General features: G+C 40.8%; 2 protein-coding genes across 2 annotated transcripts in view; both read right to left on the bottom strand.

Moving 5' to 3' along the window:
* Nucleotides 1-4141, bottom strand: part of ENOSF1 (enolase superfamily member 1) — an 8436-nt gene extending 4295 nt beyond the window's left edge. The window contains 3 exon segments of the mRNA XM_080582370.1: nt 203-241; nt 3578-3660; nt 4120-4141. Coding sequence (XP_080438496.1) covers nt 203-241; nt 3578-3652 — 114 coding nt within the window. The 5' untranslated portion in view covers nt 3653-3660; nt 4120-4141.
* Nucleotides 4142-13058: 8917 nt separating this feature from the next.
* On the bottom strand, nt 13059-65303 carry YES1 (YES proto-oncogene 1, Src family tyrosine kinase). Its single transcript, XM_080581114.1, has 12 exons — nt 65042-65303; nt 32346-32618; nt 24757-24856; nt 23612-23710; nt 20659-20762; nt 20325-20474; nt 19965-20120; nt 19490-19669; nt 17552-17628; nt 17071-17224; nt 16372-16503; nt 13059-15548 (listed from the first exon to the last, which is right to left on the bottom strand). Exons 2-12 carry the CDS (start codon nt 32608-32610, stop codon nt 15340-15342), a joined length of 1626 nt encoding a protein of 541 aa, XP_080437240.1. The 5' UTR covers nt 32611-32618; nt 65042-65303; the 3' UTR covers nt 13059-15339.
* Nucleotides 65304-72089: the final 6786 nt, after the last annotated feature.

The following is a 72089-nucleotide window of genomic DNA, read 5'->3' as shown; positions in this document are numbered from 1 at the left end:
AAAGGAACCAGGGAGAGCAGGTGAAGGGAGGCAGCCTTGGTAGGCAATAGCTGAAATAGATATCAGGTAATTTTCAGCTGTAATATTTAATTCTAGTGAGAAATGCAAAGGAGTTTTGGCACTAGCTCCAAAGGCTAGGTGTTTGTTGCATTAAATAAATAGTAATTAGGAAAAAGCCCACAGCGCTTACACATACACTTACCCTGTTGGTTGCCACACCAATTCCTAGCAGTGCTAAGGCCTGCAAGGAAATCACGAACATTCAAGACTTGCTTCTGGTTTTTAATTCCCAACAGAGTTACCCAGTAGCATAAAGGATGGAATAACAGTTGATTCAGCATACTCATTTTATAGAAAATGTTACACACTTTATAAAACATTTTATTGATTTTTTTTTTCTGCCTTCTCTGCTCCACAAACAACGTGAAAAATTATATAGCAGTGTGTGCGGAGCAGTAAAGAAATGTATGTTCTGTATGTCTGGGGTTTTAATGGTGCTGCCAAGTGCAGCATGTGGGGAGCACAAATGCTGAACCAAACTTCCAGTTTCATTGGAAGCCACACATTTTAAAAAAAGTCCATTCACATTTCCTACTAAAAGTTGGCTGCCTTCCTCATACAGACATTACAGTCGTTTTACATATATATATTTTTTTTTTAGGAACAAGCTATTCCTTTAAACTTAAGGGAATACAGGTGCAGAATGTGTGTCAGGGTCCTGTAGCAAATATATGTAATGATACCCTGAATAACAAGTTCAGCCTGAACTCTGAGTATGTCAAGGAGCGGTATCAACATTACACCACAATTTTCTAGACTGAACTCACTGTGTCATTTTTTAAACAAATAATAATAATAAAAAAACCCTCCAAAGAATATCGTCTGGAGGAGTTGACTCCATGAGGGTTTAAATTCAGCCAGTTTAGTGACCCACTCTATTGCTTTTATTTCCCCTTGTTGGTTTGCAACCAGCATCTGGGGATAAGGAAAATAAGAATCAAATACACTGCAGGATCCTATTTACTTTTTCTGTCAAACTCTAATAAAAAGAGCTGAAACATTGATATGAAGTGATGGGAATTCAGGAAATAGAAAGGAAATTAAAAGCTGGAATTCACATTCTGCCTGTATTGTGTGCTTTTGGCCACACTTACTCCAGGAGCTCGCAATGACTATAGTAATATCCAAACTAGGTTTGAGCCAGGCAAATCAGGAGCTGCAGGAAGGAGAGCAGAGTCTTCTGTGGGAATGAGTACATCTTGGCAGCATGTGTTGGATCAAAGCACCCTAAAGCACAGACGTGGCTGCCTAAAGTTTTCAATGGAAAATACTTTTTTGACAAAAAACATAGTTTAAATAAGATGGCTACCCAACCAGCACATCTTTCTCACACAAGGGAGAATTTTCCTGCCTTCAAAGAGTGAAACACCTGAAAAAGACACTACACTTCCTCTACAAGCTCTTCAGGTCCTTGTCATGCTGCATTCAGAGTTCCTGATTAGGCATTTCATGATATACGGCACCGTGAAAGCCCTGTGCTGCACTGCAGCACCCGTGGTAAGTAGGGAACAAATGGGGCAGAGATTCCAGCCTATAGCAGTCCAACAGAGCAACATTTCTGAATCAAAATGCGTGACTTCCATCTAATTATTCCTTAACAAGCTTTCCTCTGGAAGCCTCCCTGAATATAAGAGACATGCTAAATCTTCTAGAAAGCAATCCTCTTCATGAGGTTCCTCCACAGACCTGAGTGAAAGTTCTGGCACGTAAAATACTTAGTCATACATCCACCTCAATCATGTCAAATAATGCTCTTTTTTTGGTATTATATCACCATTCATTGCCATTATTATTCAGGATCTGAAAAATGAAAAATAATCTTTATCAAGAAATGTATATAATGGGAGATATTTCATCCAAGGATTTTGAGGTAGCATAGTAACAAAAGGTGATATTCCCCATTATCTTTCCAGGGCCAGTCATTTGTCATATAAATCTGCATCTGTGAATATCGTACTGCGGATCTGCACCCACCTTTATTTTGAAGCCAGATGCACATTTGGAACAAGATATAGATCACTTCTGAATGATTAATGCAGCTGTAAACTGGGATCCATAAACTAGAATTCACAATTGCAGCATCACCGTCTTAATGAAAGAATTTTCTTATTACTTCTCTTGTGAGTAGGCTTCATCCTACTCTGAAAACAACAGCAATGTGTTTTTGTTTTTTTTTTTTTCATCAATCAGTGGAAACGTGGTTATTGTCATTTGCAATCATCCCTCAGCTTTGCCATACCATTACTGTTTTTCTGCAATGCAGTATTATGCAGCAGTGGAAGTGGGGAGGTGTCAGAGATACACAGAAGCAAAGACATCACTGCCCTTATCACAGACTTGAAAGAGTTAGACAAGATCTAGTCTATCTATCTGTTCAAAGCATAAAACACAGAATACCATTCAATATATTCAATAGAAGTGTTTTCTGCACCTTGTCCAGCCCTCTCTAAAGACCTCTGTGCATAGCTGCAAATAAAGTTATATTAATTACACATGTTCAAATAACTCTAGAATAATATTAATTTACGCATCTTTAGAAAAAATAAAAATATATAAATTTTATTTCTTCCTATGAGCCAGCAGAAAGCCAGCAGAAAATGAGATCGGACGTATGAATAACCTCCAGTTGCAATATAGGAACCAAACTCAACTCAGCTAAGTATAACATATGACAAATTTTTCTAAGTCAGATATGAACATCTCATGACTGAGCACTGCTATTTCTAGATATATCAAGAGGTGTATTTCCCAGAAGACAAATCCTAGTTGTATCAGCTAAATCTGACACCAATAAACTGTCAAAAGCTTTCACAGCATTTCACTGAAAGCCAAGTCCATCGCACATACCACCTGCTCAGGCAGGAAGGATGCTGCTCCCCAAAGGAACATAAGGACCCTTCTCCTGTTCACAGTTTCAAAGTATCCCTCAAAGCCAAGGCAACCAGGGGTGGTAGAAGAAACCAGAAATTATTGGTCTTTAGAGGGTCATGTAATCAGCCAAGAAGACATCCCCACTTCTCAAACATGAATTTTCTGCAGGCTAACAGCACTGTGCTTCTGCTCATAGCCATCCTAGCACAGACTCAATGTGTTTGCATTAACTCATAACAATCACACCTTTGGTTAATACACATCGCTTTCCTAGTATCCCTATGTGCTTCAGCTCCTGGTTTAACCAAACACAGCTGCACCAAAGTAAACTCTGTTGTACACAGCATACCAACACGAAGAGACTTCCGTTTCAACCTTAACACCTAGTTCTCAATACTCAAATGCTTTGGGTACAATGCAAGGAATAGAGAGGACTGTAACTCTGTCTTACTGGGAGAATTAGTTAAATGGCATTGGGCCTGTTTTTTACCTCTCAAAATGTTTCTGCAAGGTTACTTTTTAACTCAGTCCAGCAAAACTTCAAAGTGTTTAGGAGCAAGTAGTGAGAACTGACCGTCGTCTGTTAGCATTTCCCCATTCCGTATACCATTTTAGGTCCTCCTGTTGCAAGAGAGAACATTCAAACCTGTTTTACCTGCTGGTCAGAGTAGTGCAGCCAGGCACAGGATGTTGCATAAGCAGGATATCCATGCTTCAACATTTGCTCTTCTGGAGCAGACGATGACTGTCTCAAGCCAGGTGGTGTTTTAGTCAACAGAGGATTATTTTGTTAAATGGCCGACCAAAGACTGCTCTTTGGGGAAACTGTAGGAGTGGAGGTGTTTTGACCTCTTTTTTTTTTTTTTTTTTTTTCTCCTTAAAAGTCATAATTTTGATTCAATAGATCAAATTTTGAATTACCCCCTCTATCTTCTCTCTAGCTATTTCATTGCAAGAGAACTGCAAATCAGAAAAATCCTTGGAAGGAGCAGAGAACAGCACGATCTCCTTGCTAACCCAACACAAACAGCTGTATGCAGCACAAACCAAATGCCTGTGACTTTGTGCTCCTGGGACACAAGAGAAGATGCTGGCAAACAACATCCTTCATCTCACACAGTCACCTTCCCATTCTCCATGAGATGCAGAGCAATGGTTTTCATCAGGTGCAGATCTGCTTTGGCTCATCCCTTTCCTTTTCCCCAAGCAGGCTATTTTGGAGTGTTTCTGCTGGGGAGCAAGCATATATTTCAAATTACACCAAAGGATTTCTCCTCGCCCTCTGGATTTCATCATTATGGTTGCCCCTCCAGCCTAAGTTGCACAAACTGGTGGGGTATTCCTGTGCTATTCCCCCCAAAACTGATGAAACAACTCAAGGATTAGGAAGAAGGAGGGTGCCAAGGTCTACCTTTGAAGGAAAGATGACTTGCTATGACCTTTGTTAGCACATCAACAACATATCTGAAATCTATGCAGCACAGCAATTGTTTGGCATCCTGATTTAAGGCTGGCATACAAAATAAAAAGCATAGCATAGTAAGACAGTATGATGAAAACAGGTGAAGTAACGTTAGCCACTTGAGGCATGGCTATCAATCTTTTCCCTGTTCCCCTTAAGCCAGCAGGGAGCTCAGATGCTGCAGCTATTTGAACACAGCCTGTGTTGCACTGCCAGACAAGTAACTCTGTGGCTGTGAGTAGTGGATATAAGCTTCCTTTAAAACTCTGTACAAACAGGAGTGAAAAACTAAATGGGAAAGTCAAGTCAAACATCTCAGCTGTCATATTTACTCAGAGAAGCACCCCCTGTTGTCACACCTCCTGCTCTAAGGGAAAAGCAGGCTCTTTTAGAATAGGAAAGTTAATCTTGGAAGTGAAGAGAATTCCCCCCAAATGACTGATCCTTTCAGCAAACAGATCAACACACGAGGCCCAAGTATTTGATAGCAGATAGTGGTAGCGTATGAAGTTCAGTTACTTGGTTTTCAGTTTTCAGTAGGGAGCAAATGTTGAAAAAAAGACCCCAGCCATTAAAAAATGAAATCAAACACCCAATTATCCAAGCTTAAAGAAAAGTAGCTCCTCTGCAAAGTCATAAACAAAGACCTACAGATTAAAGCATAATCTCCAGGTACACAGCTTCCTGCCAGCACTCGGCGTCAGTTCCCATTAGCTGTGACTCTAGAGCTGCACAAGGCAAACTGCAGCCACCTCCCTGGAGGATCTCCCATCAGGAGGGACACGGGCAGGGCTTGCTGGAAGGGAAGGGGATCTCTGAGCAGAAAGTAACACCGCCTGCTGGGGAAGTGGCTTCTCTCCAAAATGAGCTGTGAGAGCATTTCAGTAGGCACACAGTGCCCAGTTGCCTTTAGACTGGAAATACAGGAGGATTTCCTTACCGTGACACCTAGTAATTTCCACAGAAGCCAGAAGACAAAACAGACTGAGTAACTGGAACCACATGGATGCCGTAAAGGAGGTAACATACAGATGCTTTTTTCTTCATTGAGGAAATGTCACAAAGTGCAAACATGTTTACAATTGGCACACAAAATTAATTACTGACAGCAAAGCGATGTGGTTCTCAACCCCAGGCAAGAGCATTTGATGCTTTCCCCTTAAAATCATTAAGGCTTGAGCATCCATCTTGGTTTCATTATGGAAGCAACACTGGTGGTTATTAAAAACGAAACGAAAGAAGTGAGCCTCATCAGCGACCTGAAGTGATGACCTTCCCCATGCTCCCCACCCTTGCTGGAAGGCATCACCGTACAAATGACCCTTTTTACATTTAAGATGCCTCTTTGTGAATTTTTGGTGAACCTTTTTTTAAGGACTGTGTTACACTCCTGGACTTTGGTGAGCTGAAGGCTGCTGACCAATTTCCCGAGGAACGATACCCAAAGGCTCCATCTGACAGAGCTGAAGCAAGGACAAGAGTGGATGCTGGCAGCCCTGCGCCCATGGGATTGCCCGCCTGCAAGCTGCGTGCTCAGGGTAGAGCCGCATGGTACAGGAGCCAATTTCTGCCCAAGTAAGCTATTTTTAATATTCAATAACATTCTAAGTATATGAGATTTTGCTCCTGGATCAGGAACATAGTCAATAAGGAAGTGACTAAAAGATTGAAATCTCAGATAAAAATCTCCAGGTGAGAATGACAAAATCAAGAGAGGGGCATACAAATATCTGAGAAGCAGAGCTAGGCAAAAATCTTTTCTTTCAGCCAAAGCTCCAACAAAATCGCTCTGAAATGTTCTGGTCAATTCCACTTCTAAGCAATGCACAGTTGTTGCAGCCTTCCATACTGCAAAAACTTAGTCCTGTGCTGAGACTCCAAGAATTGTGATGCCTGTACTTTATCTGATATTTTAAAGCCAAACATATGTAGAAATTACTACAAAATCAAGACCAGATGTGCAAAAGAGGACAACAAGGAGTGGGGAATCTCTCTGGATTAATGAGAAGCCTTACGTTCAGGCCCCATGAACATTATCTTTCCCTCTTGCTAGGCCTACAGATCCCACAGAGCATTCAGGACAGCAGTGGTGGCCAAGTGCACAGCACCTTTCTCTGGTCCGATTTGTTGAACACACAGGTGTGCATGCACCAGTGGCATCCACAGTGCTTTGATACTCACCAGGTGCCTCTGCTTCTGTTAAATGACATTTGCTTCCCCAAAGATTAAAACACATCAGTGCTGATAACACAAAAATTACAAAAGAAAGAGATGCTGAAACATGCAGTCTGTATCAACCGCCCATCCGGAGTGCTCTCAGTGGTCATTTTCACACTTCCTGCCCTTAGCACCTTATATGATCAGAGTTTCCAAGAATAAAAACTGTTTTGTGAGAATGCACAGCCTGCACATTTGTTACCTTCCCTTTCACAACACCACCCCCAGCACATCTCACCAGCAGAGCTGCCCGTTGCTGGTGAGCTCTCTGTGGAAGCCAACAGAGCTTTTGGCAATTTCTTCCATGTCTCTTTTGAGCACTGGTAGCACAAGCAACTGCAATGCACTGTAGGATTTCCTGACTCACTACAGCAAAATACCTGTAGCAGAATGACTGTGGGCCCTTTCTGCAGGTGATGCTGAGAGAAGTAACCCTTTCCCAACAGCCTGTGAGCGTGATGTGTCAGTGTCAAACCACTCACTTGGCACCCAGGTCTGGGTGGCCACTCTCTGTCTAGTTGCATGGCCATGTTTCATCTCACACTTGTCTGTTTCTGGATGCTGATCCCTTCCTCAAAGCATATAATAATTACAAAAGGCTTTCAAGAGGAAGAGTTGCTCTTGTATCCCTTCTGCTCCACAGGGGAACAAAACCGCCACCGGTGTAAGCTCCAAACCGACAGCCCAGGACGCTGTGGAGGAGACAGAGGCTGTCAGATCCCATCTCCTTTGGAGAAAGCAGAACTTCTATAACTGGGAGTGGAGCGCATCTCCCAGAGCTGTTTTGGTACTTGCAGTCGCGTCCAAGCACCCGTCTCCTAACAAGGCACCCAGCTGCTGGGAATGATGCCGCGGAGGTTGCAGTCCAACCATTTTGAGTCCCCAGGATTCAGGGCTGAGGCAAAATTATGTTTGTTTCCAGTCCTACATACCACTACTCACTCAACATATATTCCCAGCAAGGGGCTTTTGTTAGAGTAAAATGCATGCAAATCATGCCTAGAAAGCTGCAGAGGGTCAGAGGGAGGACAGGCACAGTATGAGACTGCATACAAACCATTGTTTTCTGCAGCAGCAAGGAATAAAGAGGGTCTTAAGGAATACAAGACCATGAGTCCAGTTCTGTAAGATCTCTCTTGTTCAGAGTATTTGTTTGAGATCCAAGAAACTAGTTTTGTAGGAGCCTCTTTGTGTGACTCTGGGCAAGACACTTGCCTGTGCCTCAGTTCCTCCACTGTTCCCACCTGAACTGTGCGGAGTACATCCCATCCTACTTGCCTTGGATGCAATGAATCATGTCCTAGGGCGACTAAGGTCATGTAGGTGTGCAGGCAGGTCGTACCAAGCTCATTTCACTCGTGAAGATGGAAGGGTGTTCAGCATCCTGCATTCCTGGGGCTGGAGCAGCAGGTAACAGGCAAGGAGGCATGCAGGCTCAAATCTTAGGCTGATTAAAAATAATAATGAATCCTTAAAGAAGCTTAAAATAGCTGAGTGGGTAGTTGCCAGATTGCTGGTTGAATTAATATACATATATGTGTGTGACTGTGTGTGTTGAAGTTTATATATAAGAAACAATTGCAAAGGTAGGCTGAGAGAGGAAAAACCATGATATCATGAGGCCACAGATCTGTGGGTGTTCAGCTGACTGCTTGGAGGTTTTTGATGCATGCGGCAGTGCCAGTGAAACACAGGACTTGAGTGGCAAAGGAATTGCTTGTACTGCAGCCTAGGGCACCCACTGGCTGAAAAGGACAACAGAAAGGCCTTATAAAATACTGCTGCAAACCAGTATTGTATGAAACACACAAACAAACAAAATCCCATGCAACTCAGCTCTGCCTCTTCGTGATAGCATAGCCTTTTGCATGCACAGGGGAGAGGAGATCCTTAGCTACCCTTCCCAGGAGGCGAGAAGCACAGACTTCTGCTTTGAAAGTGCAGCTGGTGGGCAGGACAGGCAATGAGTGACCACACAGAGGAAGAGTTCTGTATAAACAAGGGCAATGCTTACACAAATAAAAACACTATGTAGAAACCCCATTCAACTCACTCTGATAACAATTTTAAAAAAAAGTTCCCCCATGTATTTTTTGCTTGGATTTCTATCCTCGCTGTCAGGGCTGCAGCATGCCCCGAGGTCCCTTACAGACCCCTGCCCTGAGGCAAAGGGTGCCAGGCCCAGGGTGGCCACAGCGCGGATGTGGCAGCAGCAGCATGAGCAGCACCCACCCCATGTGGGCTGCGCCTGAGCTGGGCCCAGGCCGAGCGTGACAGGGGCTGGCAGGGTTTAATCCAGGTTTTTCCATTTTTCGGGGTAGGTCAGGTGTCTGCTGTGGGGCATAATGGGAAATTACTGCAGGCTTTTCTTAGGAAATCACATCTTTGAGACCAGGAGTCGTGTTTGATAGGAGGTACTAAAACCCACTCATCTGCAAGGTAGCTCCCAAACCCTGTATTTTGTCTGCTGCTTGGTCATAGTCTTCAACTTGACCCTGGATTAGACAAAATACCCTGCCTTGATTTCCCATTTGGAGATAATGAAACCGATTTCAGTTTTGAAGTGTTGGAGAGTGAGAAATGCTATTTTGGGTATATAAATGCTAAAAAGACTGTGGGGTAAGATGGCAGATGCCTTGGAAACCCCAAAGAGAGATGCTGCCTATCAGTAGGTTTCCACTACTGCCTGGCAGAACAGTGTCAATTTTGGGATGAAGAACAGATGACGGCTGTGCCAGCTTGTTGCTGATCCAAGAGCACCTGCACAAAGCAGGCTGGTCTGTCCAAGTGGATTTTTATCTCATTAACCTCCTAAACGCCATCAGCCATCCTTGAGCTGCAGAGACTGTCATTCCTTCTTACTTACCTCAATGGGCAAAAGTTGAACTCATTGGGCAAATATATTGCTAGGTATACGTAGACTTGGTCACAAAATATTGCTTAGCATTTTGGAAAGGCTGGAGCCGTTCTAATGACAGTGGCACCAGGGATTGTATTTAGCCTAACAGTAGTCTAATTATTATGATCTTAAACCCCGTGAAGCTGAACTTTGGTTTTGTATGAAAAAAAAATCTTTGCAAATGGCCGTCCTGTGATAAAGGTGGCAAGAAGATGAAATGCACAGATTTTGATGGGATGACCTTACCAAATAGCACTGAATTAAAATGTAAATACTGAAGGCATTTCTACTGTACTTGCAGTCCTTTAGCACAAAGAATATACATTTATGCTAGTCATAAGCCAGTTTGAAAGAGACAGTCATTCCTCAGCGCTTCCAAACACTGAAACAGAGAGGTACCATCAGCCACAAACCCCCTGGAAGACTGCCCTAAATGTGAATGAGCGTGGGGGTACTGAACAAGCAGTGAAAGCAGCACGTGGCACCTGTTGAGGCCCAGGAAAAAAAGGGAGTTGTTAGCACATACGGGATGGATTTTCAGGGATCCATCTGCCAGTACGCACTTATCAGTAGCCTCAGGGAGAGACTCGGTGACCTAGCAGCAGGGCACAAAGGAGAGGGGTGAAGTCTCCCACTGAGAGTAGCTTTCTGATAAAAAAAGGAATGCTTTCACAGCAGTTAGCTCCAGCGCTGGTGCATGACTGATTCATCATGAATGCTTGTACTCAGGTTTCCCTTTTAAACTTGCAGTCTGTTCTTCAGGCCCTGCTGAGTTTAACTAGGTAACCGTCTCCTCTCCTTTAGGGAGAACAAATCAAAAGCAGCACAAGGGCCAACGCGTGTTTCTACTCAAAATAAATGAAATGCTTGGGGGAGATGGACCGTGTTCTATAAAAGCACACAGTGCTTTGAATAACTTGATGCCCCCAATAATAGTGGGTTTTACACTTTAACAATAAATATAACTTCAAATTTAAAGAAAATGTTTAACTAGTGTGTTATGCCCAATAAGCAAATGTTTGCATGCAGAACTGGCAGGAGAAATGAGCTCATTGGGTCCCATAAAGACTATGGGTCCTGTGGTGAATGCCTGAACTCTAGTAGGTTCTGAAGCACTCTACGCCTACACAGAGAGGAAGGAAACCTAATCTGAAATCCTACGTCAATATACCGCCACAAGGAAAGAAATGCTAAACTAAGCCAGAGTATCTGAAATGCCATCACTCTGAGGGCGAGTTCCAGAGGCAGGCAACCCCGTCAAGCCGGGATCCAGACCGGTATCTCTCTGTATCATTTTTGCCTAAGAACTGATCAAGGTTCTTTCTTCCAAATGACAGGAGGATGCTGCTCTCTTTTTATATTGGGACTACGTAACATTAAGGCACTCTGCTAGGAACCAGGCAGTGTGAGCTGGCCAGACACACAAGCACCACAGAAACAGCACTCGGCATCAGCCCTTTTCCATTTCAACTGTGCACAGGACAGCAGAAGCTCCTCAGTTCCCCTGCATGCCCGTTTCTACCTCCTCCTCAAAATACAACGCAGAGGAGAGCAGATGATATGAGCAGTGTCATGCCCCTCAACCTGCTTCCCTCTGCCCCGTGGAGAAGTGCTGAACTTCTTACCTCAGCTGCTCACCTCCGTCCTTCACTCCCGCTCTCTCCTTTTCCCACCCCTTTGCTGCAGAAGCAGGGAAGCTGTTGATGCTTCTCCAGCTCATCCTCTGCCCCTAAGTGTCAGTAGGGAATGCTGCAGAAACTAGGAACCTTGTCCTAGAGAAAACGCTTAAGCCTATGTCTGTGGATGAAGTCCTGCGCTGGGCTCCACTCCCTACCTTTAACACAACCCCTCACACTGACCATCCACCTACGTAAGATCCAGCAGCAATCCAGGACTCGAGATCAGAGCCCAAGTTTTCCACTCTAGGCCATTATATAAAAAATAAATGCAACCACGCCATTCCCATCCACTGTCTCTTCCCATCTGGCTTAAAAAGGCGTTTGCTGGAGATGTGCATCAAGAGGATTCCCTGTCCTGCACTGGCTGCAAGCCTCCAGCAATGCCTGGAAGGTCGACGGCAGCAGTGTTCCTGCTCTAGGATCAGGCTGACACAGGAGCAAGATGCGAAGGCACCTGCACTTCTAGGCATTCACATAAATAAGAGTCCAGGTACCCACCACACAAGACATGAACTAGGTAGGGAACGTATGAATATCAATTCTGGACTCCAGCAGCTGTCCACCCAGACCTGCCTTTGGTGCCCAGATCAGTTACACAAATTTAACCCTGAAGTCTTGACTAGGACGTGACGATTTGAACCTGCTGTTTGCAACATGCTGCTTAGCTTAAGAGCGTGCTGTGGTTTAAAACCAAGGTGACTGTGTAGCTCCACAGCAGTCCTGTGTACTGAGGGAAAGTTGGTACAAGTACAAACAACTACAGCCTTTTCACAGAAAACATAAAAGCTGAGGATTTTATTGGATTAAACAGATCAAAATAAATAACAAGAGTGAGGGCTCTAAGTTTAGTTAGGTTTATATTCATTTTCCATGTTTGAGGTTTCTCAATGTGGTGTTGATGTTTCAGAACAAACATTATTCTAGATGACTAAGGGTAAGATAGCATTCTGGCTTGTCTCTATTTATTTATTTATTATTATTATTCATTTATTTTTTAAAGACCTTTCTAAGGCTAGTTTTCAGCCCAGTGAAATGACATTTCAGTGGTTGCAAGGGTAAGAACACATAAGGTTCTTTTCATCGTGTTTTATACTAAATCGGGATGTATTTTATCTAAACAGTAGGATCATAGACTTTTTTATGTTTGGAAGTTTACTTGAAAGTAGAAAAATATTCTTAAAACACTACAGCGTGAAAGAATGAGTGACAGAAACAATCCGCAGGCCTACCACAAAGACTGGACACGATGACACTCTGATGGGACAATGGGGAGCACACAGATTACCAGACATTACATGATTGTTGTCATTAAAAATAGCAAAACATTAATTACAGTACAGAACATATTTAAAATACAGTAAACCTTGCAGCTCATAGGATCGGTAAGAACACTTTTAGCTCCGTGTTATGAGTTGTTATTGAAACTCAAACCGTATGTTGGCAGCAATAGCTGCTTCATCTAGTGGCACTGCACATGAATTTCAGGATTTGTGATTTGAGCGCACTGGTCTTTGTGACAGCTAACAGTCTATGAAGTTGAGATAAAACACCAGCTATCACAAGAACAAATTTACAAAGTTCCCTGAAAAAAACTGCACAAAAGTCAGCAGTGACTGCCAACAGCAGATAAAGGGAGAGAGGGGATGTGCGCGTGGCTGGCAGCGTGGCAGCGGTTGCCAGCCCAGAGTCTACTTTGGGATTTCTCATCAAAACCCCAAGCCTGTCTGTCCGTCTGTCTGTCCATCGCGGGGCATTTATTTTAAGTTTAGAGAGAATAGTTCTAGCCAATTCCTCCCAAGGACTTCTGAACTGCTCTAGAAAAAGTCTCTCTTTTCACAACAACAGTTTCTAACACACCATGAACTCAGCGTCTTTTAAGGAAGTACATTAAAACAGTTTACAGAGGATAAAAATACACCCCAAAGTCATCAAGACAGCTATAGATTCAAAGTTCAGTTTTCCTTTTATTCCCCTCCTTTTTCCCTCAATATGAAGGCTTTTGTTCTCTCCCTGCCCCATTCCTCCTCCCCCCCCCCCCCCCCCCCAAATAAGCAGATGCAATCAAGGAGAAATTTATTTTGAACCAATTCTGCAAAACAGTTCAACAATGCCATACTTTATAAAAATACTTAGTTACATAATTAAACTTATTACTATTTATATAAAAAGTGTGAATGAGAATTTTAAACTCTGTTAGGGTAAGAACCACATCAAGATCCTCAGGTGAAACAAAACATTTTCATAAACATACAAACTCTTTTGGAGAAGTCTTATAATACACAACCATTTACAATGAACACGTTCATTAAGTTAGTGTTTTATTCCTTTGCTATACAAGTGTTATTACAATGAACTGTTCCATTCTGTAATTAAAATCCAAACAATGCCAGTGTCATTTCTGGCATTTTTTGTTATAGCTGTATTAATACATAAACTCATATGATTGTGTTATTTATTTTAAAATATTTAGAAAAATTAAAATTCCATTGTATTTTTCGATTTTGTTGTGTTTTTGTTTTGTTTTGTTTTGTTTTTCTTACATAAAGCCCTTTTAAAATTTGATAACCACAGATGCACAGGTGATGAGTGATGACGAAGGAAAATGGAAAATGATGGTACTGTACTTACAAAGATCTGTTTGGTAGCTGGATTCAGTGTAGTGTAAACCCATGAAAAATGGTAGGTTTAGTACCGGAACTATATTACCAACTTTTCTGAAATTCATTTATTGGATAGCTTTACAATGCTAATATAAATTCAAACCCGATAGATACGTAAGAGTTTAGTGTTTCAAAATTAAAGTATATAAGCTTGATCAGAAATTCAAAAACGTCATGCAAATTGTTGAGTAAAAGACATGATGTTATTGCTTGATATGTCAGTAGCCAAAGAAAATAAATCTAGATGTTGTGTAAGCTGAGCTGAAAGCCAGCAAATTTCAGTGTCACTATATTCGGACAATATTAAATATATTTTCTCCCTTTAGTTTTTAAACTTTCACATTTTCTTTATTTTTAGTTAAATAATTCTGTAGGAAGGGCATAAGTGGGAAGAGCAACTGTGTAAGGGTGTCTTAATAGTCAAGAAAAGCAAAAGTGCAATCAAATCCCTGAACTAGTGACAATTAACATTTGTGGCACCCACCCTTGCTAACATATATAAGCCACATACAACAGTACCAAATCTGTCTCTGCAAAAGGACTAAAAAGTGGCCATTTACCAGCTTCAATCTTGCTTTCATGGTGAGCTTTGTTCAGGTAGTCCTCCCATACAAAAGCTCTCTGTAGGATCGGAGCTTAAAAGATTAAAGGATTTCCCCCCATGATTGTATCACATAGTTTCAAGTTCAAATATCATCATACTTTAGCAACATGATTTTATAAAATATTACCTCATTTTCTAGTTACCTTCATTATTCTTAATTAGCTACGCAGAAAGAGAAAAGAAAAATCTCTCATGCTACTTTCCAGTTATATTAATACAAGTATTAACACAGTGCATTATGCTCTCTAATTTCACTATTGAGGTCTACCATTTAGATCAAGTTTGTCATTCACTGTTCCAATTTCTCTTTTAACCTGCCTACCCTAATTAAGTCCATGCAAGAGGAAGCTTAAAGATCAAGACTATGTATCAAATATGGTTGTACCATCTTAAGGGGGCGGGGGAGGGAATGGGGACAGGACATGTAATTTTGAACACAGGAAGTTTTACAGAACTGGAATAGCATTGCTTGGTCCCACGACGTTCTTCTGCTTTAAAAATGTCCTACCCCAAGATCACTTTAATTCCAGACAATTCCCTCCTTAGTAAATGATTAAATGTTGGAAAAATACAGGATTTGAAACATTGTTTTTTTCTGCTATCATTCACACCAACGCTCATTTTACTAGCCCATATTTTCAGTAAGCTTCCTTTGGACCCTGAAGTAAGTTGGGAAATAGGAAAAAAAAAAAAAACATGTCATTGGTAAATTAGATTATAACACTTTAAAAGTGGTTTTGTGCAACTGTATTATGAAATTCCAGTTTGCCATTAAGAGCATGCAAAGTAGCGAAGATTTTCTTTCCTTTGATTCCTTATAGACGTCAGGAATTCTTTGCAAGTCTTTTACATTTGGCAGATTTGTGCATGTTACATAGACTGTTGGCTTATAAATTGTCTCCAGGCTGGTACTGTGGTTCTGTAGCAGTAAAGTAGTCCTCCAGGAAAGACTGTATATATTCGAATGTTGGTCTCTCATCAGGGTCCTTCTTCCAACACAGTTTCATTAACTCATGGAGAGACTCTGGGCAGCCCTGTGGGCAAGGCATCCTATATCCACGTTCCACTTGTTCCAGAACTTCCCGATTCACCATCCCTAATAAAAAGAAAGCATTTTACCTTTGAATGACATACAAAGAACAGTTAGCCAAGGCTTTTGAAGCTTTTCCAGCCACAATGTTGTTTACAATGTGCATGTGAATCTACCATTTCAGAATATTTCATGAACGCATTTTATGTTGAGTGAATTTTTAAATTCTTGGATTAAAACATTTTCTGAAAACTATTTCATTGTTCTGATAATCCCTCAATACCTGGTCCTTCCTCCATTTGTATAGTTACTTGTATGTTTTGCTACAGAACATTTATCACTGTTTTGAGCCTGTTATTTCAAAAAGGAGACTCAAGCACAGATACCTTCTGCTTGCCTGAAGTTCTATTAAAGGACCACTTAATTTGATATCATTATGCCTTTTTATTATGCATATGCCTAGCAGAACTACCTTACAACTCTAGTCACAGAAAAATATCTGACAGAACATGTTACATATGCTTAGTTTCAAGAACAGGTCTGGCAGGTTCACTCCAGGGATGCTTACTGTAGACTGGGAAAATGTCAACAAAAGTAGAAGCTTCAGAAACAGACAGACAGGAAAACCTAAGAACACCCACTAATCTGAGAAGAACTATCAGTCACATCTGCAAATTCTATAAGCTTAAAACACTTTAAGGAGCATGTAATAGTTAATCTGTAAATAAAACAAGTAGCTTTGTGAACAAAGGAACCAGTGAAGCATTACTAAGCCTTTGTCTCTGCTTGTCAACTGTGGGCTCTGGATGAAGGTAAAAAGTCAAAAAGGTAACTTCAGAAACACAGAACACTGCAAAGTAAAGAAAAATCTATCACATTTTCTTCTTACCTGGATATGGCACTCTCCCCTTTGTTACCAGCTCTGTCAGTAAAATGCCAAACGACCACACATCTGACTTAATTGTAAACCGACCGTACAGCGCTGCTTCTGGAGCGGTCCATTTAATTGGGAATTTAGCTCCTGCAGACATTGGAAAGACAGATACTCAATTTACCCTCGGTCATGCATCGTTTACTTACACTTCAAAATATTTTAAAAAGAATACAGCACTCAAAATTTTTTAGTTTGCTTTGTTGACCGAATTCAAGGTGGTTTAGTATTTTAGTATTTTAAGCTGGAAAGCAATTTCACACAAAAGCAGCGACTACTGGCTATAATTACTGGAAGCAGTTAAGACATCTGCGATTCTTAGTTAAAGATGTTTCTAAAAGTGGGGTGATCTTCAGAAAGTGAGGAATACCCTCTCTGGAACCTCAGCTCTCTTCAAACTGTAGCAAGTTTTTACCTGAAAAAATCATTTCAAATGTCCTTCAAAAACATAAGCAAGTTGCTAAATAATTTTGAACCCAGAAAGTTTACAAAAAGTGCACTTAAGCAAGAGGGACACCCAAACATAGCTGTGAAAGCACATACATGCATTATCTTTATTCATGCAGACAGCATACATAGATATTCTGCTAAATGTAATAGTTCTAAATAATTTTAAGATAACTGGACTTAGTTATACAGCAAATAAATCAACCTTACCTTGTCTTGCAGTGTACTCATTGTCCTCTATTAACCTTGCTAAACCAAAGTCTGCTATTTTACACACAAGATTGTCTCCTACAAGAATGTTAGCTGCCCGGAGATCCCTGTGGATGTAGTTCATTCTTTCAATGTAAGCCATGCCATCAGCAATCTTAAAAATAAAGTTTTATTAAAAATTACTTTCCATTTATGCCAAGCATTAAGTTATATCCTTTTATTTTAGCTCTATTCTCATTGTGTAAGTATAGGAAGTAAAGCACAGCTTGTGACAACATTGATTTGAGCATGCCTGGCTCTACAGTATCTATTAATTTCTAACAGACCATTTCTTTCTGACAAATTACAAAAACCTACAACAGAAAATGTAAGAAAGAACAGCATACAATTGCTAGTGTTTAATATTTATATTTACTTGATATTTGATACAGTTTTAAATTTCTAAGCAAAAAATACAGTTTTCTCGGTTTATAAAGTGTACCTGAGCAGCCATGTCGACGAGCTGTGGAAGTTTTAAGTACTTCCCTTCTCCTTCTTTTAGGAAGTCTAGTAAGCTGCCTGTAAAATATGACACAATTCAGTGAAAAACAACAGAAAAACACGCTAACTTGTCCTGAAAACATGAACAAGATTTTTTTTTCCTAGACATTACGATTGATGCATTCAGCTCCCAAAATCTGAGTTTGAAAATCCTCATTTACCAGAGCAATATTCAATGAGTATGCCTGTACAGTTGACTCTACGCTGCAAATTTTATCCAAGCATTTTTGAATCAATTTTAATAATTCAGATAACGAAACGCTGATAAAGCAGACTGCCATTTGATGATTATATGCCTGATGATTATTTTGCCTGACCTTCCTGGTATCAATGCCTTTCCTAGCTGGACTTCTTTCCACAATTAATAATTAAATGAACAACAACGACAAAAAAAAAAAACAAAACCCTATCTGTTAGTTAAATCTTCTGCCAGCTCCAATTCTATACCAGAGAAGTGATTCTGAAATTGCTGCTTTTAATTCCTTACATGGGAAAACAAAAGTATCTTCCATACTTTACGATACATTATGTTCTCATATTTATATAACACAACTGTGTCCAGAATATTTCAACATTAGTAGTATTTGGAATTAATTCCAAGGACCTGTGCTTTTTTAAAGACAATAATTTTTACACGTATGTTGAAATCCTGTTTCTGACATAACAGCTTTCCGTAAGGGTAGAGGAACAGACTGAATAAAGACTAATCCCTAATCTGTCTTACTGCAGTCAAAGTAAGACAGACAAAATGAAAAGTGCAGTGATGGTGGGGGAAAAATCACTAAATGGCAGGTCTTGCAGTGGACTCATGGCAGTAGTAATGAATTAGATCTCTCTGACGTGTTTTTAGTCAGTCGCTGTATTTTTTCATCAAAAATAAGAGTGTGAAAGGCTCAAGGCTGCTTTTTCAAGGTAACATCCCTAGAAAGCAATTGTTTATCTTGACTGCCTTGCTAAAACCCAATTTCTGAACAATGCAAACTGATTTTGCATGACTAATTTAAGATCTGACAGAGAGACTGTCTACTGTTATCTAGAAAAAACAACAAAACAGAAGAAAATTCTTAGATTTTCTATTCCTATGTTTTCAAACTTGTAAAACACTTTAAAATCTTTTTAAATGGGGAAAAAAAACACACACAAAACATATTTGTGGAAAAGTACTGAACACAAGCAGCTACTCTCTTGGCTTTGGCATTATTTCTATTTCTTACCAGGATAGCAAAATTTCTCTGAGGTGAACACAAGTTTGCATTTTTGAAAAACCTGGAAAAATTGACATGAGAATCCGTTTCTTCTAAATACTAATATGCTTTTAAAGTTTATTTCCACATTCAGACTAAATCTCTATTTCACTAGCAGGGGGATATATCAAGGGGAAGAAGGGTGAAGGACTGAAAACAAGGAGAGATAACGGCCAGAGTCTGCTAAAAATAGCCAACCATTTTAAAATTCATCACTCTTCTAGACAAGAAACAAAACAAAAACAAAACAACTGATTCTGTAGTTGTGAGCATGGACAGAAGGAAGGCATATTCTTGTAATGGTATTCGTAGCTGTACCACCCAATTTAAATATACCAAGCAGTATGCACCAAAAAAATGAGGAAAAATGAAATGAAATGAAATGAAATGAAATGAAGTCATGTACTTGGAAGATTAGCAAGGGTGACACAGATGCATCAAAAAATTCATGCCTCCACCCATGATCTAAATCAGAACTGCTTCAAGTAGGTCAAGCATTGCTCATTTTAATTTAATCAGAATTACCATTTATACTCCAGCTAGTTTAAACCTAACATTAATTAAACATTTAATTTGTTCCTGGGATTTTAAATAATCTTTTAGATACAGTATCTTCAGACTATTCTGTCACACACCTTTTGTCATGAATTCAGTGACTATGTAGATTGGTTCCTCAGAAACAACGGCATACAGTGGAACAAGCTTGTCGTGTCGTAATTTCTTCATGATTTGAGCCTCCTGCAGGAAAGCTTCTGGCATCATCGTTCCAGGTTTAAGTGTCTTGATTGCTACTTTTGTGGTTCCATTCCATGTTCCTAGAGAAGCAAATTAAATGTTATTCTCTGCTACAAAAACAAAGAGGTTTTCTGCTAAGACTTTTCTTTTTGCTTCAGTTTTGTTAGATAACAGAGAAATCTTAAATTATTAACTACACTGAATATTTTTAACTTTATATTTTATATCTATAACTTGATATTTTTTCCTTCAACTGTTTATAAGATTACCTTTTCAGATGCTGAAACTGACTTACTTAAAATGCTATTAAATATTATTAAATACTTAAAATACTATTAAAACAGACAACTGAAAGATGTCAGATTAAGCTCTTACCCATCCATACTTCACCAAAACATCCTTGGCCCAACTTAACTTCCAGCCTCAAAGATTCTCTAGGGATTTCCCATGCATCTTTTGCTAGCCCCTGTGTTTGTGGTTTCACAGTAGGACACACAGTTGTTAGCTTATGACACAGCCCATCGGCATGTTCTGGAAAATGGAAAAAGTAGGCTTAATAGGTAAACTATAGCAGAAGTAATGTCCTAATGTTGATAAAAGAACTATTTCATTTACTGTTTGTCAAAATCAAAAGGAAACTTTGTAATTGTGAATTTTAAAAATAAGCTACATATGAAGTTTTTCTTCCTCATGATAAGCACAAACTAGGATTGGAACACTAAAATTTAGGCTTACCTCTGTAGTGCTTCACCAACTTCTGTAGAGATTCAAATTGTGCTCTGGTTGTGATATAGTATCCACCATTGTCAAGTTTTCTGATTTTGTAGTGTTTCACATTATCACCTCTGACCTCATCCCAGTCACGTATGGAAAGGGAGTAAGCACCTAGGAAATAAGTCACACCTGCTGTTTCACCAAAAATTTACAAATATTTTCAATGCATCTCCCCTACTGTCATTATACACATACGTGTGTGCACATGCATACGTATAACGTAATCGACGTTAAAAGAGTCATCATGCTCACCCTGGGGAGAAGAGGAAGAAGAGATATACAGAGATACACATACCTTTAGTGGTTTCACTCTCTCTTACTAAGAAAATGCCGCGCTGGTTCCCAGGATTTAAAAGTAGCCTTTCTGCATCCTTCCTGCCCATTTTACCAAAATACCACCTATAAAAAGTTAAAGGAAATACGTGTAAATAAAAGTCTCCTATGCTTTTCTAGTCATATAAATAGAAGATTTATAAATCTCAAGCATTGACTGGACTACTGATATTACAAAGCAGTTACAAATCAATAAAAGTAAAAACATCCATATAATTGGAAGATTAAGAAGACCTATTTCTACATGACTCTAATTGCTATTGTTCACAAAATAAGTATAAAGAGGCCTCTGTCTGCAAATATTATGTTTTTCTTATGGTTCAACAATAGACGTCAATAGTATTCACTACTGAAAGTAACACCTTCCTTGTAGTAAAGTTCATAGGTCAAGCTGAATCAGATGACAATGAAATACCGTTGGTGGCATACTCAAAACACTGCAGCAGCCAAAACTACCTTCTCTAGGAAGTTTCAGCTACATATTAAAAAACAGCATTTAATGCAAAGTGGGTGTGCAGCAAGATCATGGGATCACATGTTTATTCTGGTTGGAAGAGCCCCTGGGGGGTCTCTGGTCCAGCCTCCTGCTGCAAGCAGGATCAGGATCATCTGTGAGATCTGACCTGGCTGCTTAGGGGGTGTCCAGTTCAGTCCTGAAAACCCTAAAGGATGAATGCTGCATAGCTTCCATATGCAACCTGTGACCCTACCTGGCTGCCTGTCCTCAGGGTAAAAGGCTTTTTGTTACTTCCAGCTGGAACCTCCTCTGTTCAACTTCTGTTCTCTCTCATCCTTTTGCTGCACACCTCAGTAGGGGGAGCACTTTTTTCTACTGTTCATGTAGAAATACCCTTGTGGTAGGTATCATGTAGCTCCCTCTGAGCAACACTCCATCTCTGAATTCTAACATTGAAAAGTATGTAGATGTTTTAACACATCTGCTTCTTTTCTTGCCTGAAGTTATTTCAGAAAAGGAAATTCTTCTTCTATTAGAAGAAAATGATAATTTTCATAAAATTCATAAAAGTCACTAAATGATGCAAAGTGTAAATTTCCAACAATTTAATTTGGGACTGTTGTAGCATCAGGCTAATCTGGCTTTATGGTTGTTGGAAGTTGGCAAAAAATGTAGGTAAGGAGGGATCATTTTGTTGGCTTGTGATCAGAATGGCCTGTGCAATCGGTTAGGAATTTTAAACTTATTTTTACTTATTATTGTGCTCACAATTTGACTGTTTAAGTAGACATGCAAAATTAGAATTGGTCATGAGTGTACATACACTTGAAACAACTTTGAAGTAACTCTTAGTCTTAATGAAGCAAAGTTGAACCCCAAGACTATGACAATTTAAAAATGATATTGTATAGTGTTACTTTATTTTAGTACCTATAAAATAATAGCAGGTTTAACTTTTTTTATGAGTGTTCAACATCTATGTTATAGTAGCATTCAAAAGCCACAAGGATAATATGGACAAGCAGTTTGTGATATAAATGCCTTCAGGCTTAGAAAAGACCATTTAAAGGAAATTCTAGCAATTTGGGGATGTATATTGCTTTTGCACTCGTAACTCCAGCCGCAATCACAACACAAAATCTATATACACAATCAAGGCTAAGGTCTAACAAATGAGCTCTAAAGCAAATGAGCTCTATTCCAAATGCTGTAGTAATATTTAATAAAATTAGCACTAGTTCTTTAAAATCGTGTCAGTTTAAAACAGCTTCCTCACTCATTACCCCTCACTCTCATCTCCAGTCATCACAAAAACCTATAACAAATCCCGACCACTCCATTTTGCCTGTCTTTAGGAACAATACTTTCTTTGCAGAAGCACCGCATTCTTTGTTTGCAAAGGGCTACTGTTTCCATTTGACCACTACTGCAGCCGTAATGACATCATGCTTTTATTGCAGAGTTTAAAAAAGGGTAATAATAGTAATAATCTCAACTTTTTTCAAAAAAACTCAACTCAATTTTAAAAGCAGCTGAAATGCAAAGGCATAAAATAACAAGCCTGTGGCACAATCACTTTTCAATTGCAAAAAGCCAGGTGAGAGCAGCAGCATGCTTAAGTCTCAGATGAGATTCAGGAAATGTCCTGGAAATTGTGCTGTTTTCCCAAAAGTGCAGTAGGAAACACAGAAGCGCCCAGATCATGTATGGGGGAACTGCTTATTTGCAGAACCATGCCTGTATATCACAGCAAGAGCTGTGGAGCTTTACATTGGTAGTACAATAAATACAATTAATCCCTTGAAACAAGTACCACCTGAAAGTATACCCCAACTCGCAACTACCAGAATAACTTTACACAATTCTGTAAGCACTCTGGGATGTTTGTAAATAAATGTAGGAAGTACTGGTACCCAAAGTCATGAAAGCTTCCCAACTCATAGTTGTCCCTAGTGTGCCTAACAATTTAGTCACCAAGAAGTTGCTATAGATTAATAGATTATCAATAGCTGTCCATACCACTGTTTTTTAATAATGTGAGAACGGGTACTACTGAGGATATAGCTGATATTAAACTTAGGGTTTAGCAAGCAAAAATAACGATAAAAACCTACAGTTAAGGATGTGTGAACTCTTAACTAACAGCATGTATTTTTGCTCTACATGAAATAAAGTGCATGTCCCACAGTTCTCACCTCCATTACTACACTCTACCAAACTTTCTCCTTTAGCCCTGCACATGGCAAGCAGGCATAAAACATTTGCAGAGGTATCCACTTTACCACTAGTAATAATTACATCTTTGACACTACCCACATAGCATTCCTATCCTTTAATTAGTAGTGTTACCCTACCATCCCTTAAGTGTTACATGCAGGGACTTAAGGGAATAGCATCACCATAGGGTACAAATGCAGAATGGATAATAAGAACAGATTGACAGGATGCAGTGTCTTACTCTTCTGCTTGAATGGAGTCTGCAGGAGCTACATAATTGCTTGGGATGTAGCCCGTTTTTCCCGTAGCAATGGATCTTGCTTCCCACCAGTCTCCTTCCCTGCAATGAAAGATCAGTTATCTCTTCCACACATAAAAAATACATCATTCCCTAACAGCTATAGCATCCTCACATATGAAAGACAGGTTAAATTTAGGTAGCATTTTATTTTAATTGAGAAGGAATCTGAAAGAATTTGTGCTACACCAGAATGTATTTTTCTTTTCACTGTGAACAGTGTGAGTGCTTCTTAGTGGAATTTTGTACTTTAAATGATTATTTGTTTAAAGTAAAAGGAGTTTACCTACATATGCAAAATACAAACCTGCAACAAAACATTTTATGATGGAGGTGTGTAGACAAAATTCCCTGTTCTCTAGTCTTATTCTGCCTCACCCACATCATTCTGCCTGTACGCTGACAGTAAGCAACAAAAGAAGCAGAAAGCGAGCTAATAAAGAGAACTGGATGAATGAAAAGTGCCCCATCTACATATTAGAACTATTACCACAGCCAAAATCTGCATGCAAAGAAATCTCCAAAGTGAAAAAAAAAAATCTTTTTTACTGGGCTTCTAGAAATCAGGCCATAACGCTCCAGAACATCAAAGTACTACTAAGCTACCCTAGTGTGGGTTTACTATGGAGGCCAGCGAGATGTGCTTCCACGGCCAGAAGTCCTCTCCTTCCGGCAGGGTGCTCACTCCAGCATCCGTGGTGCAGTGCTGCCAGTTCCCCCACCTCCCTGTCAGATGTGGAGACTGGCAACACGCAGAGCCTGTGACACCTCTGCTGCCCTGAAGGGGATACGTGTGCCTTGCTGCAGAAGGGAATGCAAGGATGCAGCCCTATCAGCAGGGGAGGAGGTGGCTTTGGGCTTCCCAGGTCACTACAGCTCTACATCTGCACCCAAACATGACCTCAGCCTGGAAGTTATCGCCTTCCCAGTATCATTATTTAAATCCCATGTGTGTTGACTCTGTCATTCAAGAAAAAAAAATAATCCATCTACTCTTCACTGAAATATGACACACATTTGAAGACGGGCTAAGGAATTCATTCATTCTGTACAATGCCCAAGTGAAGTTTGTGAATGAGAACACTTACGTGTTGTTTATTATCTGGAACCGTTCACCTTTCTTAAATGAAAGGTCATCTGTAGTTCTAGCTTCATAATCATATAAGGCCACAAATACAGTAACACCACCTTAGGAAAAGGAAAAAAAAAAAGATATAGCAGGAATGCTGCAACTCTTGATTTAAGGACTTGCCTGTGTAAACAACTCATCAATTTTAATTTGGAAGCAACTGAACATTTTGGGTTCCATCTCATTTTGGCAGCTAGATCAATAACTGGTTCATTTCTTAAGATAAAGGAAAGTCTGTAAACAAATAATCCTAAAAGGTATATTAATTCCACAGCAAAAAAGAAAAACAGTTAGATACATCACTGGAAGTACCTTAACAAATAGAGTACTTACAAAGAGACATCCGCAAAACACATCAATAGTAAAAAAAAAAAAAAAAAAAAAAAAAAAGTTAGCTTCTTCAAAAACAGTCAACTGGCAGACACTGATTATATTTTTTTTCCAGAAGTAGTTTCCTGTTGAACTCAGTTGTAAATAACTGCCGTATTTACAACTTTCTGCGATTACCGAACAACAATCTACACAAGGAATTCAACTAGAAATACAAGTATTCTGTTGAGGACAAAGACATTTCTCTGCTTTAATACTAACAATTTTTAAAAATTCCATCAAGTATCCCAACCACTGAAGCATATCCTTGCTGAGGATGATCCATCAGTGCATTCTTCTACAGAACAATGCCTGAGATATTTCACAGGACAAGCAGCTGCGCTCCCCCAGCCCTAGGGAATTTGCTTCCCTTGTCCCACTTCTGGTACAGGGCGCGTTGCTGAACGTGACCCACAAACATGACACAAGTGTGAGAGAATGATGGCAGGGAGGCTCCTACACTTACAGTGGGAACACGTTTTCTATGCTTGAAAGAACTACTTAATAAAACTGGGCTAAAAGAAGAGAAAGAGGGGAAGGAGAACAGGCTGTGTGAGATGTACAAGCCATGAGCAAAAATAAGTACCATAGCTAGAGGAAATTTAAAATCGAAAACTGCAGATGGGCAATTCAGAAACACTTCCTGAGCTCTCGAAATGCTATTTCACAGTCTAGTGGGCATTTAGGAAGCCTAATGATAATCCGAGGAATAAAATAATTAATTTTTGAAAGTACAATATTACATCTCTAACATGCATATATATGTACCAGGATATACACAGAAGACCACCTACAGAAACAAGCTGTGTCTAATCTAATCTTAGATGCGGCAATTAACATGATGGTGAAGAATACGTAATGCAATGGGTATTGTCTACATCTAGTGTTATTGTACTACGGATATTTTCTGACATTAAAGTTCCAAATCAGTAAAATATTTTAGTTTGATTTAGAGTCTTTCTGTGCTGATACTATCTCAGCAGGCCACAAATGGGAATGAATCTATAGTTCCTCTAGGAAAAATAGAAAAATCTCCCTAAGATTATAAAGTAAGTGAGAGTTTATTTTGAAGTACGATTTACAAACTGAAAATTAGACTATCCCCCAGAAGTTAACAGTACCTAACATACCTAACATTAGGGGCTGGAGTTAGATGATCTTTAAGGTCCCTTCCAACCCGAGTCATTCTGTGGTAAGTTAAAAATCAACACAGTTCTACCAATTTTTGCCCGCATTATTGTGCTAATGCGTTATTTTGATGATACAAACTGCTATATGGAGTAAGAAAATTGTGGCAACAGATATCATATTCACACAATCAGAAACTGAATGTTAAGGAAGTAAACTATCTCCAGAGAATTCTTCAGCAGATTATGAAAATCAATACTCCCAAGTCACAATATTACAAACACTTGTAACTGTTATAAAGCAACTTGGAGACTCCAAGAACTTCAAAATAAACTGTACAATCTCTAGAAAGATACCAGGTCTCAGGCTGCAGGGTATGTCCAAGTTTTTTGTCCGTGTCAGTTAGCAGCAGTAAGTACACTTGTGGGACGTACGCCTAGGTAGAAGAACTGCTCAGCCTGGTGGTAGAGCTTCAGGAGGAGGTGGGCAGGCTGAGGAGCATCAGGGAGTCAGAGAGGATCAACTGGTGGAATCACACTCTAACACCGCAGAGACAGATGTATCAGCCAGCCGCAGCACAAGAAACGAAGGATCCCCTACCCTCTCGCCACCAAGTAGTAGTAGGGGAAATAAGAGATGGGGGAATGGAAGCAGGCTTCTCCTCTGGTTGGCAGGTGAATCCCCTCTCTGCCTACCTCACATTCCCAGGTACCCTTACACAACAGGCACAAGGTTCTGGAACTTGATGGCCAGGCAAATGATGATGCAGGTGAAGGTCCAGCCAGGCTGGAGGGGTCACCTTGGGCAAGTCAGCCCACTCCCTGTACCACCTTCAGCACTAAAAAAACCCTGTTATTCTCATAGGTGACTCCCATCTGAGGGGAACAGAGGGCCTGACATGCCATCTGGATCCAACCCACATGGAAGTCTACTGCTTCTCTGGGGCCCCAATAAGAGATGTTACAAGAAAACTCCCTTGCCTGGTACAGCCCTCTGATTATTATCCTTTATTGGTTTTTCATGTTGCCAGCAATGAAGTTGCAAAGAGAAGTCCAAGGGCAATCAAAAGGGACTTCAGGGCTTTGAGACAACTGATTAAAGGATCAGGGGCACAGGTAGCGTTTTCCTCTATCTTTCCAGTAGCAGGGAACAATATTGTAAGGAACAGGCAGGCCCAGCTGATTGTTGACACTGCAATGAGGCACTGGCACAGGCTGCCCAGAGGAGCTGTGGATGCCCCATCCCGGAGGTGTTCAAGGCCAGGCTGGATGGGGCTTTGGGCAACCTGGTCTGGTGGGAGGTGTCCCTGCCCATGGCAGGGGGGCTGGAATTAGATGACCTCTGAGTTCCCTTCCAATGCAAACCATTTTGTGATTCTATGAATACATGGCTTGTAGGCTGGTCTCACCAGAAGTTTGGGTTTCTTGAACATGGGATTCTCGAACACCAGGCCTGCTGCTGCCTGACTGGACGCACTTTTCTCAGAGGAAATTTGAGGGACTGCATGCTAGTGAGATCCTTCAGTCGGCTTCATGAGGTGCTGGCTACAATGAAGCACATTTGAAATGTTTCTACACCAATGCACACAGCATGAGGAACAAACAAGAGGAGCTAGAAGCCTTGGCTCCCTCCCAGAGCTATGACATCATTGGCTTAAACAAACCCTGTGGGAAGGAAGAGTCCTGTGACTGGTGTGCTACAATGGATGGTTATAGGCTCTTACAAGAGACAGGCAGGGCAGGTGAGGTAGGGGGTGGTTGGACCATACAGAGCTCGCCTTTGGTGATGACACGGCTGAGAGCCTCTGTAAGGTTTGAGGGACAACCAAATAAAGCTGATGTTGTTGTAGGAATCTACTACAGGCCACCCAGCTGGGATGACGACATCATAGAACTATTCTTTAAGGAACTAAGAGATACCTCTAGATCAGCCACCCTTATCCTTATGGGTGACTTCAACCTGCCAGACATTAACTGGAAAAAAAACACACGGCTGATACAAACAGGTCCAGGAGATCCTAAAACACCTTGATGTCAAACATACTCCTTCCTGGCCTCTGTCTTCAACACCGATGATGGCCTCCAAGAACCCTGACTGTGACTGTGGGAATGATAAACTCCCAGCCGACCCCAAACTTGTGTGGGATTTGCTGCTCCAGCTGGATGCATGCAAATTTATGGGGCCCAGTGGGATTAATCCCAGGGTACTCAAAAAGCTGGCTGATGTCATCATGAGACCTCTCTCAATTATTTTTCAAAGTTTGCAGATGACACTAAATTGGAAGAAGCTGTTGGCTTCCTTGCGGGTAGAGAGATCTTGACAAACTAGAGAGCTGAGTATTCAGCTGCATGAATTTTAACAAGAGCAAGTGCTAGATTCTGCACCTGAGATGGGGCAACCCTGTGTATACGTACAGACTGGTGGAGGAGAGGCATGGAGCTAGGACAGGGGAGGGTCAGGCTGGGTGTTAGGGAAAGGTTCTGCACCCAAAGGGTGGTCGGGCACTGGGACAGGCTCCCCAGGGCAGCCATCACTGCCCTGAGCCTGCCGGAGTTCAAGAAGCATTTGGACAACCCATCCAGTCGGGTTTTGAGTATCTCCAGAGGAGGAGACTCTACAGCCTCTCTGAGCAACTTGTGCCAGTGCTCTGTCACCCTCACAGTAAAGAAGTGTTTTCTCATATTCAGATGGAACTACTTAGGTTTTAGTTTGTGCCCGTTCCCTCTAGTACTGTCGCTGGGCACCACTGAAAAAGAGTCTGGCCCCATCCTCTTAACACTCTCCCCTCCAGATATTTATACACATTGATAAAATCCCCTCTCAGTCTTCTTTTCTCCAGGCAAAACCAACCCAGCTGTCTCAGCCTCTCCTTGTATGGAAGGTGCTTCAGTCCCTTAATCATCTTCACAGCCCTCCTCCGGACTCGCTCCAGTAGCTCCATGTCCCTCTTGTACTGGGGAGCCCAGAACTGGACCCAGCACTCCAGGTGTGGCCTCACCAGGGCTGAGTAGAGGGGGAGGATCACCTCCCTCGACCTGCTTGGCCACAGGGGCACAGTGCTGGCTCATGGTTAACCTGCTATCCACCAGGACCCTCAGGTCTCTCTCTGCAGAGCTGCTTTCCAGCAGGTCAGCACTCAGACTGTAGTGGTGCTTGGGGTTATTCCTCCCTAGGTGCAGGGCCCTGCACTTGCCTTTATTGAATTTCATGAGGTTCCTCACCGCCCAACTCTCCAGCCTGTCCAGGTCTCTCTGAATGGCCACACAGCACTATGGTGGATCAGCCTCTCCTCCCAGTTTTGTATCATCAGCAAACTTGCTGAAGGTGCACACTCTATTCCATCATCCAGGTCCATGGATGAATAAACTGAACAAGACGGTGCACAGTACTGACCCCTGGGGGACACTGCTAGCGAAAGGCCTCCAACTAGATCGCTGAGCACAACCCTCTGAGCTCTGCCATCCGGCCAGTTCGCAATCCACCTCACCGTCCACTCATCTAACCCACTCTTCCTGAGCTTGCCTATGAAGATGTTATGGGAGACAGCATCCAAACCCCTGTATCAGAGTAATGAAACAATGTATTCAAGTGTAAACAATGAAATAAGAAAATTATCATTATTTGTGAGCTCAATTATTTGTAAGAAAGAACTGAAAAAGCTCATGTACAATCCTTGTAAAGTTTTGCTTTCAACACTTCAGCTATCATAAAACCTCTATTTTCACTCATGAGTGTAATTTTCTCCATAGCAAATAATAATAAAATGCTTCAGGCAAACAGCATCAGCACGGAATATTTTAAACAGATACAGCTCAAATGATTTTTTAAGTCTCTTGCAGATGTCTTCTTTGTGAATTACGAGTTGTTCAAGATATGTGGGATCAAAACTTTTCCCTGAAAGAGAATCCTCTCATTAGTGCCGATTTTTCATCCTCTAATCTAGGACTGGCTTTGGAGAAGACTTTATTTTCTTGTTCAGCGTAAGGACTAGAGAGCACTAGTGCATACATAGCTGCATAGAAGGCAAGAATGGCAGTAAATTATTCTGTTGTGATTTTCAGTAATATTCTGTGTATTCATACTGTCTGATGAGAGAATGTGTAGTACAGGAGCAGTGCAACTAACTCACCTTTCTTCTCTTCTGCTCTAGAAGAATGGCTCAACTCTTTTTCAGCCTCACTACCAGCCATGATGACAACCGTATCGTCCTTTTATCAGACATCACTGATGGACTGGATAAGTACTACTGACACTTATGCCCTGTTTGACAAGCCCATCTATTCTCCTCTCTTGCAAAACAAAGGGCTCCACAATGTGATCTAGCGCTTTATTTGTGACAAAGACTGGAAGCTTACAGCCAGATGAAGTTTGTCATTTAATCCATTCACAAAAATACCCAGTTTTGATTGATCTGAAAAATCATAAGTGGATCTATCAAACAACTGCTGATGTAATTTTTATTTAAAAAGAAAAAAAGAAAAAAGGAGAGAGTGTGTGTTTGAGGATGGACTGGTTTAGCAAAACAAGATGGAATAATTAAGTACGAAGTATCATTTTACCTGATCATAAAATGATTGCGGCATTCACCCAAATCAACTTGCCTGCAAATAACTGAATGCACTCTTAATGAGATTCAAGCCTATCTTTTCATGAGAAATCCCTGCTGTTGACTCTGATCCAAGATACAACATGCTTAAGTACTAACAGGAACAGAGACATGCAGGAGACCAGCCCTGCTGGTCTAGGCAGAAAAAGATTTATGGTATCCGGGGGGGCTACATTCCTGATGTCTGGTAATGCCCAGGAGTGCCTGCATGCACTGCAGGAGATTCCCACGTGAAAGAACCAGATCTAGCAAGAAGTAATACACAGGGGTTTCTTGGAGGATATGAAGATTACTGTAAGCATGCTAAATAAAAAGAAAGGCTGCTGTTATTTCATTTTTGCAAGTTCATCCAAAAAGGATTCAGAGCAGGCTCAAAAACTTTGAGACAGCATAGATGTTCATTTTTTTTAAAGAATTCCCAAATAGGGAATATGACGTAATCATTACTTGACAATTCATATTTTATTTTCCTGAATTTCTTAATGTCAAGGCCACAGTGGATTTTCATGGATCTCAAATTTTTTGTGCTTAGAAGTTTTTAGATGCTACTGCAGCAAACATTTTACCACTATAACTGTGCTAACAACAGAATTTTGTAGGAAAACTAGAAGTAGACTAATAAGGAATTATTTACCATATTTTGTGGAGTGTCTGTGTAAGGTTTCTTCCCTCTCTCTCTCTCAAAGAATAAATGACAGTTTCCTCTCAAAAATATACATCAAAAGTAAGTGAACTATTATGATTACCCATGAGCACAAAACTAGTGTTTTTTAATGAAGTTTTAAGATTTTGATATCAAGTGTATATTGCTTTTAAATGCTGTATCTTCAGAGACTGTGTGTCAGCCAAGGTCTCCGCACCTTGTAAATGCTACCTTCTATATTTTCAAATTTGCTTTTAATATGACCATCAACAACAAGAATTCTACTCTTTTTATATTGCTCACATATTTAATAACTTTATAAAAAAATAGATTTCATACTGCCTTAATGTAAATAACTTACAGCTAATCAAAAGATCTGAAAAACAGTTTAAATCAAAGTATCAGCTTCCTAAATTTCAGATGCTTTACATTCTGCCTCTCTCTCCAAAAGTTTAAAGCCATTACTGCATGTGCATCCCTTCCAGAGCTTAGAATTTCTAAAACATTTTTATCATCTACTCTTATTACTGCCTTTAATGTGTCAAATATCTCTGTGCTGTGGTTCTAAAAAAACCCCAAAGCCAAAAAAAATATTCACCAAGCCCCAGCTACTAGTTGGTATGGGCTGAATTATTATCTGAGCAGTAAAGATACTGAAAATTAAAAATCTCTAAAAGGCAATTTATTTGAAATTTGAAATTTATTTCTGTGTGGCAAGGGGTAGTAGTATTTTTTTTTTTGACTATGACTGTGAAGCTTACATATAAATAGCAATACAAAAAGAATTTTTTGTAATACTCACCTGTTAAAGTACTAGGATATGGACTTGGCACAGCTGAAAATGAAGACGATGCTCCTCCAAAGGGTGTCATTCCTGAGGGTCCTCCAAAAGGAGTCATGGAATGACTGTTAAAATTAACTGCTGATCCCTTTATTGCCGGCGACTGTGTTGCTTGGCTGGAGTCTGACCCGTAATGGCTGACGTGGGAACTAACAGGTTCTGGAGTGTTATCAGTCCTGTATTTCATGGCCGGACCTTTATCTTCCTTGCTTTTAATGCACCCCATGACTGATTCTGTGAGAACAAGAGGAAAAAATTAGTTCTTCTAGATTTTACATCTTTTGCTAGTTAATACAGAAGACTCCCACAAAGTTACTGAAAATGTTGATTTATTGATTTTGATTATTGATGTTGATTTATTGACAAAAAAACAAACAAGCAAACAAAACCCTCCAGCAACTTCTACTATGTGCAGGTTATAAATGCCAACATTAACATGCTCTGGAATAAGATCTAAGCCATTCCTGGACTAGAGGGGACATAATTATTTCCCCCTACCACAACACATAAAAACATTACATTTGAATTATTCTTCACCCCAGATCCTTGCTGGACTGTACAAGGCAAACAAACAAAAACCCAACAAAAACAGGCAGCTGAACAGAGGAGGAAAAGACATCAAAGTCTGCTACAGCAGGAAACCTGGAGAAGACCAGGAATTCTGACCAGAGGTGACGAGTACGGAGCGATGTAAGCCATGACATGAGGACGAGTGGGGCACCCCTGTTCTCTTTTTTAAGCACTTGTGCTATAAGGTCCAGAGCTGCCGACGGCATAACAACTAAGGATATCTTTAAAGACTTAAAGAGGTTTCCATCCATTTCCAACCCCCCAAATGCAACTCGCAAGTAAACCCATAATATTCATTGCCACAGGATAGCATTATGCTCCAGTGCTGAAGCTGAATTAGAAAAAAATTTACAGGAGTAATTACAATATCCGCAGTAGCTTAGAAACTGACATCAAGGCAGGTGACAATTTATGGCCCTGGCAGCCCAGGATGGCCACAAATTTCCATTAGAGGCAGACCGCGCCAGACGTGCTTACTGCAGGGACACCTCTTACCTGATGACAGTCATCAGAGAGGAGACATGTCAGAAACAATTAAAATTACCATGTCTTAAGAAGCCACCACCTGTCATTTATCAGGTGGTGACAACTGATAGCGGGCATTTTATAGCTTCCCCAGCTGGGAAACAAATCAGAGAGATTTGGAGAGGAGCCTGTTTTAGATGCAATGCTAGTTTGACATGAAAATTTCTATGTTCTTAGGAGAAAAAAAAAACAAAACACCAAAAGCACCCCCCCCACACACTTTAACCTCAAACATAGAAAACCCTAAAAAATAGGAAATTAATTCTCTAACAAATCAATTAAAAAAAATAATAGCAGCAATCTGAAAGCACTAAAAATGTTTCTTTCAATAATTGCAAAAGCAGTTTCATGGATTCTTTAACTAGGAGTTAGGAAAACTGTTTCCCATTGTATATCTAATTATTTTTCCCTTTCAGTTCTCTCTTACCTTATTGATTATTAGATACTGAAATCTAGAGCAAAGTAAATCTTACTAAGCAAATACTGCCTTAATAGAGTCACAAAGAGAAAACTTAGTTTTCCAATCTAAAAGTTTTCTCATTTCCTCTGTATAACTACTACAGTATTAAAAATGCTGCAATTTCCTCAAGAACCTTCAATCAGTGTTCTTGGAAAGAAGAACATCCATAGCTATTGAAACACCATATAAAATTTAAAACTAAGAATATTCATCTGACATTTCAGTCTCTAACACTAATGTGTTACAGAGAACTACTGGTGCAGAAACAAGAAGCAACAAAGTCAAATAACTGCATTTTTACAAATCTCATCTAAGGGTTTTATGTGGAATAATGAATCATCACAAAAGCATACCTTATTGTTTTTTTTTTTTTTCTACTTCTGCTATTATTATTGCCAGCTTATTCTATTAACATTTGGGCACAATTAATGACTCATGTACATACATGAAGAAGGTAACATGTCTAAATACCTTCCAAAGGAAGCCTTATAATCTATAGTAGAAAAGCTAGTTATTAATTCATGATATAAGTGGATCAAATACACAAAACACATCCTTTTCGTTTCTCTACCTCTGTAAAATAGACACTGTAATTTGAAGCACAGTTTTTTGGCTGTTTGTCTGCTGTTTGTGAATTCTTGTCTTACTTTCTTTGATTCTCCTTAAACAACTGCAATCAAAGTTTTCTGTAAACAGGGAATACAAGTCCAAACACCTTTGTGAAAATGTGTTTGGAAATAGCACTGATTCCCTACCTTTGGTAAAAATTTAAGCATCATGCATGATTAAAAAGTACTTATGTTAATAAGTAGATTAAAAGGTAAAGGTAGGAACATTCGTACATGTTCATCGCAAATAATTTTCGTCCAATATTTCAGGCATTTGGTTAACTTGTAACAGGCTGACAAGACTTCGAGATTAAAAAAGAAAAAAAAAGATAGATAAAAGCAAGTTCACCAGTCCTCACAAAACTGGTGGATTCTGCCCACACTAAGTGACAGTAGTATCGCATGCTGCAATTATAACTAATATCACCCGTATGTGCTCACGTCCTTCAGTGGTGGTTTCACAGTAAAAAGTTAGCATTGGTGTAGTTCAAAGCAATGAAAAGCCCTTACTGAAGACCTGAATTCATTCTAGAGAAATACACTGTCTCTTTTCCTTGTTTCTTCCCTCCCCACCCATTTCACTGCTAAAGTAATCTTCATTCAGGGGTAAAAGGGATTAACAACAGATTCAATCAGCACTTCAAAGAGACAGACATTCACAATAGGCAAACAAAAATGTAATCATTCTTCTACTTTTATAATTGCATACCCACAAAACAAAATCACAAAAGCAAAATAATTTGCTTTTGAAAGTCAAAAACATAGGCGGAAAAAATTCTGAAAAATACTGCGTACGAATTTATGAGGAGAAAAGACAGGGAATATGGCATAAAGGGTGAGTAGTAGGGAAGAGACTGCCCACACAATGGAAGGGGGAAAAAAAAAAGCCTTATTACTGTTTAGCCTTGCAATATATTACTGAATAATGAAAAAAAACCTAAGCAGCTGGTAGTGTTTTTGTTTCTTCTAGTACTGCACTTGTTATTAAAAATTTATGTAACTGGAATAACTTACAACAATCTTCATTACTCTTTGACCAGAAACAAAACACTAAGAAATGTTTCTGCCATAACATCCATGGCTCTTTCTGAAGCACCACATTCTTTTTAGAAACGGAGAGAAATATAAGAAGTTCCTGTTGGCTCTGCTGAAGTCAGTCCATCTATTCAAAGAAATGCTAACCCAAGGTAAGTAATCTATAAACCACAGATCCATTCCCATTAGTCAAACCTTTATTGTAGATCAGACAGAGTAGCTTCAGTAGCTTTTCTCTTTCTTTGAACAAATACTTTCCAGTGTGCCAACATGTTTGGTGGGTGGGTTAGGAGTCAGCTTGGTGGAAGACTAGCAGGAAAGCACAGTCTGAAAGGCCTGGAGTGAAACCACAGATGTCTTGTCGTGCTATCTACAGGAAACAATCCTGTATTAGAATGCTTTCAAGAAGCAGAAGCTAAAACGATTACTGGAAGGATGGATGAAGGCTAGCAGGACGCCCACAAAAATCAATAGAATGAGTGTATGCCAGAAAGTAGTCGTCATCAAATACGATTTTAGTGACATCTAATTTGACTTGGGATTTTAGAAGAAGTCATACAAAGGGCAGAAGTTCATTGTCATTCAATACTCTATAAACACCTCAATAACAAAGGCACCTTAACAAGCCCTCTGTCAAACAGAGAGCTCCAAGAAAGTCAATGCTGCCCCCTTATCTTCCTATTTTACAGCAGAGTGCTAGATCATAAGGAAAACACTGTTCAATAAATGAAAAGGTATGGCTAGTAATGCCTTTGTGTTTTGTTTTTTCCTGCTTTCATTTCAGAAGGATGACCTACCAGCCCAAGAAAAACGAATTTTTCCTCAAGAGCTGTCATATCCTCAGGTACCACTCCCTTAGAGAATCTGCAGCCTTGATGTCCATCCAGCCCAGAGAGGTGGGTGCCACAAGGGAACCCACTCTTTCATTAAATTCATCTTTGTTCCTTCCAGTTGATAGTTACAGAAGTTATTTATTCACCGGTTTGTTGGAATATAAGGTTTCTTGGGAATGCTTCAAGAAAAGTCTCCTACTGGCATGAAAGAACATCAGGCAGATAAACCAACAATGCAACAGCTAGCATTCTCAGAGCAAAGCAGTCGGCAAATGACCTCAAAACTGTGTTATTATTTCCACTTCCTTCAAACTCTACCCATCAGCATCAAGATTTTGAGGGCCACAGGTTAGGCTCCGAAATCCTGAAGACCAGAAGCTGGGAGAGCCTCATGTTTGTTCTGCTTGCTGTCACTGATTTAATAACAAAACCTGTTCACTATGAAAAAAAAATATTTTTAAAATCAAGAAAAGTAAGGAGTTTCCTCCAGGGGCCAAACTGAAGGTATTCTGCTCTCGCACTTCTGTTACGAACCATCACTTCCAGTCCTCTGGAGACTTCATCACTACATAAGGCAGCAAATGGCAGCCACACAAAGAGGCTCTAACACACTGCAAAGAGAAAGATGCTCTAGGGAGTTGTTCTCTATTCAACCTCTTCACTAAATCAGGTACTAGAACCATACACGGAATAAATGCAAGAGGTAGGGAAAAAAAGAAAAATCAGTAAGGGGGATGGTGGAATGTAACACTTCTTTTCTCCACTCCTTTCAATTACTGAAAACGCTCACACTGCTGAAAAGAGCACCTAAGTCCTTTCTCACTATGAAGAGGAGTCATTACAAGAACACTGGGGAAGTCAAATCTCTTTCAACAATAAAGTAAAACTGCAAGTATCTTTATTCCTAAAAAATAAAAGCAAAAACCCTATGTTACATAATATAAAAGTGAACTTTGAGATTCACAAATTGCTAATGAAAAGACCAAAAAAGTAAAGATTTCCACTGCTACTCTACTTTCGTTTCTCAGTATTAACAACAATAAAAATAGTTTCTATCAATAAAAGTAGCATCTTCAGTTCTCAAATGTAAAAAATGTCCTCCACAAAAAAGTCCTCTCAAGTTTTAAATAGAGCCATGATTTGAAGTTATTAAAGTTTCATGCTGTAACAAAGACAGGATATTCTACAGAAAGTACACTAATGGATCCATTAGCTAACAGCTGACTATTTGCTTAAACAAGTGCAGAGCTGACTCCGTATGTCACTGGAGACATGCAACCTCTACTGGCTTTTTGTACACCAGGCAAACAATGCGGAGCATTCACCAAACAGGTGGTTTCAGATGGCAGCATGTAAAACTCATTTATTAGAAGTGACACAGACCGAACCAAATGAAAATAATCAGAAAAGAGGCTAGTAACCCTTTTGGCCAATGCAGTTGCATTCAACTAACTCAATTTTAAAATTCACTGCTTTGATACGAAAATATTATTATTTTTATAACTTTTTTTAAATACAAAGCAATCCACCATATAGGTAAAGAAAAATACACTAAAGAACGACCACAACTAGCTTGTGTTCTCTGCACAGTATACACAATTTTCATTCTCAAATTATGTACTTTTTACCATGCGATAGTTTATCTTCTATAAGCTGTCATAACTTGCAACGTTTCCTTACTTTACTACGAACAACCCATGACATTTCAAAGAATGATGTTCCACTGGATTCAGTTTTATAATTAGCAGTAACATTAGCATAATGAGACCTCAGACAGTCTGTATGATTATGCATTTAAAGTGCCACTGACATGACCTTGTGGTTAATGATCTAATAAGGAGCGAAAAGTGAAGATAAAGGAAGAAGCATAAAACAAGACATAGAAGCAAGGACTCAGGCTGTTACAATTTCAATGTTTATCACTCATCTGAGCATAAGTCCATCCAGAAAAATAACTATAAACCAGCACTATTAGATCTTAGGTTGCTCATACATTAAAATACGTATTTAAATAAAGTCCTTTATCACTAACTAGAAACTTTTGATCCTAATTCTACAGACCAAATCCTGCTTTCAATATGACTGCAAAAACACATTCAACGAAAAATTACGAGGCTCCTGTGGCAATGCTTTTGATTTCACAGAAGCAGAACAAACTCCAGCTAGGCTGCTAATAAAGCTATGACTAACAGAACTAGTATAGCAAACAGAGGACACTGCGCAAAGAGAAAAAATGAGTACAGAACTTCTTTTACAACTGGAAATTTTGGGTATTTCAGAGAGTTAAAAGCTGTTGCAAGTATTACATATTTCTGTTCTAGCTCCTACTTCTTACAGAAATCAGATTAAAAAATTTACATTAATGACTTTGAGTGTGTCTAGAGGAACTAGCTGGCAAGATCATTACAACTATTCTCTGAAGGAACAACAGATCCCAAAATAATACCTGAAAATCCAATATAAGCAGGAATTGCATGAGAAAGAATGAAGCCCTTCAATCTTTCCTGTTCTCTAATGATTTCTTAACATTTTGGTATGGAAGATGAGTCCGATGATGTGTGCTTCTTCTGAGGCTTGACTGGGTTACACGTGGGACACTTGCCTACATGTATCAGACTTTGGACATAACTGTCTATGAAGGAGAACAAGTATTTCCAGTCCTCCAGTTTGAATTGTCTCAGACAAAGGCTTCTCTCCAGAATAAACACCTACTGTTGTTGGAACTAATATGTAGGAGGAGATGGAGCTGCTCCAGAGGGCAGGACTACCCTCATCCCAATCCACACCAGGTCCTATCATCCAGCTGCAAGGCTCCATCAGATGTGGGGTTACAGATGTAAAGGAAAAAATAACCACTGCAACAACAACAAAAAAATCTAACGACCAAAATGGAAATAAGGATTATTAGTGTGGTAATGTCAAGGAAAACGTGAGCATTCTGTTTTCCCTCTCAGTCACACTCTTGTTCTTTCTGGACAAAATATGTAGGATCTCCTCCCACTCCTTATGTACTTGGACAGCTCAAGCTGTAGAGGTGGTCTTTCATTTTAAAGACAGGCAAAAGTTTTGGGGGCATATAGGAGAAAATGATCATGTCATGGATGACACATGGCTTCCTCTGCAAAATATATGCTCATAAAACTGTTTATAATCACAGTTTTGCCTACACTGAGATAACGTAGGTTTGCTTTGACTACATATTTTATGACAACATAGCTTTTCAATACTCTTTGCAGCTTTTCAATACTTGAAGGGGGATTATAAAAAAGATTACGAATGACTTTTTGCTCAGGCAATGACAGGACAAGGGGGAATTGTAAAGAGGGGAGATTTAGATTAGAGGTGAGGAGGAAATTCTTCACTGTGAGGGCGGTGAGGCACTGGCACAGGCTGCCCAGAGAAGCTGTGGATGCCCCATCCCTGGAGGTGTTCAAGGCCAGGCTGGATGGGGCTTTGGGCAGCCTGGTCTGGTGGGAGGTGTCCCTGCCCATGGCAGGGGGGCTGGGACGGGGTGAGCTTTAAGGTCCCTTCCAACCCAAGCCATTCTATCACTCTGTGATAGCAAATAAAGATGTTTTTTCCAACCAGAGTAATGTATGCTCAGGAAAGACAGACTGGACCTGGAAGACAGCAAGCCTACTGCAATTCTAATGACTTTTCTAACGAAAGATGACCTAGCTTAGTTAGTGTCCTGTCCTCAGTACTGGCCTTTGCCTCCTACCAAGAGCTCCCCATACACCACGTGCCTGGGCACAGCCTCTGACAACCAAGCAGGCTGTCTTTTTGTAGGAAGAGTGACCAGCAACGGATGCCTTGGAAGAAGAGAGGAGCAGGATAAGCACAGGCGAAATGTCCTCAGCCTTCAGTGATCCACTCAGGAATTCCAGTCAGATGGAGACGAGCGACTCTGCTGCACTGGAAAAGTCCTGCAGGTGCGAACCAGCTAATGGATTTAAACCAATGTATGTTACGTTCATGAAACACACGGATAAGATTTCCACCTCCACTTCAGCTGGAAGCTGCCCACCTTGTGCGAAAGGTAACAGAAAACATGAAAGAAAGCAGATGCTGGAAGGAAAACCAAAAAAAAAAAAAACAGCACCCCAAACCCACATGTACTAGGCAGAGCCTAGCGAGACTGAGCCAAAAGGAACTGCTTCTAAATTTCATAGCACAGCAAAGACAAAATCATCAAATTTTAATGTTTAAGCTCAGTAAAAAATACCTACAAATTGCTATGCAGAACTTTTATTTTAAGAAAGTTTATGTTTTCGGGATCTACTCTGAATTTTCAGTGGAGTCAGCAAAGTGTTCGTACGCAGAAATTTGCCTTTTTATACATCCAGCAAAGACCTGCCAACAATCCTAAGGCAGATGATGCAAAATGGATACACAACACTGAGATTAATTTTCTTTATTCCAGAGGTCAAGATCACAAGGGAGAGATTAACTGAAATATCAGAACTGCAAAAGCAATTTTATGTGCTGAAATATATAATGCATATACATGAAGCTATTTTTAAATTTAGAGTTATAATGTCAAGCCATACAATTTGAAGCCTTTACCACACCAAGAAATTTTCTCTGACAATAGACTATACCACAGACAAAACAACCAATATATTGTCTAGACAGCATTATTGCTGCTCCATTGTCTTGAACATTTAAGCTCACAGTCAATAAATAAATTCAAGCAGAAAAGGACAATTTAGTGCAAGAGCTATTTATACTTCCTAATTTGTAAATAATTAGAATTATCTTGAAAACTAAAAGCCCGAAATATTCGAGAAGTCTCTCCAAAAGAATGTTTCAGATGACAGTAAGATGCATGTCATAACTTGTCAAGCTGTCTAGTCTATTTCAGACAGGATTTACGAACTTATTTATAAACAGAAAGATTTTGTTTTCATTGAATCCTATTCGGAAAAGAACAAGAAGTATGCCTGGTATCACATAATACTTTTAGATATACCATTTCCAGCTATTCTATTTAAGTATATAACTTCAGAAAAAGATGCCTCCAGAAGTAATTTAAAAAGCACATTTTATATATTGTTCACTAAAATGATTGTTCTGTTTTCAACAAGATGCATACAGATTTCCCACGGGAAATCTGTGTTAGAGAAAAATCGAAGTGAAATTTCTGCAGTAGAAGAACAATTTGCAGCATTTTTCTTCTGAAAATTTCTGTGAAAATTTAAGAAGTCATTTTTTTCAAAGTTCAATTATGAACTACATACAAAAAATAGGTTACATGAAGCACAAGCTCACAAAAGTTCAGATACTGAAATTCACATGAATCTACAGTATTTTGCATCTTCTCAGCTGGGCTTACGGATAAAGTGACAATTACATTTTAAGATGAGAGAACAGAGGAATTTAGTAATAGCAACACTCCAGCTGCTACTTCATTTACTCACTGTTAGTCAACTCAGAAATACTAAAGAAAGGACCAGTCACAGCAACTTAGAAAGTGAACCAAAAAAAAAAAAGACGTTTTAATAAATGATTGTTACCTCCACCCAACTTATAACATAGGAACAGTGCTAGGGAATCTGATGGAACTTAATTAATTTGGTGTGTGTTTGACACAACAGTTACTTTACATTTGCACATACCTACTTTGTAGAGATGAGCTTTTACAGCTACTGTTTGCCAAATGTCACTCTAAGTTGAAAGCACACTCCCCTTTATTCTAAAGCCATTTTATCCTCACTAACGTAATTGACATGATTAGCACGTTAACAAAAATCAGTAATTAAAGTATTTAAATCCAATTACTGATAAAACGTTACAGCTCATTTATTCAAAGACCATAGACCCAGATCTCCTTCAGCAATTAGTTCTTTGCTGAACAACAGGAATTTCAGGAAGCCAGCTGGAAAACATCACCCTTTTGACTAAAACAAAAAGTAAAAGTATGCATAAACAATTACAACCAGACATGTACGCTCTTTTTCGTGTTTCAATAGCTTGTGTTTCCCTTTGCACATAAAAAACAAGTGAAGAGTACAATTATATTGTAACGAAATTCAAAACTAAACAGAAAAAATGTACGACACCTGCTAAATAATAGCCTTATTAAAAGGGAAGAGCTGGATGATGTTTTAACTAAACAAGAATTATAACCCTAATAGCTATCATTATGGCTGTTATGTTACTTTCTGTACTGACAGATCTAATAGCTGTCATAGGAAAGAAGACCGGAAGAAATTATCTTAATTAGCTAGTCAGGCATCTCGCACAATAGAGGCCATAGGGCTGTGCTAAATTCATGTCTCTTTTTCTGTGTTTTTGAAAGTACACACATGCTCGAATTCGTTCAATTTCAAAACGACCTGTTATGAGAAGCCACCCACGCTGGACAAGTAGCACGTTTTAAACACGGTAACCTCTGGAATACGTGCCCTGTATCACACCTGTAACACCTTCGCCTGAGAGCCCCACCAGCACCAAGTCTCCGCTCCCCCTGCACACAGGCTCCTGGGCACCCTGCCCGGGCAGGGGCTGCCCCAGGGGACCTCCAGAGGGTCTTTCCCACCTCAGCCACATCATTCTCTGGGCATTTCATGACTCTCACCTTTCCCTCCAGTAAGTGTGATGCATCTCACTCGAGTGCAGTCCTGCGAGTGGCTTTCCAGACAATCTCATCTTCTCCAAGCCCCCTCAGTTTTTTTCAGCGCTTTCCTTTAGCAGGGATCTCCAGGCACAGATACAGCATCCCAGGTAAGGCATTTTCTTCCTCATCCTTCCTTGAGATTGCAGTATTTATTTCAGCTGCAGCCACTGTCCCTTACGATTCCCAGGGATTTTTCAAAGCTGCTCTAGAGCAGAACACTCTCATCTTGAAAGCACAGCCCTCATCTTTCTTGCTACAGGTACATTACATGTCGCTGTACAAAACAGGCCCAGACTCTCAACTAATCCAGATTATTCTAGTCATGGAGCTGTGAGGAAGAACTGGAAAAAGAAAAAGCGATCGTTCATCTGAAATCAGAGACAACTGGACATGGTAAGAGCAGAGTCTCACCGTTACCATGCCCAGGGCTTCTCACACATGCCCCAAACACTGCCCAGTCCCATTCATAACCTGCCCTACAAGCACTGGGCACTGCTTTGCAACAAGCACGGAGCGCAGCCATGCAGCAGCTCTAGCTCCCAAGCTCATCTGCTGCTGTACGAGGAAGATATTCCTGCTGCACCACAGCACACATACTGCAGAAAGCGTCCACTTTGTCTTGGGAGACAGGAAAGCATTCACTTTCTTTTTGTCCTGGGAGGCTACACTGGACTATTTGCACACTACACCACTTGTCCCAGTCCAGGGTTGGCTCCTGCAAAGTAGGAGTATCCTCTCTTCAACAGGTTAAGTTTTGTTCTTCATGTGGGCATTTCACAAGCAATTTGTGAGCCTGCTACCAAAAAAAACCCCAAAACCTCAATTCTTTGCTTTCAAAAGCAAGGTGCTGTTTTCCCTCACGTTCACGCTGATCCTTTTGCCTAAAGGAATCAAAATACTCAACTCTTTCCAGCTCCAGACTAGCAATTAGAGTGGCATGTACAGGATGTACCAAGCCTGCAATGATGACATGTAATGGAAAACCACACAGCTTTCACTTCCCATTTCTCCTTTGTTTTCCTTCAGATGGATCTTCTGCTGATTTTTCCTTACCACTTAAAACTGCTCAAAGGACTTTAAAAAAAAAAAGTTGAAGTCTTCAGGCATACTCTAAAGATATATTAAAGATTACAGCAGTTATCTAGTTATCTGTTATCTGTAAAGGGTTTTCCACACCAGGCAAGAGATATTTCCTTTCATTTAGCATTTTCCAGCTCAGATTACTCACTAACACGCAGTCAACAAAATCCAAGTGTGAAACTCCAAGTGAGCAACACATGAAACACATTATCAGTCCCTAGTCTCCCCAGCGTGCAAAGTGAACACAACCGATGACTTAGCTGCTGCACATGGTGCAGAAGAGGAATAGATGAGAGAAGGGTGTGAAGAGGTACAACTGGAGTGCTATGGGTTCTTATTAGAAAAGGAAAGAATATTAGTAATCAACAAAGGAAAGAACAACAGAAAATTTTTATTTTGAGGTATTTCACGTATGTAAATACTGTTCACCTACAATAAAGCACTCCGTAGTACAAGGACATCCTTCAGTTTTTATCTGTAGATTCTGATAACACTACTCTAAACAAGCAGACAAAATGCCTTAGCCTTTTTTTTTTGTTTTCAGTCATTCTGGTACTTATTTTTCAGAGCACACAGTTTATATTTAAAGATTCACTTCAAGCTAACTACTGTTCAGTAGCAAATTTTCTCATTCCTACCCAGTAAGCAGAGCAGAGCTCTTTTGACTTGAAGAGTATAACCAGAAGGAAGGGCAATTCCCATTTTAATAAAATGTTAAAGGTGGAAACACTGAAAGGTGAGGGGGGAAGATGGCCAGGATTCAGCAAAAAACACGCATGTCAAACAACTTATTCCTCGGTAACTTCTGGCATTTTGGTCACAGGTCAGAAGGATTTAAATTCTGAGTAACAACGAAGGAAACAAATTAACGACATTTAGAAAGAATTAGTGCTGCCTAAAATAGAAAGATTGCGATGCCAGAACTCATACTCTTCAAACATAAGCAGCATGCTTAAAAGAGCTGAAGTATGTACCCCACAGCAGAGCCGAGAAGCTCCAACAGAAACTTTCTGTGAAACAAAGTATTTATTAAAAACAAATAAAATTTTAAAAAGCATTCAAAATAATTCTACTATTTTTTTTCTTTTTTTTTTTTTTTTCCAGAAAACGAGAGGGAAGAAAACCTTGTTCTGTGCCTTTCCAGGGGTGGTAGGGAAGGTATTTTAAGTTCTTTTATGTGGTTTTCCTATTCAGTTCAGTGCTCCAGTACTTACACTGATCTAAACTAGTGGCTTACAAATACTTAAAAACTTGTATTTGTCACTTCTTGTAAGTTTAAATAGGAAGTTGTATCTACCTGAAAGTTAAGAGGTATTCCCAATCCAGAAGAAATGGGATTGTTTTGCTTCAAATCTTTTAAACTTCAGAAATTCCTCAGGTCCTTACCAGCTCTATAACCATTGTGCTTCTGCATCTCCTCTCTCAAGCAGGGCCAGTGCAATGCCATCATCCCACAGGTTAACTTCAAGAACCAATTCTGTGTATTTTTAAAGCCTGTCTTCTAGACCAAACACTAACCCAATCTGCTGGAAAACAAGCTCTGCTGTTTGGAACAACTTGTGGACGGCTCGCTGCCAGAGCGCCCTGCTATTCACCACCAGTAACAGCAACAGTGATAACCCTGGGGCCGAGCAGGATTAGCAGGAGTAAATATCTGCACCTTCAGCCACCAGGGGAAGGTTGGCATGGTTCATTCACGAAGACTGGTAAAATCTACACAGTGTAATGGTAATCTCTATCTGAGAAACGCTCTGCGAGTGCTAAGGACAGGCCAGCAGTGTGCTTCATCCGTCCTTTTTCTGCGGCGCGTCATAGTTGCGACTTCTGACTTTTGCTATTTCTGTGGCAGAGCCGAGAACTGTTTTACATCCTTGTCGGTACAAGTAAGGAGTGCACATGAAATGTGTCCGACACCCAGCTCCCCGCTGTGAGCTGCAATAACCCTGAGCTCACGGTGAGGGGCTCCTTTCCCCCTGGTGTTTCTATCTGGTGCTTTAAAATTCACAGCAAGAAAAATGTTTGAAAAATGCACATTTATCTAGGTATATATAACCCGAGATGATGATATGAGTTATTTTCTACCCCCAAACTACTTGTCTAGAATGTCAAGATGGATATAGAAAATGAAAAATACTAACTGTAATGGAGAAAAAACACAACACAACAAGCCTGACAAAACTCTGACTGCTTTTGATATGTAGCTGAACATAAATATAATGAATAGGATAGAAAAGTAGAAGTGTACAGTACAATCCCCCCCCCAGATATAAGGATAGAGTCTGGTAGCAGGACTTGATTAGTGTGATGAAGAAGATGAAGTTGCCACAAATGATGACCTAAAAAGAAGAATTCCCCAAAGGAAATAAAAAGAAAACAACAAAAGATTTCCCCTGAAAGGAAGTAAGACCTATAAACAAGGAAAAATAAAGTTTAGGGGAGGGGGCAGGCAGGGGACTGAGAGTATTCAAGCGTGATGGAGTGCATGAGCACGGCACAGCACTAAAAGTTCTTTAAAAAAAAAAAGGGGGGGTGGATATGAGCTATTCCAAGCATCAACTTCAGAGAAATCGAAACAAAAGTTAAGGAAGGTATCTGTATGCCTGTCTTTCAGTCTGGAAAATCTGAAGGCTGGATCGCCTGTACGTGGGCTTCCTGTGTAACCAACAGAGAGACATGGGCTGCTCTGGATACCTGAAGAGGTTTTTGTGTTTGTTTTTTTGTTTGGCTTTGTTGATTTTTTTCTCTAACATTTAACAAAGTTCAGAGCATAAAGCAAATTGTATTATATGCCCTGCTCTTCTCATTATGCCACTTAAAAATAAAATAAAATAAAACCAGCTGGCAACACAACAGCTTGCCTAATTTTAAGCATCTAACTCCACAAGGCTATGTGAATATACCCTAATCGTCAACTTTCAAATGTGCCATAAAAGCAGAGCAGCTTCAGAAAACACAAGACACAAAACAGGATACAGAGCACTGATTTTAAACCTCTGGAAACTAACTCATGGGAGAAAACAAAGGACTTCTACTCAATTGCTGTGCCAGTCAAAGCTAGTGTCCTTTTAAAAAACTCCCTAGCTTAAACAAATGACATTTATACTCAGCAATGGACTTCAGGTGGAATTCATCTTCCAAATTTAGAGATCTCGCTCAGGATGAGATGAATCATGCAGTGGAAGTGCTTATTTCTCTCCACTGACTATAAAGGGAGCCTACAGAACCAGCTCACACACGGGCAGCCGAAGCTGGTGTTCACCAACCTGTCTCCTGATAGCTAATGCTGAAGTTCACGTTGCACAGCATGCTTAATGGTGCCATCTATTACTGAGTCGAAGAATTAGGCTGGGAAACTTTTCTTTCAAGAAGGTGAGAAGCAGCAATGCCCTAAATTAGCATCTGGAATTAGTTTAAGTTAGGTGTAAACGTTAGCACCCACTACTATTTTCCCCTCACGCTATGGTTAGAGCACTCTTCGTATAAAAACGAGCACATCTTCCAAATATAAACCCCAGACATCTGACATCTTAGTACAAATTGTAACACCTGATGAATATGAAATGATTATTTTAACATAATGCAACCACATACAGTAAGCTTTTATACAGAACTAGATGAAAGTGCTATAGATTATTAATTGCCTAAACTCAGCCTGAACTGTTTCTAAGGAAAAATAGGGACTTGGGATTCAAAACCACTGCCATGCTAAGGTACATTATTAAATCAAAATTATCAATTAAGATTGAACCAAAGAGTAAAAAATCATGAGTTGTGCAGCTGCCACAGTAAGAAGAGAACAGCTATATTAAATAGCAGTTTCTTTTTTTTCAAATAGCATGAATCTGCTCAAATGCAGTACTTCTATCCAGCACAAAGTATGTCTTCTTTATACTACTCCTCCACTTACAAGTAGAGAGCTCTCTCTAGTCACTGCAGAAACAAAGAACTACATTTTTCATCAATAAACTGGTCACATATGACACGGAGATACAGGGTGCTGAATATGCCTGTGGGAGGGCAGGGCAAGACAAAATCACTGCAAAGGAGTCTGAAGTGAAAGCAGGAATAACCAGCCTACAGACAGTCCAGGCCGTGCATTTGTTTCACCAGTACCCACTCAAAAATGCTTCTCTCCCAAAATACCTCTTTCCCCAAAGGGCTCTGTTGTGCATGGAGCATGAGACAGATGTGACTGGGAGGGCATCCGTTAAATAACCTAAAAAATACTAGGCAACAGTAACAGGACAAAGTCATACGAAATTAATCCACTGTCTGACATGTGCCAGCAGTCTTCTCCCTGCCCTGAACATGACCCTGGCTTCGTGGAGACTGTGTATTTTGGCAGAAAATACAAGGTCACACAGAGAATATGTAGCCTATGGACCTAAACCACCTCCTACAGAAGTTAGTGTCTCGTTATGGCCCAAAGTTTGAGTGCTACTGGTAGTAAGGATTCTGGAAAACGAGTCAACAGAGAAATCAGGGGAGGAAAAAAAAAAAAAAGCTTTACAACAAAGGAATGCCTGTACTGACGAGATCAAAAGGTCCATTCAAATACCCTCTCACTAACAGTACCCGATACTAGATACCTAGAGAAGCATGGAAGAACATTATAAATATACAGCAATACTTCCCCAGAATACTCCTTAGTTGAGGAGCCTCCAACATCCTCCAACAGTTTGCAGAAGTATGGTTTCCTGAACAAGCAGGTATTTGCAACTGATGATTTTTCCTCCACGTTGACATCAGCGCTGAGGGGAAATGTTTAGCCTCCTTAAATTCCCGAGGCAAGAAATTCTATAGCTTAATTACACGTTCTGTCAAGAACCACCTCCTTTTGTCTGTTTTCAATTCATCAGCTGCTAGTTTCATTAGATACCTCTTGGTGCTAAAAACAGACAGTGAACAAACACTCCCTATTTATGTCCCCTTTGCTACTGATCACTTTACAGAACTCTACCACACCATTTTTCAGTCGTTGCTTCTACCGAAAAGAATTCACGTTGTTCCTCTTACACAATTTTTTCCTATTACTTTCATATTTGCTCTTCCATAACACTTCAATTATGTTCTGAAACTGCTTGATTTTTATTTCTAATTGTCTTAAGAAGTAGTAGAGGTGAGTGGGGCAGAACTAAATAAAATAATTCACGACTTTAAAAAAACAACAAAACAGTATAACTACCAGTCTCTCTTTACTTTCTAAACATTTCTAACCTTTGGCTGTTTTTGACATCAATGCTGAGAAGCAAGTCAGCTTTAACCTCACCTTTTTAGATGTGAAGGTAAGCTTAATCCCCTACTCCTCCAGAATGCACCACATTAAGCTCTTGATGGCAAACAACTTCTGCTGTTTTAATGTCCACTTGCTGAGCATTATCAAGTCCTTACATGGCATTATGGTCTGTATTTGTGCCTACTACCTGTCAGTCAACTCTGAGAGCTCACCTTTCTCCCATACCCGTCATGAACATGAACATACCCCATGAACAAAACCATGGAGAATTATTACCCAGGACTCCTCTCTACTCTATTTACTCCAACCCTCTGTGCCTTTTATTTTAGTCATCAATTCAGCCACATGAAGTCCTTTCTCCATATCCAATGGCTGCTTAGTTTCTTCAAAGGTTTTTGGTGGGGGCTCCTGTCATATGACTGTTGGAAATCCAAATGAACTATTTCTGTCAGATTTCACTCATTCATGTGCTTGGTGACAGCTTCAAAAAGCTCCAGTGAGTCTGCAAAACATGACATCCCTTCATAGCAGGCTCCTTACTCTTCCTCACCACATCATGTTTGTCCATGTTGTCTTCCATTATTATTTTTACTGATTTACTTGGCACAGGTGTCAAGCTTACTGATCCTCAGATCTCTCCTGAAGCCTTTTAAAAGATAGTAATAATAAAAAAATCAGTGTTACATACGGATTAAGCCATAGCAAATCATCCATAAACGAATTTGTATCTTAACTACATGGTGTCTTTGTTGCTTACTGCGTACAGTAAGTACAATGTTCGTTTGCTTGCTTACTGTTTGGAAAGCTAGACTTAAAGGGTGTAAGCATAAATGTAAGCCTCTAGAAAGAGATGTGTATGTTTTTATTTTCCTTAGACAGTTTAAACAGTATTTTGGGGGAGATCAGTACATGATAAAGATTTACTTTAACGGTAATACTACAAAGATTTAGTTGCATCAAAAGAACTCTCTTATCTTTCCAGTCTGTAAATTATAGTTCCATAAATACGCACTGCTGTACAGCAGGAGCTAGTCAACTATTTAAGAGTGGTCCTAATCACCAGAAGACACAAACAAATGTGTAAAAACACAGTTATTCATTTATAAATAAGATACTGTTCAAAGGGAAGTATAACTTTTAACATCTTGCTTGAAGACAGGAATTGAGAACTTCTACAGAAATTATAACCAACAACCAGGCAACTTGAGAGAAGGACTACACCAAGCCAACTTTTAATATACGCAAGTATTTTTATCCTTACCAATGGTTTGAAATTGCAGCTTCATTTTACAAGGTTGCTAAATGCTCTCTAAATTTCAAGTTGAAGTTCACCTAATTTTTCTTCAGGACGGTGCTGTCATTTTCTACTCACAAGTCCTAAGACAGAGCTGAAAATGAGTCCCATCTCACTGAACTCATCAGGTGCCTTTTTCTGATGTATGCTCAGAAGTTTCATATATGCCTGCCTGTGACAGGTTTCCTTGTGACCATATTTCTAATATAACAGTGTATATAAATCCACATGCAACACTTTCAGATTCTTATCTGTATTTTGTATTAGTTTAAGTCAAGTTTGTAGTTCTAACACCAACACAATGACAGTATGGATTCGACAATTCAGGGTGTTTAGTCAAATGTATGGAGGAAAAACAAAAAAAAACACCTCGTCACCATTAGTAAAGACAACATTGGAGCAAGTACAGAGTTCACATCCTAAGTTTTTACAGCATTAAGGAACAACAACAAAAAAAGATGATTCGATCACAGATGTTGAAAAACCACCTTTCCAAACACAAGATGAAAACATTTCTTCAACTTAAAAGCCTCTAGTGCTGCTCAGCCTTCGAGGCAGCAGAGAAATTAATCCCAACTCCTCTTCACTCCTTCCATGGAGCAGAGGGAGGCACGACAGACAACGAGGCCATACACAAACTTTATATTACTAGCAGAAAGCAAAGAAACCCAAGAGAACAATGCAGTTGCAAACAGTTATTTCACCTCTCCCCAAGATGTCAGGAAAAAAAAAAGTTGGCTGGCAAAACAAACAAACAAAAATATTCTGCCTTTAAACACCTGTGTTTTGTTAAAATTCAATTATGACATTTATTTCTGTGTCGCTTTTACTCCTTACATGAAAACTACCCTGAACAGGTAAAGTTGGAAAGGACATCTGCAGGTTGTCTACTCCACCTCTGCTGCTCAAAGCCATGTCCACCACAGCACGTTGGTAATGGCTGTATCCAGTTAAGTTTAAAGTTACGAGCAAGGATGGAGATGACACCACCTTTCTGGACCACCTGTCCAGTGTTCAATCATCCTTACAATTTCTTTTTCAATTATGTCTATATGGAATTTCCCATATTACGATTTGTGCCCACTGCCTCTTGTCTGGTCTCTGGACAATATTGAGAAGAGTCTAGATCTGTTCTCTTTACCCACCCTGTGAGGTATTCATACACACGAGATCCTCCTCAACCTCCTCTTCTCCAGCTGGCAGCAATCCCAGCCTGTCTTCGCATGTCAGACACTCCAACCCCCTCATCATCTCTGTAGACCTATGTTGGTCTCTATCCAGCGTGGCCAGGTCCCTCTCGTACTGGGGAGCCCAGCACTGGACCCAGCACTCCAGGGGTGGCCTCACCAGTGCTGAGCAGAGGGGAAGGATCACCACCTCCCTCCCACTGGCAGTGCTCTGCCTAATGCAGCCCAGGTCACCATCGGCCTTCTTGTCTGCAAGGGCACACTGCTGGCTCGTGTTCGACTTGGTGTCCACCAGGACCCCCAGGTCCCGTTCTGCAGAGCTGCTTCCCAGGGTGGTCCCAGGGTGTCCTGGTGCCTGGGGCTGTTTTTCCCCAGGTCTAGGACCCTGCACTTCCCCTTGTTGAACTGCAGGAGGTTCCTCTCTGCCCAGGTCTCCAGCCTGTCAAGGTCCCTCTGGACGTCAGCACAGCCCTTTGGTCTATAAACCGCTCATCCCAGTTTCGTACTCCCTGCAGATGTGCTGAGGACACACCTGTCTGATCACCCAGGATGGCGGTGAAGGTGGTGAACAGTACTGGCCCTGTTACTGAGCCCTGGAGTACGCCACTAGTGACCGGACTGCAGCTGGACATCTCACCACTGCTCACGACCCTCCACGCCCAGCAGTTCGGCCAGTTTCTAGCCCCCCTCAGCATGATTTCCCCTTCATAAAACCATGTTATGCTGACAGCTGCTAAACACCTTCCAGCCCGTCATACTTGGGAATTATTCCAGCTCCCGTTCTCCATCTTTTCCAAACTAAATATTTTTCACATCTACACAAATACATACACTCAACAGTAGTTGCACATCTAATAGCTGGGATGTCCTTAAAACAACCGACAATCTCACGCCGCTCCTTAAAAAACTGCTTAGTCCAGCTAGGCACTGAAACAACAATGCTTCTTTTTTCTCTGGCAAATGTATCTAAACCGATAGAAATGCTGTTGCAGCTGTAATGGCCAAATGATCTCAGAGAGGCTAGGAAAACACCCCCACCCCCCAAACACACTCGTTACTTAACGTTGGGAAAAGAGTTTACCAGGCACACTGTATGACAATCATGCCTACAAGACCTTTTCTCTCCTTTAGAGGAGACATTTAAATTAGGAGAAATTTAAATTTAAATTAAGCATTTTGTTAAAAACATCTCTGCAGAGCTAGTTTTATTCCTGTATTTTGTCGTGCTCTTGACAGAAGTAGCTCCCCTTCACAGATTCCCAGGCCTCCCAGCAATCGAGACATTAGGAATCTTAGGGTTCATCTTCTCCATGCTTTTTTCCACAACTTTTTTCACCTTCTGTCTTCCCTTCAGGCTGCAGCGAAGACAATTATCAGACCACAAACTGTGCTAAGAAGGTGCCTTGTGCTTACACCATCACCCCAACGAAGGGCGGGTTTGGTACTGCCCAGTACGCGTATCCAGAACGTGAGCATCCTTTCAAACCCACTACAAATTCATCAAAAAACTTTGGCCCGCAAAGAAATGATGCAGTATTCCCAAATTCCAGACAGCTCTAGACATTTCCAGGTACTAGATAAGCCAGGAGCTGTGTGGCTAACTGGTGGCTCAGCTCTGCAAGCCTTACAGGGATGGCAGGCTGCAGTTGTGGTTTTGTACCGTATTATGCATCCGACTAAGTGCTTCAAACACAAGCTGTGGCATTACACTGCAGTGGAAGAGCAGATTACAACACGAATCCTGTATTCTTTCACCAATTTAGTGATGTACTGCCAAAAAAAATGGAGCCCATTATAAAAGCTATGTTGTACATTTGGCCAGGGCACATCTACCATGGTTTTGATAGACCAAGGATGATCGTCTAACAATAGTTCCTACGATATTCATACCCGCTGCAGTGAAGTGGTTGACTAAAATATTTTAAACAAATTTGGACATACTCCCAATGAGATTATAACAATTTTCAGGCAGCTGAAACCTTGGGCCAACACTAGTTGACAGCATCCATTTAAAAACTCTTTCACACTTGTGCAAAGTTAAATCAACTTGGCACTCGCTCTGGTAGCCAATTGTCTCCTTAAAGTATGAGCTCTATTCATTCCATTGAATTGCTGCATTAAGGGGACAGTTGGCTGGCATGGGGAGGCTTGGGCTGATTGACAATGTGCTTTAGTCACAAAGAAGTTGCAGCAAGAGTTTCTAAAAACCAGAAAAGCAGTTAGGACGCTGAATAGATGAAGCTAGCTGAAGACAACAAAAGTACAGGATGTTTCCGGGAAGAAGCCCGTGCTTCAATAACCTTCCTAACTACGGCTAATCTTAAAGCCCCTTTTAGGTTTTGATTTGTAAATTTAGCACCTCAAGTATGACAGTGAATGTTAATTTACTGCTTAACCCCACCCCGGCGAAATATTGCAGCGGCAGTCAGGATTTGGGGAATTTTTATTTTTGCAGAGCTGCGAAAGCTTAAACAGCTTAGAGCGCCGTGGATCTGCATTCTTCCCACTGATGGGATTTCATTTTGCTTGTGAAACATTAATAAAGGAACGCTGAACAGCATTTACGCACTCATTCTACGATTATTCTACGGGGATTACAACGTGCCAGCCCTTCTTCCCTTTGTGGAGCTTCAAAGAGGCAATAAAAGAAAGCCATCCAGTGCTTAGGTCAAAATAGTTGCAGAGACTTGAATTAATTTGCGATCCCAACAGATACTAGAAGCACTGAAAGAAAGACTTGATAAGCAAAATTGACACACGATACATTTTACACGAAGTATTACACAATAGTACATGAGTAATCACTGTATTTCAGTTCATTCTGCGAATTCTCTCCCTTGTTTGCGTACACAACACAGACAACACCACTGCGTAAAGCACAAAAGAGATGCCAAAGACGCTATTGTCTGTTGTGGAAGTCGGTGAAATTACTCTGCATACCCCTGGTAAACACACAGGCTGATACCAGCCCAGCTTCTGGTGTAAGCGCATCTCCTTCCCACCTCAGCAAGACCACGGAGAGCCCCTCAGAAGACCTGCCCAGATGCTGAGGCTACGTGAAGCAGGTGAAAATACAGAAGCCCCCCAAACCCCACATAACTAGTAATATAAATCATATCAAATTTAAATGGCATATAGAGCCCTTTAAGCAACTGAGAAGGTGAACGGCTTGAAAATTTGCTAACAGTTCAGAAAGTGTTTGTGTTTTCTCCTCGTATTTCTTACATCACACATGCACAAGAGTTCATAAACAGGTTGCGGCTTTCCGGTGCTAAAAGACTGATACTGTAAAATATCTCTAGTCAAAAGTAAGTGACATCTGAAATTGCTCAGTGCAGTGAAGCAGAACAACCGATTCTATCTAACTGGAAAAAGGAAAAAAACTTCTTTGATTCACTGCTAAATGAGCCTAGCTGTTTGAGACAGCAGATCCAATTTCACTCCTGTAAAGGCAGGCCACACTTCTTTGTCTTCATTTTATACTCCAGTGAAGCCTACTTCAATACAGTTGCCTCCACTTATCCCAGCGGACAATTTGGTCCTTTTATGTAAAGCTAAACCAACTCTCCCTGAAGTCAAGAGGAATTTTGCACTTAACTTCAACGTGAGAAAGGATCAGGTCCTAGAACAGCAAAACTAAAATATCCGTGAATAAGAACAGATTCGGGTTTTTCCACTTCCTAATTAGTTGAAAAAAATCATACAATTGATTTGACTAAATGAACAATTCAAAAATGGAAAAAAGTCTGATTTCCACTTCAGTTTAAAGCATGTAAGAAGTTGCTTAATATGGCAAGGTTTTAAAAATAATAATAATAATAACCCCATTCCAATTTTCTGGCCGTAGAGCTGCATCATTTAATGCATCCCGCTTTGTCTTTTCAGTTTCACAGGAACCGAGAGGCAGGGAAAAGTCCAAGTCTAGGAAACAGGTCAACAGAAGCAACAGGTCAATTGCACAGTTTGCAAGCTGTACAAGTCATGCAGCAACAACACTTACACACTTCCCAATTGCCCATCAGCATATTGGGGTTTCCTCAAGAATCTCTCACGCTGCGATTGCTGGCTCCAAAGTTTTGGCAGGTTCCTTTATCAGCCTGAAGATGAACTGATTCAGACATCTAAATTATCTGGTTACCTGCTTATACTATATGACATCTAACGCAGTAAGTAACATTAACTTCTGAGTATTCTTGCAAGAGCAAAAGGAAAATATACCAGTTCTGCACAGGCAAACAGAGTCATATGCTAGCTGGGCACAAGCCATGTTATAATGGAAAGTTACCTGTCCGGTTGCATTTTTTAATATTTAAAGTTGAGAAATAAGTATTTATTTTTAATTACAACATCTATTTATAGTAAGACCTAAATTTACTGTTAGGAAAACCTATATTAAGTCCAATTGTATTCAAATTATGCTAGCTAACAAAATTTTAAACCAATTCAAATCAGGCAGAGCTCACTTGTAACCAGCGTTCAAATTCTGATTCAAGGTGATGTACCTTAACCACCAGCTTCTCTTACAAGTATGGAGGATTTCCATCCAAATTATATAAATATCAGTTCACTACAATCTGTGAAACATTCAGGCAAAATATGATCAGAAGAGGCCAGATTGTTGTTCATGTCTTCAAAGAAAACTAAAACTTACAAGTACAGATCCATTCATTCTAACATTTCAGAGCTTTTGGTAACCAAAACCAATTAACAAATGGAAGCTAACATTCCCTTTTGTAAATAAACCCATCAGATTTAAAACAAAATGGGCTTTCCATTCAAATTATCACCTTCTAAAACCTTATCTAAAAGTCAACATGTTAACAACTTACACCTTAAAATATAACACTGGTTATTTATATGAATTTCAATCACAGCTCCCATTCAAATGCCACTGAACACAAAATGGAAAGAAAAAACTATCTCGCAAATAAATTTCGCTTTCATTGTTTAACAAATATACACATAACTTAAAAGAGTTATTAAGACATTTTATTATTAAACAGTACAATTGGAAAATCCATGTCACTGGCAAAAAAACTAGCAAGATTAGCACAAACCCTACTATACAGTTATAGTCAACTTATTTTATTGACCTGGAATACTCAGCCTCTTTGTCTGGGAAAAGAGCTAAGAAGTACAAGTACAAAACCAGGTTAAAATATTCATTTAAAATACCATATAAAATCAAGGTGCCGTGCTTGTTAACTTAAGTCACTTTACAAATCACCCTGTATTAACTCGGCCATGGTTTTACCATGTACACACCAAATGTAAATAGTATTTGGATGGTACATCAGACTTAAGCTAAAGGTGGAAAAAAAAAAGTTAATAAAAAAAGTCCTACATTTAATAACCAATGCAAATTAATTCAAGAATACTTAAATATACCTACTTTGTATGAACAAACCAATTTTATTTTCAGAGCAATATGGTTTCCATCTCTAAACTATCACTTGCGCCTTTTTTCGTGTATCATGATAACCTGAATCAATCAGTTCTACAGGTTTTTACGGTGTATGAAATATTTCCTAAAATGAAAAAGGAGATTGATATCTTTAGCAAATTATATAATATATATAATTATTCAGCAAGCTACTTTTAAAGTGATAAGAGCAACCTCAATCACTATGATTTATGACTTGCGTTTTAAGTGTAGAACTGTACTTCAAGTACAAAGCTGTACTTAAAAGTAAAAAAAAAAAAACAAGAAAATTATAGTCATATTACTATTGCATTTTAGCCTCTAACACCATGTACAAGTCACTGCTCAATTTTTGTGTTATTTCAGGAATTGAGAGTTTTGTCCTTGAATTTTGCTCACTCATTTGAAAACCTCAGAATGCATAAAAAAAAAAAAAAGCCAAAACCAACAACATAAAACACCAAAAAAAACCAACATAACCTTTTTTTCTAACCTTCAAAGAATATTAATACAATACCTACTTACTTTTCAGGCTTGAAAAAGTATAGCTGCTGAGAAAAGCAATTTTATTCAGGACAATTTCCACTGACTACTGTAGCTCAGGAATTATCCTGTTTTTCCCTACAATTCTTTGTTTCACAAGTACTTGTTTTCAAAAGGAATAGTATTTTACTATATACATTCCTGATTAGAGTATTTAACTTTACAATGAAAAAGGAATTAAATATGGGTGTCTACAGTGAGAACAGTATACCCCCTCTCTCTCCAAAGCATGCTTTCCAGTTAGGTACAGATGAGATCTGGACTGTACTATTATAACTTTTAACAACCCCTTAAACCAATCTTCAAAAATCTGTTAAAACCCTCCCTTTGATTTCAGGAGGTTGTCATTCTATTAATGTGCCTTCTACCTAGAACTTGGGGGAGGAACACAGACATGCACAAAAAAAAAAAAAAAACAACCGAAAACATACTTTGGCAAAAGTCCCAAATATCAAGTGCCTCAGAAACTAGAAAGCACGTGTACATTTTGAGATACTACAGCTGGAAGAAAACCTGAATACTTTTCATATAAAACAGGCAGAATCAGAACCACCACCTGTAGCTGAACAAACCTACTCTGAAATTTTCCCCGTAAGTGATGTTCCAAAAACTTTTACTGGAGACTTCATTATTTCTGAGTTCGGGATAAACTCTTAATATCTCTAAATAATCTCTTAATAAAGAGATATTTGGTCTAGACTTTTGGTCTGATCCATGACAGCTGTCCTTTCAGGAGGCTTTATGTACTGAATATGAGCATCAAAGAGGAAAAACACTGTTACAACTTAAGATAAAAAAAAAAAAAACAAAACCAGACAAACCCAGGTTTCCAACGCCCATGCAGTAGGAACAGCCTTCTTACAACAGTGACGCACAACTCACCTGGGCTGGCCATCGCTCAAAGCAGAGAAAGGCCTTTGCCCCAGGGATGTTACCTAAGCCTTACATAAATTTGCATTAGGAAACATAATAATCTGTGCTTTCAGGTTCACTTGTCGCATATTGCAAGACTTTCTACTAAGGGAAATTACCCAGTGGGTAGGTAAGGCGTGCAGCTTCATAGTAGCACCAAAGGAGTTTGCACCTACGTGGAAACATGGACTACTTTGACTGAATTACTGAAATCAGAGCTAATCTAAAATACTAAATCATTAAAAAAAATCAGAAGTAAAACATTCTGCCTGCACATTTTGTTTTCAGCTCCAAACATTATGGGAAAAGGGACACAAAACATTCACTTCTACCACCATGTGCCTTCCTCCCATTCCATCTCACCCTTGCTTAGTCCTTACATGAACATAAAAGCCACGTCTTTAAAACGTGAAGTTCGCTACTAGGTTCCATGCAAATTTTTCATTTTAAAATCACATAAAACAGATTTATATAACATTTTTAAACTGTGTTTGGAAACCACTCACTCCAAACATATTTCAGACCTACACATGGCCCTTAATTTTCAGTTTCTCACAGGATAACTTTGTTAATTTTTTTCCGAAACACCAAAAATTTTGCCTGTGAATATGCTTCTGAAGACCTCAGTTTGGAAAGTACTGAGATAAGGTTTTAATCTCAAACTGCAGACATTCAGAAAAATAATATCAGAATCAAAGAAAATTTTTTAAAAAAGGAAAATGTACTACTAAACTTGCTGATTTTAAGAAGTTTACAGTATAGAACTTTTGTTATTATATTTGGATTTCCTTTCTTGACCACATAATAGCTCCTTGAAACTAACATTTTTCTGCCAATCTGTAGGAAAAAGCATTAACAGGTAAATGTAGATTTTGAAAACTGGAATATTGCCTATATATTAATTCTGTATTCATTTTTCAGTGGAGCATGCTTTGACCAAAACCTTAGCTGTGTCTCCTCTCCGATGCACACACATTATTCAGTTAAACCCACTGAAAGAACATCTCACCAGCAGTCCATCTAACCCCAATCTCTCCCTGAATTGGATCAGAAGCCTACCACTAGCACCTACTGCCTGGGATGGCAAGCTGTGCCGTGTCTTCAGGGTGTTCAGGAGCATAAGAACCAAGAAAGCCGGTGCCAAGGACGGTTTCTGGACTTTGTGGTACTGTCACTGGCAAAACAGAGTAGTTGTGTTGAACAAGCCAGGCTGGTGAAGACAACCAGAAGCATGAAGAGTGTAGAAGAGTAGAGCAAGGTATATACATAAGCACTTGGGAGGGTTTTGTTTTGTTTTTTAATTAATTACAAGTGTAGTGATTTTAGTTTCCAATAAAATGTTCTTGAAAAGCAAGGAAGTACAACACAACTCGGACCTATTTTTTCCTTCATCAAATTTTACGCATAAATATTAATTTTGTTGTCTAACCGCACTTAAAAATAACTTATTAGCATGGGATTGTTCAGCATTAATTTGTTTTATGTCGTCTTCTCCTGGCTGACTGCCAAAAGCAGTTACCACGCTACACAACTGCAATACACAAGGGATTCAGGGTACCCTCTAATTACTCTTTAAACACCTCACTTAAGCACTGTCTTTTATTACAGTCGTGAGGGCATTAAGTACGGTTGAAAATTTCAGAACCTTTAGCCCAGATAACTGCATTTTTCTTCCTGAAGCTGAACTTTCCCAGCACGGAGTAGAAGCATTAGAAGGTTTTCCTGAACCGTGGACAAACATTTCGAGCTGAGCACGGACAAACATGAATGCTGTCCTCTGCTCCTACTGCTCTTTTGCTATGGGGCCATCGATCCTGGTAAGCATACCTGAGACCTGACTGCATTTATGCTCTGTTATTCACACTGTGGATAAAACACTTCTACTGTCTCATTTTTATAAGGTTAGAAGGTGCTTTGGGCATGTGGAAAGGAAGGAAGTTAACCCCAGTGAACCAAAGCCCCCCGATATGAAGACTAACTTGAAATATCAGATTAACGCCACCAAACGTGCCGAAGTTTCCCCAGAAACAAGTTAGAGACCCCGATCTACAAAGATTAACTCCTGTGACCGTGTTTACTCAGCTCACCAGCAGTGTAACTAAATGAAGATACTCACTTCTGTAAGCCTCATTCTAAAATCCAAACAGAAAGCATGGCTCTAAGCTTCTGAAGGATCATTTATTTTTTCTCAGACATCTCTAGACTTCTGGTGTGAAGAAAACCACAGAAACATGTATCTTAAACCACAGAAGTTTTGCTTCCTCCTGAAGTACTGATTTGAAAGACAAGCTTTTTGAAGTTCAGTAGCACCACCAGAATTCACAACTTACATAAACGCTTGAGATTTAAGTATGTGTATTGATTATATCTATCTTATATAATGCTATTACGATAACATTTGCCTTCCAAAAATACAAAGATAAAACAGAGCTAGCCTAGCCAAAAAAAGGTCATCTAACTCCATATGTGGCCTCTCAGAGTACTCAAAAAGTTGAAAACCATATAATGCCTGCCTGAGGTTTTGGTGGTCACTACTTCCTTGGCACTCTCCAGCCATATCCTGTAACATTACGTAAGACTACAGTCAAGAAAAATCGAAACAAAACCCCAAACTCAGCGATAACAGTCAGCATGGCTAAAGATGCGCTTGCTGACAATCCCTTCTGCAGCATCCCGCTCAGCTGCGGGGTCGGACAAAAGCCTACAGCAGGCAGTCCCCAGAGGAGACCCTTGGCCCAGGGACTCTTTGCAGCAGAGTGCAGCTTTCACTTACTAATTTTTGGGACAGAGCATGAGACCGAGTGCAAGACCCAGCACTCCACACAGGCACCTACCTGAAGGGACAACAGAAAGGGATGCTTGGTGGCTTTAATCCCATCGCCAGTCACGTTTTTAAAGAATATCCATTTAAATATAAAGAGAATAAAACTTGTGCGCAACTAATAACTTCTTTACTTCTCTCACTACCATTACTATCATCTTGATCTCCGATCCCTCGACCAGCCGTGTGTGTTAACGTTACCTAAGGGTGCAGTCCCACTCGCTTCACCAACCTGCCTCGGTGCTGATCGCTGCTTTGATGCACTGGCACCATTAAGAATAAATCCTATTCCCATAGGTGGAACTGGCAGTAAGAATGACCTCTGAAAGACTAAAATTAAACTTGTCCTGCAGTTAGCTGACAGCATCTTCTCAATACTACTTCTTCCCTTCAGCATACAGATGGGAATTTGTTCAGGTTTGCCTTCAAAACCTGGCAACTGCTAACACGCTCTGGAACCCCACAGCTCCAAGTCACTGGTTTGAATGCAGCCCAGGACTGCAGCGACTGAAAGAAGTTACCATATGGCAACCGTAAGGCAGTTTGTATTCAAAATAAAAATCATTAACAAGAAATAGTGGTCGCTACATCATAAAATCCAGCACCAGAGAGCAGCACCCTACTGGCATTCTCAAGGAGAGAAATGAAATAAAGACAGAGAATGAGCTATCTTCTCGTAGTCAAAGGTGGTTCCTCTGGGACCCTAAAAATCAGCCCCTACTTTTAACAGTAGTTTTAGAAACTACATTTCTTCCTCAATACCGGACCTGTTCTGTCAACTTACAGAGGATTTCCAGTGCTAGAAGCCGAAACCTTTCAGAAGGGCTTCTCAAAAACTGGAGACTGCACAGGCATGGAAGGTGTCCTACCTGACAATATCTGCCCAATACGACACAGCCGAATAAGCAAGCGCTCTTGAAGTAGTCTGCGTGTTAATACTGACACCGATTTCTAAATTAACATCAAGTTAGCGTACTCAAACTGTGATCAAAGTACAAGGCAAAACAGTCTGATCCAAATGGGAAATAAAGATGAAAGAATGTATTTCTCTTAACTATCAGTCTGAACATGAGGAATCAGCTACTGGAAACGTGCTGCTTTTGCCCACATACAGAGCATATAGGAAAGTAAAACCGTGCAGCTACCGCGTTCATAAAGTAAACTTTGGCCACATGAACTGACATGAGCCACAACGCAGACGTTCACATCCCTGTCACATGATGACAATCTTTTATCAGCGTGAACACAGTCCTGACTTATCTTCTGGAATTGCAGGAAGTACACAGGTCTCAAAACAAAGAATATTCCTCCGGTGCAGAACAGTATTGTTAAAGAAAAAAAAAAAACAACTAAATTATAAACTGCAATTTTTCAAGAAATAATTCTGGTACTCACTATGCACCACACCAAAGATTTATTAAGTGTGACACTCCTTTAGCTATTTCAAACAAGTTGGCTATTCCAATATACTTTTAGTGCCATTCATTTATTTCATAGCCAGAGAACTGTTAGGTCGTAAATATTAAAAAAATAGAATAAAATAAATCCCTCTTTATAATATGAAATACAGATTACAGCTACCACGGCCTCACCCTCACTCCAAATGAAGTTCTCCAGATTTCAAAGAGGAGTACTAGGGGTTCAAAAATTAGGAAGTTATTAAAAACTACACAGGCAGCTCTGCGAACAGCAGAACCGGTGAAGCCTAATTTCCTGCGTCGATTTCCAGCTCGAATGAAGTGCTCATGTGAACTCTCCGGTGTGCAGCTTAAAAGCTCTTTTCTACCTGGCTTCCTTACTTTCGCAAATTCCGTACAAATTGTCCACCTGGGAGACCTCTGCTGCCAAATTTGTTTGAAATTGGCTAACAGCTGGAAGATTTGTTAGAGAGACTGACAGGCACACAGATGTTGCAGTTGCACTTGAGTTGCACTTCTTGAGGAAATAAAGCTAACAAAACTGGTGGAATAAAACAATTATTGGCAATCACTGTTACCAACTATTGACACAGTTTTATATACTTGGTATTGTGGGTGCTTTTTTTTTTGTTTTGTTTTGTTTTTTTCCTGAAATTCAGCACAGTCCCTTTGAGTGCCAGTGCTGCTCTCCTTCTGTTCATGTCACAAATGCTACCTCATCCTGAAATTAACCCTCGCACCCTGGCTGTACAAAACACACCCAGGGTCTCTGCTTTACGCACATGTTCAGTAGAAACCCCCTACAGCTGAATTTACAAACATGCATAGGAAACACACACACGAGTTCTGGTTTTTTTTTTGGCTGGAAAGGAACAATCCTTAAACTTACCAAGCCTGTAGAAACATACAGTTGTTGTGGTGTATGAAGTACAGTGTTATAAACATAACTGACAACGTGGTTTTATTAGAAAGCCTTCTTTATAGTCTTGGTTTCCAAAAATGAAAAAGAAAAGAGACAAGTAAACTTTTGTATCTCGCTTCCTCAACTAAAGGTCAATTTTGCTTGCAAAATTTGTCTGAAATTTCATTCAGCTGCTGACGAATTGTTAAGAAAAATACAATACACTTTCCTTGGCAACACATCCTAGGTTTTAAGCTGGGTTTGTCTTAGCCTGCCAGTTAAAGTAAATTCATACAGCTATTTTCTAATTAACAACCAGCCTCTGCCTGGGCTCAAATTCAGCAGGTAGGCCTGAACGAACCTTCTCAGCAATCACGAGGTTCGCTCGTATTCATATCCTACTTTCTCTGACACAAACTGGCTCGTGCCTCTGTAGACATCCGACATCTGGAAGGGACCATCCTGAAGCAAACGCAGTGAACCCGTGCAGGGTGTAGGGCAGGGAGGCAACGCGCTGCTAGCCCTTCGCCTGGAGGGACGCGCACGTAACTCCACTCACCGCACGCCTGGGGGTCTGCAGCAAGAAAAGTTGCACGCGGTGTCTGCGGGGATGGGGGCCTGTGTGTTTTTAATGCTTTTTTTTAAAAAAAAATAAAAAAATGTAAGGAACATGAGGAGGTTTGATGAAGTGTTATGACTGAATATTCAAATTAATGACTCAGAAATCTCAAGCAGTCGTGTTCCTGCTAGGTGGAGGGACGCAAACCAGAACACCGAACGAAAAAAAAAATACATATATATATACATATATAAAATAAAACAAGCCGAGGCGCGCACAGCCCCTTCGGAAACCAGTTTCCTGGATCTCGCCCCAAGGCCCCCCCACAGCGACCGCGGCCCCGCTCCGAGCCCTCCCCGGGGGTCCCCGGGGAGCCGCAGCCGGCCCCGGGCCGTGCCTCCTCGCCCCCCCCGGGTGCGGTCCCCCCCAGCCCCGCCACCTCCCCCCTCGGTGCCCCGGCGGGGCCCGGCAGGAAAGTTGGCGAGAAACTTCGGGCGGAGGAAGGGGTCGCGGCGCGGGGAGAGGCCGGGGGAGGGCGGCCGGGGCCTAGCGCCTCCGCTGCGGCCGCCGCCACCGCCGCCGCCATCGCGGCCGCCTCTCCCCGCGGGGCGGCGGAGCGCGGCCGGGTCCTCACCTGCCTGTCCTCGGCGGCGCCGGTGGGAGAAGGAGGGGGGAGAGGGAAGGAAGCGGGGCCCCCCCCGCTCCTCCCGGAGCCGCGGCGACCCGGGGAGGGAAGGGGGGGAGGAGGGGAAGGGAGGAGGGAAGAGGAGCGGGAGGAGGAGGAGGAGGAGGGAGCCGGGCGCTCCGGTGCGTGCGGGGAGCCGGAGCCTGGCGGCGGGAGGAGGAGACTCCCCGCCCCTACGGCCGGGCTTCTCCGCCGGGCACCGCCGGCCCCTCCTCCGCCTCGCCTCGCCTCGCCTCGCCCGGCCTCGCCTCGCCCGCCGCTGCCTCCGGGCGAGGCTCCCCGCCCGAGTCAGAGGCCGCGGGGAGGAGCCGGGCGGCCCCCACGCCGCGGGATGGCGGCGGCGCGGCCCCCTCCGGCCGAGCCAACATGGTGGCGGCGCTGCCCTGACGGCGGGGAGGCGGGGGGCAGCCGTCCCCGCTCCCCGGGGGCGACCCCCGCGGGCTGGGGTGGGCGTAGGGGGGTCCCCCGGGGTAGCAGGGAGCAGCCCGAGCTCGGCTGGTGCCCCCCCGGCTTCACGCCGGTTCAGGTGTGTGAGCTCCTTCCCCTCCGCCACACCGCCAAGTGGCTCCCAAAAGCCCGGCGAGGCGGGAGCAAGGCTCCCTGAGCTGCCTCATGTTTGGTTTTAAGGGTTTCCCACTGTCCTCTCCCTTAGCTCCGTGGTGTCTGGAGTCATGGGTTTCCCACCAGCCTCAATTCCAGACCCCAGCCTTTCACGCTGAAGAAGTAAAAAGGTTGGGTTTGTGTCGAGGTGGGCTTGAGGAGAAGGGTCACTGCAACGCATCCAGCCTTCCCGATTACGGACTGCAGGAAGAAGGGGAAAAAAAATAACACGAACCACCCGAAGGAGACAAAGTTATTGAAGTTTACGTGGGCAAATTGGTGGTTATCACTCAGAATTATCTTTTATTGCTTTCAGCTCGCTAATAGCAAAATTTGGTGCTGTAATAGTGTTTGTGTCTATTGCATCTTTATTTGGTTCACAGGCTGAATATAAAATGGTAATTGTATTGATCTGCAATGGTAATCTAATAGTGTAGTTTTAATCATTAAAGCAAGCAAAACATGAGATCTGTTCTCTAGGCGGGGATGCAAAGTAAAGCCATTTGTAATTTTTAATTTAAGAGAATACATGTATTTGCTTTTACAGGACCATAAATACACTAAGCAGGCAGTTAGCAAAAAAAAAAAAAAAAAAGGCATTCCAGATTTTGAGGCTCCTTACCATAAATCATATTCATGCAATCCTGTTAGCGTGGTGGAGTTTATCATTTTCCTGCCCTGTCAGGAGCCTAAATCACATTATAAAGAATTGATTTTTAATTTAGAAATCAACAGCGAGTTTTATGAATCGAGCTGGACAGCGAATTACTTAACCGAGGAGTATTTGCGGAGTGGCAGAGGCCTGAGTCTGTCTCTGCTTCCCAGCACTGGTGGGAACACAGTCTGACCTCCAGCATCGGTCGCGTTTGCCTATACACAGGCAAGCACCGCCACGTGGTTAATTTTACATCTCAGTGGTAGAACTTGCATATCTGAAAAAATGACAGCCTCAAGGATGTCGTCATCATTACGCTTCAAAATTACTCGTTTTTGGTAAGAAATGGAGCAGCTTTGGGCTGAAGCTTTATGGTTAGAGGCATGCTGGCTCTTGGCACTGCAGTTTGGTGTCTAGGTTTCAGGCCTGCGGTAGGTGGATGGGATTTCTCTTCGCACCTGGCTGTACGCATATGGTAACGACAGGTTACCTGGGATTTTCAGTACATCGTACCTCTCCGATTGCTTTCTCTGCCAAGGAGCAATATAAGGAGAGTGTCGGTGGGTTTCTGAAAGGCAGCAGTTGACTGTGGCCTCCGCTTGCTCTCTTACAGCATATATGCTGTTGACTGCCCAGATGTGCCTCCACAAAGAGTACTAGGGCTGCACCAGCGATCGACTTCTCTCAATAGTGAAGAGACTGGCATGTTTAATTTCAAGCCCAGTGTGATTAAAATAGCACAGCAGTTTGGGGGAAGAGGAGATGACCGGTCTTGCAACTGGTAACAAGCTCAGCCCCGCACCATGTGGACGTGAAAGAATAGATTAGGGTTTGAGTCTGGAGTCGTGGAGGCTAGACATGCTTTCATTGCAGTGGAAAAACTGGCCACTTCTTAAATTGTCTTGCACTTGTTACTGGCAGTCTGAGTGCTCCTCGTTTTTATGAGGCCATGTGGAACAGGTGACTTAAACCCATCAAGCTGCTGGTGGCTCCCTCTGTTTAATTCTGCGCTAGAAGGGACTCGGGGCATCATTGCCACCTTCTGCCTGTGAGTCAGCCTGCAGCCTGTCGCCACATTTTACCTAGGTAAAGCTCTCTTCTGTTACTGCTCGGCTGCTATTGAGTGGGCTCTAAAATCTGTTGCAGTGCTGTAAGTGCCATAAGCCATAAAGGTCGGGCTTAAACCCCTCGCTGTGCACTCAGGAGGCATCAGCTGTAGCTGGTACCAGTCTCAGCTGAGAGTCAGCTAAGACCAGTGCCTGCTTTTACGAATTTCTCCACCCTTTTGGTTTAAATTTATATTTTTGACCATGTACACGAAGGGGAAGGAGGAGCTGTAGCACAGCTGGGATGCAGAGTGAGATGCTACCACTGCAGAGGTGAGCTGCTGCCATGTGCTGGCTATGATTTCCTGACCAGCCCCTCAGACAGGCTCAGCATTTGTTAATGCAACAACTGTGTTGTATTTTTAGTATTTTAGGAGAATTGCTGCTGTTGAGGTTGGCATTAGCATAATCACAAAGATTCAGGTAAATTCCTAAATATAGGCTATCTGTGAAAATTCTTACATAATTCTTATATCTGTGAAAATTCTTATAGATTTGATTTCTAAAGAAGGCAATCACTTATATTTATACAATTCTAAATGTGTTTTGGTTCAAATTACCTTGTGATTGGTGGGATCAAGAACTGAGTATGCCAGATGAAGTATTTTTAGGGATATAAGAGGGAATACAGGTATAAGAGAAGAAAGAAGGAGGAGCAGAGGAACAGATATGAAGGAAGGCAAACTGGGTTATTTCAGGTACTTGTATGGGTTCACTGATTTGTGACTGAGGAATACAGGACTTGTACCCTGAGATTTTGAAGGAGGCGGGCAGACTGATTTTCTGAAGAGCTTTAACAATACATGCTGAAGGTTAATATATGGTACACATTATAGGTATAGAGTAACTTGGGAACGTTGAGACATTTTTGAACACAACTGTTGGTATTATTTCCCAATAAATATGAACAAAAAATAAAATACTGTAGAGGTTCATGGCCTCCTCCTCCTCCAAATAACTTTTAAAAGAAACCTGGACCTAAATTCATCCTTTCATTTTGAGAAATAAATGGTAGTCAAGGCCTAATCTAAGCTTTAAAAGTGTGGAAAATAATGGCAACACCTCCTAAAATTCATCAGCAAGTTCCCATTGTCTATTGTGTAATGTAATCAAATTACAAAAAGCAGTTCTTAGAATTAATTGGTATTCATCGCATACTAACTTTTAAGCACTTATGTAAATATTTTAAGAATTGGGAGTTTAGCAAAGCATAGATATTTCTTTTGAATCTGATTATTCTAATTGTTAAGTGTGTAGTTTTTGTTTTGTCATGTTAAATTCTTAAAGTGAAATTATTAATAAGATCATTGATTTTTAAAAGTCAAACATCTTCCTTGGATATAACGCAAATTGCATATGCATGTAGTAGTTCAGTAAGGAAGGGGTGTTAAGTCACCAAGTGGTGGATCTGTCATTGTTTCTTATTCAGAAACAAGCAAGCTATTTAAACTTTATGTTAATCTTCAAAATGTTTTCTTCACAAATATCCCATTTTGCCATAAAATGATTCTGCATCTCCAAATAGCCGGGGTCTTTGTGTTTGCTACTCACTTCTATTTGCAAGATTAAGTATTCTGCTCTTACTCAGATAACATTTCCATTTGATCTTCTGAAACACGACCAACTACTTACACATATTATACTTTTAGCAAGTGTGTGGAGGTTGGTTTTGTTGTGATTTTTTAAAAGATTGAATCAAACATTATTTTTGATGTCTCAGAAGTAACTATTCTGAGAGCATGTTACACTCTTGGAAAACACTGCACTTCCAAACCTGTTGCTATTTACATTTGTGTCACATCCAGTTATATCAGACACGCTGGATTACATTGTATAATGAAAGCCGTATTGCTGTACTCTAATCTTTATCTCTTTATATCCGATCTCCTTTGAATTGCACATAAGTATTGCTTATGGTTACTTAAAATAGCTACTGCCTTTATTTCAAGGGCAGTGTTCTGTATGATGAGCACTTAACACCCAGCCCTGCTTTGGTAGCAGCTACAAATCCTGTATCTTTGGATCTTGCGTGATTTGCGAGTGGAAGTGCACAGACACAGGTATGAATAGGTACAGACAAGTGCTTTCATTTAAATTTCATGTTTGAAAAATCTGAAACCTGTGAAATCATACATGTGCAGAAAAATGTAATGCATTTTTTGAGTCACTGTGTTCTTCTGAGAGATTTGGAATTTATACTCTCTTCCTCACAAAGCGGGTCGTGCACTCTTATTCAGAAAGTGGGAGAAAAAGAAATACATGTGTTAAAACTGACCTGAACTAGTTTTGTTTTTGACATCAGTGCTAGAGCCGTTCAGAGCCTTTAAGAGACTTCTGACCTCATTTGGCAGCCAGTGTAAAGGAGCAGTTTCTGCTGACTTTGGGAGACTTGCATGTATAAATATTGGTTTTACTTATTAAGTTATTCTTGCACATTGTGCTGACTGCCTAAGATAGTACTGTGGAAGAAACACACTTATTAATGTTATTAGCTGCAAAATCCATGTTAATACAGCATTTAGAGAGAGTTGTTAGGGGATTCTGTGCCAAATTCAGTTCTTTTCCAGGGCACCCTGAGTTTTAGCTGCTGGATACACATGCTGATACAGAGATTTTATACATGACTTCGTAAAACTAAGCAAAATGAAGCAAAATTCAACTTTCTTCTTACAAAGACATAGGGGTTACATACGTCATCTTCATATGGCCCTGTGGGAGAAGTCTTTCCCTAATAAGCCTCTCCTCTGCCCACCCCATCCTTCACATCCCTGCCGTACTCCCCTGTCTTCTCCTCCTCAGGGCTGGTTGGTAGTTCCTGTGCTCAGCCTTGCTTGAATCTCAGGGTGGTCCTTTCCTCTCTGCTCCCACCCTGACTGAAGATGGACAATCTCTGGGGGCCTGTGTCGGTGCCCTTTGTTATGCATTAATCCTTAACAGATCTGAATTTTCCATGCCTGGTTGTTTATTCGTGCCCTGGTGTTTTGAGGATAATTGTCTGGCTGGTGTTCCTGGGCACCAGAAAGCTTTCCCTCTTCACTTGGAGATGAATGTGATGAAGTTTATTACTTTGGGAATAGCTCCAGGAGCAAAATCATGCCTCAGTCCGGGATGCCAGACAAATCCTTGGAGTGGAGCTTTGATCAGGATGGGGCTGTTCACTGTCATGGTGCTCACCATTACAGGTGAACACGAATGGTTTGCACCATGTAGAGATCTCAGAAAGTTGGACAGCTGTCAGATGCTATTTTCTTTACTTGGCATGTCCTGTATCTCTGTTATTTCTTCTCCCCTGTCTTCTGTTTTCTCATCACTATTCCTGCAACTGAAGGCTTCAGTCCCCTCAGGTCTGCCAGTACAACTACAGCTATCATTTTTTCCCCTGTATTTTTGCAGTTCTGTCAACACGATCGCAGTCAGTTTAAGTCTCTTCGCAGTTTTATAAAAAATTGAGGTAGGGTTGATACAACTTATCTAGGGAGTGAGATATATACAGTTGTACTCACTGCTGTGAGGAAAGAAGTAACCGCATAAGGAGGAGACCAGCGACTCCTTAATCCTCCTCAGCTGCAGCCACAGTCTGAATTCTTCTAAAATTCAGAATTTAGAAAACCCCAATGTGGCTACACTGATAGATGAGGAGACTGCGGTAGTGGTGGGGATGAGGGAAGAACCAGTGGCTCTGTTTCCCTAATATTTAACTGTTACTTGGCCCTACATGGCTCTTTTCCAGCTCCCACCCTGCTCCAGACGAATCCCCTTTTGTTCCCTCCTTGTTACCTGCTCTGCTCCGCTGCAGCAGCCACAGCCTCTTTTTTCGTCCTTCCATAAGTATCGGTGTAAGGACCAGTGGGACAGTCAGGAGCGAGGCAGCCGAGGCAACAAATGCCAGACAAGAGGCACCGGTGGAAAAACTCATTTTTTAAAATGTGAGAAACACATCAACAGGTGGAAGAAGCCTGGATTTAATAAAAGCAGCGCTGGTAGCCTTGCTGCTGGTTAATGATGCCTAGTGAGTTTGCAGTTGCCTGCAACCACCCAGCCTCAACTTCTTAGGCTGAGGTTGTTCTTGGCAATTGTCTGCCTCGCTGCGGGGACACCTGCACTGTGAAAATGTGCTGTTTTCTCATGTCAGAAGAAAGTAACTTTTCCAGCTGATCTGTAGAGAAGTACTTCGACCTCCAAACTGGGAACAGTCATCTGAAATTTAGCAAATCTCCCATGCTGATGTCAGGGATATGACTTTTGCGGTATCTCTTAATAATACACCCACATTTGACCTGGTGGTGAGTAAGCCTCTGCACAGTCTCACTTCACATGTAGGGGCTTAGTTCATCTAAGCTGAGCTCTCCCCAGACTATCTACATATCCTCCCACAAGCCTTACTTGCCAAGCAGACTGGAGATGCTCCGCTCCGAGGCTTCAAAGGCTAAGCCAGCATTTCTTTGCAATTAGGTAGGAACGTAGCACTGGGATGGACCTCCCACCATGCAACAATTACTGTGGGAAAGTGGTAGCGGCCCTTCCCTTCTCCACCCCTTGCTTAAAAAGAACAAAAAAAATACAGGGAAGAATAAATAAGGAAGACTCTGCTTCCGAGTTCCTCTCTTTTCATGCTTCAGGCTGCGATCCTGCTCTT

Source organism: Anser brachyrhynchus (assembly GCF_964034855.1).
Source record: "Anser brachyrhynchus genome assembly, chromosome: 2".
Taxonomy (NCBI): Eukaryota; Metazoa; Chordata; class Aves; order Anseriformes; family Anatidae; genus Anser; species Anser brachyrhynchus.
The sequence above is the reverse complement of the archived record's forward strand: the minus strand, read 5'-3'. Positions and strand labels throughout refer to the sequence as shown.

Excerpts from the sequence above, each read along its gene's own strand:
- YES1 (XM_080581114.1), bottom strand. The coding sequence starts at position 32,610 with ATGGGGTGCATTAAAAGCAAGGAAGATAAAGGTCCGGCCATGAAATAC. Across the intron at positions 17,629-19,489 it reads CACTGAATTCATGACAAAAG|GCAGCTTACTAGACTTCCTA; the intron begins GTGTGTGACAGA and ends CATATTTTACAG. Across the intron at positions 15,549-16,371 it reads GGGGAGAGTGCCATATCCAG|GGATGGTGAATCGGGAAGTT; the intron begins GTAAGAAGAAAA and ends TCTTTTTATTAG.